At 60.5% G+C, this 55,814-nt stretch overlaps 1 protein-coding gene, 1 long non-coding RNA gene and 1 pseudogene across 9 annotated transcripts; 2 read left to right on the top strand and 1 right to left on the bottom strand.

Annotated features, from left to right (window-relative positions):
- Nucleotides 1-12,591: 12,591 nt before the first annotated feature.
- Nucleotides 12,592-46,734, top strand: PPP2R3B (protein phosphatase 2 regulatory subunit B''beta). 3 transcript variants are annotated; one of them, XM_039873286.1, is made up of 13 exons: nt 12,592-13,196; nt 28,813-28,998; nt 36,846-36,949; nt 37,119-37,221; nt 38,570-38,644; nt 39,906-39,992; nt 40,407-40,625; nt 42,122-42,170; nt 42,482-42,571; nt 42,836-43,011; nt 43,978-44,096; nt 44,235-44,335; nt 45,995-46,734. In XM_039873286.1, exons 1-13 carry the CDS (start codon nt 12,830-12,832, stop codon nt 46,143-46,145), a joined length of 1,827 nt encoding a protein of 608 aa, XP_039729220.1. In that variant the 5' UTR covers nt 12,592-12,829; the 3' UTR covers nt 46,146-46,734. The 3 variants fall into 3 exon arrangements, with proteins under 3 accessions (XP_039729220.1, XP_039729221.1, XP_039729222.1); XM_039873287.1 differs by having other exon boundaries at nt 12,600-13,162; nt 40,469-40,625; XM_039873288.1 differs by lacking the exon at nt 28,813-28,998 and having other exon boundaries at nt 12,600-13,162; nt 40,469-40,625.
- On the top strand, nt 16,506-16,623 carry LOC120610950 (uncharacterized; annotated as a pseudogene).
- Nucleotides 23,017-52,669, bottom strand: LOC120610949 (uncharacterized). Of its 6 annotated transcripts, none has more exons than XR_005655032.1 (6): nt 49,461-51,063; nt 48,653-49,338; nt 48,243-48,495; nt 45,979-47,800; nt 39,812-42,324; nt 23,017-23,396 (listed from the first exon to the last, which is right to left on the bottom strand). It is a non-coding gene; the product is annotated as an uncharacterized LOC120610949 (long non-coding RNA). The 6 variants fall into 6 exon arrangements; XR_005655031.1 differs by lacking the exon at nt 23,017-23,396 and adding an exon at nt 37,914-38,385; XR_005655034.1 differs by lacking the exon at nt 23,017-23,396 and adding an exon at nt 51,379-52,669 and having other exon boundaries at nt 40,619-42,324; nt 49,461-50,151.
- Between the last annotated feature and the right edge of the window lie 3,145 nt (nt 52,670-55,814).

Here is a 55,814-nt window from a genome sequence, read left to right as displayed (position 1 = left end):
CCCCGTCCGCATGGGGGTCTTTCTTTACTAGCTCTCGGCTACTTTTTGTTTTCATCCTATGTTCATTGCGGCAGTTTGCACAGTAGCAGGACATGGAAACAACCTTTTATTCCTGAGGTGAAGCGGCAGGTCAGGCTCCTCGTGGCCCTCAGCACCTGTCACTGTCCCCTGAGCGCCAGCGACTCGGACCGTGCGTGTCATGGAGCCCGGACTCCGCATCCACATTCCCGTCACCCCCCGATGGGAGCTCGGAGCAGCAGCGGCGTGCAGTTTAGGCCTGGGTTTCAGTGCCCTAACCAAGCGGACGGCCGAGCTCACACCCGCCAGGCGACTAGACATGCTCGCCCATGCGGAGCACACGATGCTTGGGCACGAGCCGCCGGACGCAGGAGGAGATGGCCACCTCTGCTACGGAGAGGAGCGTTCGGCCCCAGAGCGAGCGTCTCATCACCAACGACACAGGCGGCTCACCGCCCCAGCGACGGGAGCGTGCCTCCCGTGGCCCGTGCATCCCCTGTGGCGTCGGCTCAGCTCCTGGGACAGGCACCCTCCCCCAGCACGTAGCCTCCGCAGCAAAGCACCCCGGCCACGCGACACAACAGCGTCCAGCAAGGCAGCTCCCCTGTCCCAGCCCTAGAGATGTGGCCTTGCCGGCTCCCGAAACCTACAGCTTCGAGGGGAAGGGGCAAGGTGCAGCGCGTCCCACACGTGAATTCTGCAGGGACACAAAGCGTCTGTGCGTGAAGAACCCGCACCAGTGTGGCCCGGGCGTTCCGGCCTCAGGCTGGTCCCGCAACGCAGGAGAATCTGCCGTGCGTGACGGCCCACGGGAAGACCAGAAGGGGCTCTCAGGCTCCCAGGAACAGGCCACACACGCAGGGCACGGGACACCTCTGATGGGCCAGACTCAGCGCTCACCCCAGTGGGAGGGAAGCTTCTGACCCCCGAACACAGCAGCCCCGGGGGAGGTCAGCTGCCCAGAGGCTGGGGGGGTTCACTGGGGACAGGGGCTGCCACAGGGTCGAAACCCAGATGGAAAACGGCAGAACCGTGTTCGTATTTTGTGGGCTAAGAAATAGAATGCAAAACGAAATCCAACCGCAGACAGTGCAGCACTTGCTGTGTGGCTGTGCCACACGCCGCGCACGTGACGTGTATGTTCCCCGCCCTTTCCTGACACCATGGGACAGACGTGACGCACGACGATACATATTTGCAGCACGTGTAAACATATAACGTGCACATACAAGAGACGCACGTCACGTCGCTAACACGCATCGCTTGTGCGTAAACGTCTGCGTGTCCGCGCGGCTCGCCGGGGCCTCCGTCCACGCATGCGCAGCTGCGCCTGTCTTCCGTCTACGTAGTTCCGGTCGTGCGGCGCCGTCACCCATTTATCGTCTACGTATTTACTGCATCTGTGCTCTACCTCCCCATCGTCCATCACCTATTTTTGTCCATCCCTTCAGCTCTCGATCCATCGCCCGTCTGCTTCTCGTCTCTCCGTGCGTCTACCTGTCCACCTACGTGCCGCCTACCGACCGAGCACGCGTATCTCCTTCAACCCCGCGTCCGGAAGTCGGTCCCAGCTCAGCACGCGAGTCCGTCCGCAGGGAGAGCACGGCCAGCCGTCTGCGGGCCTTGGCCGAGGAGGGACTCGAGCCGCTCTGCGCATCGTGGTCAGGTTCAGGTTGAACGTGACCCAGGACGGACACTGAAGTTATTAACAACCCAGTTCTCTCCCGTCACCCAGCGAAGCGCTCACGAGACGGAGGGTCCCTGTGGTGGAAGCGCCTGCGGGATCCACGCCGAGGACGAAGCGCGAACTCCGTGCTCGGGATCCCGCGGCCGGACGGCGAAGCAGCCGTGACGCCGCGCGTGGCCGCCACTCCGGGCTCTCCGCGGGCACGCAGGCCCAGGGCCGAGGAGAGCCGTGAGAACCGCCCGAGCCACGCGCTCCCAGAGCAGGACCTCGGCGCGGCTGGCGCCTGCGAGGCGTGCCCGCCCCGCGTCCAAGGGGACCACAGCCCCGCTGCGGCAGGGTCCGCCTCAACCTGGGGGTGGCGGCAAAAACAGGGCCGCAGCGTCAGGCCAGCCTCCGCTGCCACTTTGTCACCAGAGTCCCCGCCGTGCTGCTTCAGAAGGTCGAGCAGGACTTCCGCTCGCAGGCGGCCGTCAGGGTGACGTGCTGCATCGCTTCCTGACGTCCCCACAGCCAGCGTCCTGGGACAGGTGACCAGAGTCCGGGGCCTTCAAGCCGCAGACATCCGCCCTCTCTCGCTGTGGAGACCAGGGGTCCGGGATCGAGGTGGGCAGGGTTTGTGGCCCCAGGCGAGGGTCCTTCCTGCTTCTCCCAGCGTCTGGGGGCCCCAGGCGTCCCCGGGCTGCTGGCCATGTCCCTCCCATCTCTGCCTCCATCTCCATGTGGCTTCTCCTCTGTGCCTGTGTCTCCTCTTCTGTCCCTTATAAGGACACTGTCACTGGGGTTAGGGCCACCTGCTGCAGGAAGACTCGCCTCAGACCCTTCACTTGGTCACATCTGCAAAGACACTGTTTACACATCAGGTCCCACTCTGAGGCTCCAGGGTTAGGATGTGGACACGTCTTTTGGGGACAGAGTTCGACCCAGTACAGCCACTTACTTTTTGGCATTTATTCCCTGACCAGGTAAAGACATTTGGGGTTTCCACGTGCGTGTGCACACACACACTCACACCCGAGTGCCCCCAGCAATGACTCTGGCACCTGCGTGACATCGGTCATGCTCACCGACCATTAGCTGGAGTGAGTCGCAAACCCTTGCTCACACCATGTTCCCAGCCCGCGGCAGCACAGCCACAGCAGAAGTCTGCGTGTACCTCAGAACCAGCACGCACTGTGCCCCAGTCACCTCTGCGTGCCCCCAGCCTCCCGGGACCCCCACACCCCGCTCAGCCGCTGCCCCCTCTCCACGCAGCATCTCTGTCTCCCCATTGTAGGCCCTTCGTTTAGCAGCTTTTTGAGATGTAATTCGCAGTCCACGCAACTCATCCATCTAAAGTGCACGACTGGGTGCTGTTCAGTGTAGTCACAGACTTGTGCAGCCCTCACCAGCACTGACTTCAGAACGTTCTCATCACCCAAAAGGGAGACCCTGCCCCCTTGAGAGTCACCCCCCCCAGTCCCTGACGTCCACTCGCCCACTCCCCGTCTGTGGACGGGCCTGTTCTGGACGTTTCACAGAAATGGAAGCACACTCTGTGTGACCTGTGTCTGCGTCTGTCACTGAGCATCAGGTGTCCAGGGTCCAGCCACGTCGTAGCGTGTGTCAACACCTCCCTCCTTTTCGTGGCTGCGTAATATTCCACCGTGTGGATGGACTCATTTTATTCGTCCCTTTGTCCGTTGACGGGTACTTGTGTGGTTTCCACTCTCTGGCATTGTGGATCATGCTGCTGCGAACACGCCTGTGCCAGGGTTGCAAGGACACATGTTGTCCTCTGCCTTGGGCACACACCTTGAGCAGATTGTTGGGTCACATGGCAACTCCACGTGTACGCCAGACCATTCTCACTCCCTCTTAGAAATACAGGCGTCCCCTTGTGTGGAATCTGCCGCTGGCTTCTGGTGTCTGCCGGGCCCCGCCCGGCTCACCCACCTGGCACCCACTCATCTCCCCCGGCGGCCCGTCGCCCAGCCCCCGCCTTCGTTATGCGGGACACATGGATCTCCTTCCTGCCTCCGCCCCTCCCCGCGACTGTCGTGTCTGCCTGGGACCCTTCCCCGCATTTCTAGGGCTGATTCCTACTGCTCTGTGTGTCCAGGAGCCCCAAACATAATACAGAACCACACTCCTTGCCAAGCCGGGCACTGCCGCACACTTGCTCACCGTCCGTTCCCCCGGGAAGGGGGCCCCCTGGTGCGTTCCCCGGTCGTTATTCACTCACGCGGTCACACCTGGAAGGGGAAACACCTGCACCCCGGCGTGGTCTCCACGCGCGAGCAAGACGCGCTGTTCTCGTTTACTTTACACTTTGCTTATGTTGCCCAAATTTTCTCCAATTGGTCCCTATTACTTTTGCAGTCAGGGAAGAAAAATAAGTTTTCTATAATACAGATGATCCAAATCCCAAACCTTGGCTATCAGAAATACAGCTGCTGTGTCATTTAAAAAAAAAAAAAAAGGAATTTTAACAGCTACAATCTAAGAGAAATATAGGTCATAAGCCAGAAAAAGGCAGAAGCCACCATACCTCAAACTGTGCCGACTTGAAAGAGAATAAGGAATCATGTCCGAGGTCCTAAGAGTTTCTGCCTCATTTGAGTTCAGGAGAAAAAGTATGTCACAGCAAAGTCCCATATCTAAGATCTCACTTAAGCTGAAGAATTATCTAGGAAACGTCGTTTCCTCAAAGAAAAATTGTGAACTCCCTTCCAGAAACACATTCCAGAGACCAGTCAGGTGAAATTCTTTCTTTTTATTTCCCAAACTTACCTATAGCCCAAACTTTTCCGAAAATAGTTTTAACACAGATTTATTTTTAGCCCCTGAGCGCCTCCCCATTTGACATTTGGGAGACAGAAACGTTTTTAACTTACTTACGTCTCCCACCTTAGCACAAATGATTTCCTTTTGTGTGTCACCCCTGGCTGTTCTCAGAGCCGATCCTTATGGAACGTGCGTGCTGTTTTGCTATTTAGATCTTTGTGTTTATTTCACGAGAATGTTTTGCACGGTCTTCATTCTTCCCGTTTGCAGCGCGGTAGAGTATCTGGAGCAACTATGCCGTAAGCGACCCCCCTTCTTCCACCCTGGGCCGTTTCGATTGCTTTCGGTTTTCCCATATCATGGGTCTGACAGTGATGCACGTCTGTGCTCCCATTAGAAAGCCATTTCCCTCAGGGAGTTTTGCAGCCTGAGGATTTTGAGGCCAAAAGCATGAACCTGCTGCAGCTCTCAGAACATGTTACAAAGTTGCCTTTTCCTTTCAGCGGTTGGCCTGTTACAAAGTTGCTTCTGAAGATGCAACTGTGGAGATGCAAAGTGGAGGCGCACCGTGTTTATTACAATAAAACGGAGGCCAGCTCCCCCCGTTACTCCGTTACTCGGTTACTCGGTTACTCGGTTACTCGCTCTTACTACGCGCTCTCGGCCAGTGCTGGGTGACCAACCGGTCTGGGCTCCACAGGAGAAGAGTGTCCAGAGCATTGGGGTGTGTCGCCACACTGAGATCTGAATCGGTGACTAAGTGCACTGTTCTCAAAGAGGTAAGTTCACTCATGTGCCTCAATGGCATTTTTTGGCTCAGTGCAATGTAACCAAATAAAAGAGATTTTCCGCACCTCCAAGGCTTTGACTGAAAGGTTCTACCGTGACCCCCAGGGGCTGCACGGGAGTGGCTGTTATCTTTTAAGGAAATAGAAGGGGTGTCGTCATGATGAGCAAAGGCTTCCGGGTCTGCAGGCCCCGGGCCTCCGTGAAGGCGGTTCTATGTCAGTGTCCTGGGGCGGCCACAACGTGGCTACACAGACGGGGCTTAAAGCTACAGGAATGCACCTCCCCCAGTCCTGGGGACCAGCAGTGTGACATCCAGGTGTCCCAGGGCCTTGCTCCCTCCAGAGGCCCCAGGGGACTGTACTTCCTGCCTCTCCCAGCGTCTGGGGGCCCCAGGCGTCCCTGGGCTGGTGGCCAAGTCCCTCCTGTCTCTGCCTCCGTGTCCACGGGGCTTCTCCTCTGTCTCTGTCTTTCCTCTCCTGTCCCTTATAAGGACACTGTCACTGGGTTTACGGCTGCCTGCTCCAGGAGGACTCACCTCAGACCCCTCACTGATCACACCTGCACAGACCCTATTTCCAGAGAAAGTCCCATTTGGAGGTTCCAGAACGGTCCGAGGGTTTCTCCATGCTGGTTCAGCAGATGCTCATCAGAACCCTTCAGGTGAAGGCTTTGGAAAAAGCAAGGTCACCAAGGAGGAAGCAGGCTCAGAGGGGGCGTGTCAGACTGCGTGTGCTGTGGTCACAGAGGCCACGAAGGATTACACCCACATCTAGGTCACCGTGAGGTCAGGTCTGAGAGCAGATGTGGGGTGGGGGGACCTCAAGGTTACACAGTGATGGTTGTCAGGTCATAGGTTGACATGGCCCCATCAAGGCCACCTCGGCCTGATGGTCCTGTCCCGCATCGGGGTAGCTAACAGTGTGCTTTACCGTCCAGTGCATATAAGGGCGGAGCTGACCCCCTTTTTGTACCTGGGACCCCGGAACCTTCACAGGAAAGCAGACTCCCCTGTCTTAAAATGCCACGCAGAAAGCCACGCTCCCGTCCCAAGGGCAGCTCGCTTGTGCTCTTATTCTGAAATGTCTCCCATTTGGTGAGAGTGGAAGAAGCAAATTCGACACAAGTTCCCAGAGGAAATGAAAGATTGCTCTCGGAAAACTGTCCCCGTGAGCTCACCAAGGGCCTGGGCATCGGACATGTGGATGCTGGCTACTCTCACCCCGAAAGACACCACCAAACACTGCGTTACAGGACCAGAGGCAATGAATGCCCCTGCGCCATCTCTCCCCGTTCACCGAAAACTGGGACGCCGTCCACACGAGAGGAGACAAGCAAGTATCCGAGATCACTGAGAACGGCTGTTCGGGACACCCTGACTCAGGCAGAAGCCCAAACAGGGTCCCGACGAGGGGACGGGGCAGTGGGTGTCTGTGAGAAAGGGGAGGGGACAGAGACATCCACAAGAGGAAGGCGTGATATCGGTGCAGATCACATGACACGGTGACGCTGACTCTAAACAGTGTCTTTAATCCTCAGTCTGGAGTCACCGGTGCTGGGGTCGTGACCTCTGCTTTCTCGTCGTCCTTGCAAACAGGTCTTTGGGACACAGGTTGCTCAGGCCCCGTCCGATGGTGACTCTGTCCCATTTTAACGTCCCGAAGGTTTGAAGATAAGACGAACAGGCGGCTCCCCTGGGACGGCCTCTCCAGCTCCCTTTCTGAGGGGCCTCGTGCGTGTGACTGTGCAAGTCCCCAACATCTACTAAAATAATTAAACAGCAGGGTCCAGGTCTGCTGGTTCCAGGCTCCGAACTCATTTTCAGCCGCTGACTCCGGACCCTGGCACATTTCCGCGCCCAGCCTCCGGGTCCTGCACGGGCCTCCAACTTCAGTCGGCGGCGGCCAGACGCATCGGCCCCGACCTGTCGAGCACTTGCATCTGGCAGCAGGATTTACCGACGACAACGTGCTCATCATTCTCCAATGCCGCGAAAGGATTAATCTTCACCTTTCCCTGAATCCTTCTTAGGGAAAACGCCACTGACTGAGAGCTCTGGCAGCTTTTCCTCATTTCTTGCCAGAGGCCCTCTTCCCTGCGACCCACATTTGTTCACGTGAATGGTGACAGGTGGCCGCCACCTTTGCTCCGCGGAGCTGTTGCATTTTACATGTTCTAACGTACGTGAATTCTTAATTTGTGACCACCTTTTTTTTTCCCCCGAAATGGAGCTGTTATGGGCGCGGTAATAGGAGAACGCGGCTCTCCGTTCTGTGATGTGCATTTCTGCACTTTACGAGAATATTGAATAGACTTCATTACTTGTTCCAAGCCGGAGTGCGTCCTGCCACTTGATTACCTGAACCAGAAGCATTTCCATGCGCCATCCATCACCCTGACCAGCGCAAAGTGCTGAATATTCAGATTAAATTGGAACTTTTTCCCTATGAATAAGGAATTTGATTCTCTTCGATAATATACACTGTCTCTGGGGACAGGAAATTGAGTTGAAGGTGGCTGTAGGCAAGTAAGGAAATTTTATTATCCAAATACGAAATTCTTTTCCTTATCATCAAAACCTGAAGCACCGCCGAGGGGAAGCAGGGGGTCAGGAGAGAATTCAATTAGAGATGAAAATGGAAAAGGGGGCATTTTTCAACGTGCCTTTTATCTTCCCAAACAAGTGGCAGCAAGATGCCTTTTATCTTCCCAAACAAGTGGCAGCAAGGATCGCAAGGGACAAAGGGGGATTTGTCAAGATGTGTCGAGACTTGCTTCCGACAGGCAGGGAGCAGTGGCTCTGAGTTGTAAGGAAAGGCAAGATGCCCACAGGGTGGCCGTGTGGGAGGTCACACTGGCCCCCCCGCCCCCGGGAGCGAACCCACCGCCTGCAGATGGGGACGCAGAAAGCACACACTTGCAATCCTGTCCTGTGCCGCGTGTGCAGGAGACACACGGGCTTGTCGGTGCTCCTGCTGAATGTCCCAGTATCTCACAGCGGGCAGGGGCCTCTTTCTCCGCTCCTGCTGCAGCTCCCTAGGCCTCTAGATGCTGGGAAGGACAAGACACGATTCTCCTCTGGAGCCTCGCAAAGAAACCAGCCCTGCCCACACTCGACTTCAGCCCAGTGACACTGATTTTCCACCTCTGGCCTCCAGAACTGTGAGAGAACACAGTTGGGATGTTTTACCACTGAGTCTGTGGCAGTTTGTTATAGCAGCCCAAGGAAACTCACACACCCTCTCAAACTGAATCCTCATCCCAACCGTTATCCAGATTCTCACTGCCAGAGGCAAACGCCTCACTTGAATTTGACCATTCCAATGCCCAGCTTGAAACCGCTTGAGGCCTCTGCGTTTCACATATGAGTCAGCAGGCGCTAGGCATAATGATCCTCCCCAGATTCAGGAGTTGGGAGGACAACGACTTATTCTCACTTGTGCATCTGCACCGCAGCTGGGATGTGGCTGATCTGGGCTGGTCATTCTCCCTTGACTCGGTTCCGGGGACTCTGGGCACATTCGCCTTGTCTTGCCGGGAGCCCGTTCACCCACCTTCCTTCTTTCAGACGTCTTCACAAAGGCGTTAAAGCTCCTTTTCCCCCAAGACCGTGTCGCAATGGATGCACTTCTGATTGGATGGAGGTCCGTGCAATTCATTTTCCAACCCTGCAATCTCTGGGCTGTCTGCCTTCTCTCTAAATTGTGCTTGCAAACTGGCCCATTCTTTATGAGCGTGTCTCTCTCATGTGGTAATCTGTCAAGTGCAGCTAGTGACAGCCAGCCTGCGATTGTGATTTCAGAGCCTTCCCCAAAGCTACAGGTGCACTAGGCACATTTTCCACCTCCCAGATCACTCAGGCAACAATTGTACCAAAATCTTGCCACAACATAACACAGGTCGCTGGTTTCCCAGCTTCGTAATTTAATTTTTTGCACATGAGAAAGTGCAATGTCTTCGCCTGGTCCAGGAATCCTTCCCAGTAGAGCCTAGTTTCGTTTCTTGTGGGTCCCTTGCATGCATTCCGCTTTCCATTATTAGTTATCCTTAGAAATGCCACTTAGTGCCACCTCCCTGAGCTTCTCTTCCCTCCCTGCCAGTCGTCCCTTCCTGTGTTTGCTTCGCTGTCCTCACCCCACGCTGGACTGTATAATTGCACATTGAATTAACTACTTATACGATTCCCCTCTCCCACCTCATTAGACTGTGAAATCTGTGAGATCGTGAACTGTTTTACTCATCCGCATCCTCGGGCTTTAGCACACACTCAGAAGACCCAACCCTAACCAGTTTCATGAGGCTGCATCCCGGCCTAACACATAAATTGCGAGCAAGTGAAAAAGACCGATGGGTGCAGGCGAGCAAGCTGATGGCGAGCAGTCACAGCCAGTGGCGAGCGCTCGGCCAACAGCTGGACACAGATGCACAAAAAAGGTGCAGCAGTCAACAGTCATTTAGAGGACAGGCGGCCACACAGCCCGGTGACGTCTGAACTACTGAGCCCCTGCCAGTCACTGTTTCAAAGCGAGGGCTGAATCAAGAAAATCAGTGAACGCTGAAAAGGTCCATCATAAATACGGTTTTAGAAAATGTACATAAACTGTCCTGTGGCAGACTGGCACATGTGGTCACTTCCCAACTTCTTCTTCTTTTTTTTAGCATTGGGGATTTTTCCGTTCTCTAGTTTGGTTAGAGGCGCTGTAAATTAGTTTCATTTTTCCTGATTTCTTCAACACTCTCATTCCTCTAAAGCATAGCCTAATGGGTGCTAACAAAATAAAATTGGGGTTTTTCTTTTAATTAGCAAGTCCACATGGCGTTTTACCTGAAATGCTGCTGCCGAGACAGGAAATCTAACGCCCCCTCCCCCCTTTTTGTCCTGCTCGCAGGCACACGAAACGCATAAAGGACAGCCATCGAGCCGTCTGGGCTGGAAAACCTTCAAAGGCCATTTGATCCATCGTTCGGCCTCTCGAAGCCGATCATGGAGAACCACTCTGCTTTTAATCAGGGAGAAGCAGGGGCTCTGGGTCCCACGTTGCCAGAGGAAGAGGCTGCAGGGGTGACTGGTTCGTAAGAAGGAAACGTCTCGGTGACGTTAATGGAGCACACAGAACTCGGGCAACGGCATGCGCGTGCTGGTCAGCGGCACCGCGGAGTGGACGGCGGACAGCCCGGCAAAGAGCGAATTCCGCCACTGCCAGATCGCACGAAAGGAAGGCTTGCTGGACCACGACGAAACCAAACATTGAAAATCAGGCTAGTCCGCAACGAAGCCAATAAAAACGAGGACGAGAAAAGATGGAGATGGAATTCATACACGGTACCGAGATCTGCCGGTCACAGGAGGACATGGACACCAGACTTACTGAACTCCTCATCCGCTGCTTGGAGAGGAAGTCAGTTGAAATCGAACATATGCACCTCGATGGAGATTCCAGAAACCCTTTTCAGGAGTGAGACCAAGGCTGGGAAACGGAAACAGCGGCTCCCTGAGGCTGACGTTGTGGCGGCTTGCTCCCACCGCTCCTTGTGGTCTAGCTGCTCAGGCCACGGGCGTTTGGAGCTTAGGATGGACTTCGGGGCCAGCGACGTCAGCATCCTAGGACACCTCTTCTGGGGCGTCTTCACCTCTCAAGACTGAGTGTGCCAACAACCACCTGCGGCCTTGGCGAAAGGCAGCTTACGATTCACGTGGAGGAGACGGAGTGAGATCCTGCGTTCTGAGCAGCTCCACGTGAGGCGGGTGCTGAGGGGGTGCGGCCGGCTTTGCGGGGTCACAGAAAGCACATGGGCTCAGGGGGGCTGCCCTCCGCCCCACCACCCCTGGATAACACTCAGCTGGTCCTCAGCCCTCCTCCCACACAGAACCCTCCAGAACCCTGCTTCCCCTCGCACCCTCCCCACCGCCACCTTGGTGTCCCAAGGACCTCTTGGCACCCCTGACAGACAAATGGAACTGTCACTGCTGCAATCAGCAGCTCCCCACCCCTGGGGGGTGGGGGGGACGGTCTCAGGGTCCCATAGCAGCTCTTTGTCTCCCCAGGCAGGGTCTCCCTGAGCCAGCAGACTGAAGGTGCATTCTGTGTCTGTCCCGCGGTTTATTTCTGTCCCGTTGGAGGCCACACAAGCTCAACCTTCGGCCCCCCCACGGTGCCCGGGCACATAAGGCTGTCTTGTGCAGAAGCGCAAAACCCCTTTCCCCCCCAAACCACACTGCTGAATGGAACAGTGACAGGCAGCTCTTTTAAAGGCCCAGAGTGAAAGGCACATTTGTTCTTTGACGAGACGTCTGTATGTGATAAAGTCAGAGAGCTGTACAAATGTTTACTTTTCTACAGAAATCACAGCATTGCCCACGCAAGCATTTGCTTCCCAATTAATAAAAATAACTTTGCAGCATTCCTGCGTGATAGTGCTCTCGTGGCCGAGGACACACAAATTTCTAACTCATCACAAAACAGAAACTAAGTTTGAAATCCTTATACACACAAGATAAAACCATAGTTTAAAAGAGTTACGTAGTGAGTGTAGCTATGTTTACATTGCTGAGAGGTAGAACCCAGCTCGTAAACCTTGACATTATCCCCTGAAAGGGAGCAAACCCGAGTAAAAAGTTTAATAAATTTTTTTTTAAAAAAACCTACCAAAAAGACATAAACAGGAGCATGTGTGCCGTGCGTGTAATTTCTGTCCCTAACAAGGAGGCCTGAAACAAGCGGTCATAGGCCAAGAGCTTATCTAAGTCATTTCGCCTCCATCAAAATAGATTTATTAGTTTTGCAATTATAAAAGCAGTTCATTGTCATCCTAAACGACCAGCGTTTAAAGGCGCACGCCTCCAAGTCATCATTATTGATTGGTAAACAAAATTAGCGTTAACAGGGCCCTTGCGGTCTGACGTTGCCCTTCTGACCTAGAAACCTCAGTCTCTGGCTTGCGCTCGCTCCCGGGCCCAGCAGCGCGCACGCTCGCTCCCGCACTCGGCGGGCACGCACTGCGCATGCCCGCCCGCTCGCCTCCCGTCGCGCAGGGCGCGGCCTCCTGCTCGTTCTCGTACTCGGCAGGCGCGCACTGCGCATGCTTGCACCTTCGGAGCCCTAGGGTCGCCTCGCCGGCGTAGGCCGCATCGCTAAAATGCCTAAAAGCAGAAAGACCTGGCGTGGGGCTGCTGCCATCCCCCGTCCCCGCCCTCACCCGGGCTCCTAAAGGCCCCCCGCCCCCCAAGCAACGTCCCGGCAGCTCGCGGCCCCTCGAAGCGGGAGCGGTGCGTGCCGACGTGATGACGCCACACGTCGCGGTGACGCGCGACGTAGGCGACCTTCTTTGGGCGCGCGGCCGGCGCGCTCGTTTTGAAGCTGCCCGGGGCAGCGGTCCGCCCCGCCCTCCTCCGCCTGGCCCCGCGAGCCCGCGCAGACCCCGAGGCGCGGACGCAGCCCCCGCCTGGGCCCGCTGCCCCGCGGGCGGCCGCGGTCTGCACCGCCGACCCCACTGAGGCCTGGCTCGGCCCCTGGCGTCGGGCAGCGGTGCGCGAGGAACGCCGCCCCTCAGGCGCGGAGGGGCCGAGGCTCGGAGATGCCGCCCGGCAAAGTCCTGCAGCCTGTCCTGAAGATGAAGGTGGACGAGCTGTTCCTGTGCTGGCTCAGCGAGTCCAGCACGCAGAGGATGCTCCAGGACTGCTTGCAGAGGATCAAGACGCCCGGGCGGACCGAGATGGGCGCTGGGGACGCGGGGCAGCCCGGGCCCCTGTCAGCGGCCGCAGCCCCCGCCTGCAAACCCAGTGCGCTGGATAGCCAGGGGGCGCCCAGCCCGGCCCCCGCGTCCGCCGCGCTGCCCCTGGGGGCCGCCTCCAGTCCCAGGAGTGGACCACACGTCCGAGGGCCTCGTAGATCCGCGGGGACCAGAGTAGTAAGTTACTCTTACTTCGCTAACACCTGCAAAGGTAATTCAGGTTGTATATCGATGTGTGGCTCGGTGGTGGAGGAGGCTGGCAGAAATGTCAGACCTGAAAACGCTTTCACAGTTAGTCTGCTCTCTCCCCAGGAAAGTCCTATGTACTGAAAAATTTATCATTGACGGAGTCCCAAGTTGCTCGTAATTTTGGAGTTCGTTTCGAGTTTTCTAGTTTTTAGTTGGCCACTTCTCAGCAGTTTCTTCCACTTGGCTTAACGACGGAACCTGGAGGTCTTAGCTCTAATCTGTCTGCAGGAATTAGAGCTGGACAAGAGTGTTTTAAGGAAAAGGTGGTTTCCGCCATTTAATACAGTGTCCGTTTAAAGTAATAAACGGGTGCCTGCAGCTGCTATAGAAAAACGTATGGTCGCTGCATATCGTGTACCCAGAATACTTTGTCGGAACGTCTTTATAACGTTTGAAATGTTTCGGCGGGAGCCAGTACACCCCGGCAGCTCTGAGCCTGCCACGAAGCGGCGCTCCTAGTGTCACTTAGTCTGGCTCCCAGCCAAAATGGACCGGGCCCTGAGGGCAGAGTGAGAGTGGACAGCAGTCCAAAGACAAGTCTTTGGGCTCGGGTTACTGGTCATTTCCTCACATGTCCTGATGGATCTAGGGCATTTTCCATAAAGTAAGTCTCCAAGGAGAATGGGAAGTAGACGTGGAGGCAGCTTGAAAGACCACCCAGCTTAGACCATCCAGATAAGCCCGGGGAGAGGCTTGCCTGGACCCCAGGGAGGCCTGTTCTGGCACCTTTCCCTGAGCTGCGGCCCAGGCTGTTTCTCACGACGTGCAGGACCCTGGTGCTTCGGGGCTGTTACTTGAGCCCCCTGCAGTGTCGAGGCAGTGGGATATGTGAGCAGACTCAGGGCTCAGAAGCCTCCTCTGCTAGTGACAGTTTTCCCGCCCCCAGATGGCACCCTCACTCACTGGGATTCCTCCGGTCTTATTTACTGAGCTGCCCGCTGGTCATTAACTGTGTTTCAGTGACAAAGCCCAGCTCCACCCGAAGGTAAATTGTGTTTCGTGACCCATGACTGTGCACGCTCTTAGGACGGGGGTGTTTACGGGAGGCCAGCGCTCTGCCAGGAGGGAGGCTGGGACGCCTGTGACAAGGCCTCGGGCCGACCGCGGAGGTCCTGCTGCTTCTGTCCGGACCTCGGCCGTAGAACGCGTCCTGATCCTGCTGTTGGGGGGTGTGGGGGGCTCACCTTCCATTTGTAGAGCAGCGACGCCTGTGAAGCTTGGGAAGGCTCCGGGGCGTGCCGAACGCGTATGCCGGGCAGGCGCAAGCAGGCGAATCGAGTTCCCTAGGTGTTCAAAGCGGGGCGGGGGCTTCTGGCTGGAGAGCCCGCGCAGGAGGCGGGCTGTGCCATGGGCGCCTGCCCTGCACGTAGCGGGCAGGTGGGAGGGGCTGTTGCGAGCCTGACGACCGGGCGTTATGCCAAGACCGGTCTGACCGCGGGCAGGCTGACGAGCCCGACCAGCCCTGTCGGCAGGATGGCCCGGGGTGCGGACCTCTGGTCAGGGGGCTGCACTCGATTCCATGGCCGGTGACGGGACGGGAGTGACGCTTCAGTCGGGTTCATGCAGTCGCCGTCACCGTGTGGAGCCGCCGAGGCGGACTGGCTTATGCCCAGACCGGGGCGCCCGGACCAGGGTGAGCAATGGAGGGACCCGAAAGGTGTGGCTGGAAGAGGAGTCGTGATGGGCAGGGTGCAGGGACAGACCCCTCCTCTGCTCTGCAGTGTCCACGATGAGGCAGGAAGTCCTCACGAGGGACCGCTTTTGAGGGCAAGGATGATTTTTCTCTTAAACATCCCAAGAGCTTTGAATAAGTGACGATCGATCCTGTCTGGGCCTGACGTTGGCGGTAAACGTGTCCTCGTGCGTTCAGGATTCACGGGCAGCTGCCGCTGAGTTGTGAGGCACATATAAGCCAGCCGGTCCCATCCCTTCACTGAGACGGATGGTAGGGTCTCGTCCCTGCCCTCCCCAGGAACGTGGTGCCGGCAGTGTCCACAGGCCAGTTCCAAACTGCAGTCTGGCTCTGGCAGGGGAGGGCGACGCTCGGGCGGGGACAGATCTTCCGAGGTAGGAAGCTTTGACCCGGCGCCTGTGCGCCGTGAGCTTCGGTGTGAGGACTCTGAGCCCTGGGAAGAGCAGCTGGGGGTCTGATGCTCCTGCTGAACCTCCAGGCACAGAGCCCAGCCGGGGTCTGCCTGGCGGCGGGCCCAGCAGCTGTCACCTGCCTCCCCTGTGCAGCCGTGAGGACCGTGGCGAGCTGGGAAGTGTGGACAGGCTGCTCCTCTCTTCCTTGTCTCGTCCCACAAGTGCCTTCACGCATTTCCAGCCGAAAGGACTTGCGCATTCTGTGGGGAGAGGCGAACGCAGGCCGCCCGGCCCCCGGAGAAGGCGACCGCCTTCGCAGCCAGGTCCGCAGTGCCGGCGCCTCACCCCTCAGCCCTCACTCCGTCTCGCCCACGCCGCCCCTCTGCCTTCCTCGCTCCCCGCCCCGCGGGCCTCGTCTTGGAGGGTCCTTCTTCCCTGGCCACCCCAGCCGCTCCCTCACCCTCTGCAGGCCTCTCTTCGGGGTCATCCTCTCACTGAGACCTTTGTGCTACGTACTTGTGATCCCTGGGGCCACCGTGACAAAGTACCACAGACCTCGGCTTAACAGCACAGGAGTCTGAGGACAGGCCGTCCGTGGGGCCGGGTCCTCTGGGGCTCCAGGGACGGTGTCTGCAGGTCTCTGCAGCTTCCCGGGGCTCCGGGCCTTGCCGGGCCTGGGCTGGCAGCCGCGTCCCTCCCATGTCCGCCTCCGTCTCCCGCGTCTTCGCCTCTGTGTCTGTCCTCGTCTGTCTCCTATAAGGACAGTCATCTGCTCCAGGGTGGCGTCATCTCCGATCGTCACTAATCACATCTGCAGAGACCCCGTTTCCAGATGAGGCCCGTCCTGAGGTTCGGGCGGACGTGCAGCAGTACGGGGGGCCCTGTTTCACCCCCTGCACTTCTCTGCCCGTCTCATCCCACTGCCACCGTCTGACGTGGCGTGTGTTCTGCGTGGCGGTTTTCTGACCCGGTCTCCACGCCTGGACGTGAGGTCCGTGAGGGTGGCTGCCTGCCGCACGCCTGTTCCTGCACACAGGACCGCCACGCAGATGCTGCCTGTCGAGTGACTGCCCGTGAAGCTGACCGCAGCAGGCCCAGCAGGCGCCCGTAGCACCTCCGAAGGTGGAAGTGGAGACGGCGGAGACGGGACCATGTTTTCAGTTGTTGATTTTTAAAGCCAGCTTTGGTCTACGGCCCGCCACCCTGAACACTCCCGATCCCGTCTGATCTTGGAAGCTAAACAGGGTCGGGCCTGGTTACTACTTGGATGGGAGACCGCCTAGGAAGACTGGGTGCTGTAGGCATAAAAAATAAAAAAGTAAGGGATTGCAAAGTCCTTGCAGTCTGTGAGGTCAACCAAGGGTTGCCTCGCCTAAAATAAATAACTACATAAATAAGTCAGCTTTGGTGAGGGGTAGCTTGCACACGGTGGGCAGAGCATTGTGTGGGGGGCCAAGCGTGGCCTTGAACCTATGAGCAGTGAGAGTGCGGAACACTGTCCTCCCCTACTGTCCCCTCCCCTGGGCCCCAGGCAGCCATGAGTCTCGTTTTGGTCACTTTCCAGAGGCTCATGTCCTGTGGTGTCTAACTCAGCAGAGTGTGTGTGAGGTTCTTCCCGGAGGTGTATGACGTGTGTTCAGTTACGTGTCACTGCCGAGTGGGAGTCCATGGTGCGGATGTGCCAGTCTGTGAGCCAAACGTCGATGGCCGTTGGGGTCGCGTCTGCTCTTTGTCGCTGTGAGTAAAGCTACCGAGAACACTACTAGGTAGGTCTGTGTGTGGACAGAGGTCTCGTTTGTCTTGGACGGAAGGCCGCCCAGGGGTGGCACTGCGGAGCTGTGCGAGTGTCTGAGTGAAGAATCTTGGACGCTGAACCCTTTAGAGCCGCACGGTGGTCCCGGGGGTGGTCTGTTTCCCTCTGCACCAGCCGTGGCCATTGTCGAACACGCCTCGGCCGCATACGCGTCGTCCGTTCCCTGATGTCCCCGCTGAGCTGCAGGTTTACCCTCTCAGCCGCCTGGCGCGTCCTGCATTCAGGTGTCTCGGGGCGCGTGCTGCAGGCTGGGACCGGAGCGCCGGCTTCGCTAACGTGGCCTCTGACGTTCGCGTGTCCACGTGTTTAGCGCTGTTTCTCTCAGCGACATGGTGGTGTTTTCAGTACACAGGTGTTGCACCTCCCTGCTGCCGCTTGGTACCCATTGACTTGGATGTTTCGTTCCTTGCAGTCTTGGAGCTCAGTTAACCCCGATTTCATCCAAACGCGGCACCGCATTCTAGAGTGTTGGGCTACTTGGAGACCCACAGACCCACCCACACACGTGTGCATGTGTACACACAGACACGCATTTAGCGTGGTTAGATGTCCATGAGCTGTGTGGAGACACGGACCTGGACACCGTCAGGGCAGGCGTGTGGGGACTCGGAGAGGTTTCTGAAGGAGAACCAGGCCTCTGCTCTTCCCCGAGACTTTACATCAGGTGTGACCTTGGCCTTTCAGCGGTGGTCACTGCGTGTTTTCACGTCAGCACTGACGAGAACAACCATGCAAGAATTTGCAGCTGCAGAAACTGTTCCAAGTGTAACTGCCCTCCCTGCTCTGTGAATGACACGTGGGATGAGGTTCCCCGTGAGGACACACAGGTGGCCGTGTGATCGCCAGTCCTCTCCTCCTGGGCCTCAGAGCAGGGGAGGCCTCTGCTCCGCAAATGGCCTGTTTTAGGTCCCTGCCTTCAGGACCACCGCAACCCATTCCCCAAGGCCACTGCCCAACGGTGCATTGAGGATGACCCGGCTTCGGGGGCCGCCCGGGGCTGCGTCTCCTGTACCTTGCCTGCCAAACGTACCAGGGTACAGACCACCAAGGCCCTCTCTGTCCCCAGAGCCCCGCTCCTGCTCAGACCCTGAGCCCCTCCGAGGCTCCTCTGGGCCCCACTGTGCCCAGACCCCACGGACCTGGTCCAGGCTTAGAGGGCCGACTGGAGCCTCTATCCCCGACTGGCTCCCCAAGTGCAGGGTCACGTCCTGGACAGTGCCGTCACAGAGGGGGCACTGGTACAGGATTCCTGGTCAGGAGTCTGGGGTGGTCCTGGCAGGGGCCATGGTTTAGGAGTCCTGAGGTTCAGGGCACTCGCGTTTTCTCAGAGAAGCCGTGTCCCCACAGCAGCCGAAGCGTCAACAGGTTCCACGGGAGCGCTGGCGTGTGCTGCACGGGCCCCTGCGCTTCCTCGTTACGTCTGAGAGTCGGAGGAACCAGGGGCCTGTCCCGGGGGGTCGTTTAGGGGTGTGCACGTGAGCAAAGGCTTCCTCCTTCTGTGGGATTGAAGCTTCTGGTTTGTGGCAAGACTTCAGTGGGACACGTGAGGTCTGTTTCATGGTGTCTCCGTGTGACTTTTCGTGCTCGCCTTGCTGTAGTGGCTGCACACGCGTCAGCTGCAGGAATTTAGTAAACACTGGACTAGAGACACTGAGCTCGAGCATGGCGTCCGGTGACCCGGTGACACTACAAGCCAGTTGGCGACTGAAGCAGTTTGATGAGTTTTGCTCACCGTCTGCCCTTGTGCTCTGCTCACTCCCCGTGCATCTGTGGCGTGCTGGTTACCTTTGCCACGTGAACAGACCACCCTGTACTGTGCGCCGCGTTTGCCCAATCATGGGTCTGCCTGGGCAGTTTGGTGGCTGTCCATATCTGGCCAGGGGACAGCACCTCTGCGAGCAGGTGCTCATGCCCCACGCCCCAGCCCTGTGTTCATGGTGGGGACTGCCCAAGGGCAGGGGCGAGCATGCTCCAGTCTCTGCTGGCACTGGATGCACGGCCACCCTTCAGGCAGGCACAGCTGGGGACGGTCACCTGCCCAGCCCGGGTCTGTCGGTGGGACATATGCTCTGCCCCTCGTGGTACGAGCTACAGAGTCACCTTAGGGGGCGGCGGGGTGACAGGCCTGCAAAGGAGGACCTGGCCGTTGTTTCAGGCTGCAGGAACACCGTCTCTTCCAGAAGGACTGGAGGGGGGAGGGGACAAGAGCAACACAGAACTTGTGACCATCGTTGTGCAGAGTGCAGGCTTGCGCATCAGAGGCCGTGCCTGCCCCCACCAACCCAGTGCTGATCTGACCCGGAAGCAGATCCTGAATCTGGCCCATCCCAGGAGCGGGGTGCTGGGCAGCCTCCTGCGTGTGGCGTCCGGTCTGAGCAGCTGGCAGAGCTCCTGCACTGCGGCCATCACCTCTCTCATGTGCCAGCTGCACCCTGTTTCTGTCGCCGGTGACTGCACACCTCACCCCTGGTCTCTCTGACTGACTTTGAGGGGGTCGACCATCGGAGTCCTGCACGACAGTCAGGCAGTGGGGAGGAAGGTGGGGTGGGGCAGGCAACGGGGATGGGCAGAAGAAGACCAGCCGGAAGTCCCTGACGAGTTTGAGAAGCGGCGGGGGGCTTAGATGGTGAGGGCAAACGGAAGGCCCGCCTGAGGCTTCGTCCTGTGTGAGCCCAGCTAGATGGCACTCTGGGAAATGCAGAACCGGAGCCGGGCAGGCCCGAGGTTGCTGGGGCATAGGGGAGCGCAGGAGAGGTCTAGGGCGGGGACCGCTCTGCTGACATTGCCCTGACGGATAGCAGCGTTGCTGGGGCGTCCGCACCCATGGAAGGCAGGCCACGCGGCATGCCCAGCGGACACTCAGGGCTGGTTGCTAACACTGCGGGGGGCGGGGGTGTAACAAACGTAGCGCCCACCCCAGTGCAGGGCCACCACCGTAGGGCGCACGGGAGACAGGCCCCGTGGGAACTCGTGCCTTCTGCACACCCGAAGCTGCTGGGAAAAAAAAAGTCTTTTAGAGAGAAAGGACGAGGGAAAGGTGGGTGCAGTCCAGGCTGCCCGTCAGGGGTCCAGGTCACCTCTTGGATATCTTCATTCCTGGGCCGGGAAAAGCGGGGCGAGTCCACCTGCCGGAGACCAAGTGACAGTGTGGCTGCGAGCTGGGCCGGCGAGACATCCCTGGGGTCCTGTGATTTGCGGGGGAGAAAGGGCGCAGCTCTTTCTCTCCCCTTCAGACAGGGGAGAGAAAGACCTGTCCGGCCCTTTGCGGGCCTGGTTCAGAAAGGGGCCACGGGCAGTGCGGGCCTGAGGCCAGTTTGGGCCACTCGGGGTTTTCCTGTGTGTGTCCTCAGATGCCTGTGTCTCTTCATTTGCTTTTTAAATGAGCGCTGAATGGGCAGTGGCTTGAGGCCCGCAGGGAGCGGGACCTTGTTTGCGAGTGGCCCCTGTGCCGGGGACGCACCTGGCACCTGAGGGTAAACTCGTGGCGGGGTGGGGGCCGCGCCAGGAGGACGCCAGGGAGGAGCAAGGAGAAGGGACACATGCCTGAGGGGGCGGGGCCGACTGAGGGGGCGGGGCCGTCAAGTGGCGGGGCGGGACAGGGGTTGGGCATGGGGCGCCCAGGGAGGCGCTGCCTGGAGAGCTCCCTCCTGTGCTCTGTCCAGTGTCCCTCCTGTGTTCCTGCTGCCGAGAGCGGAGCCCCACGCCCAGGGTGCATGTCCGGCCTACAGGCTTCTGTGTGGGCGGGAGTGGGAAGTCCCCGAGTGCACCATCCTCGTGTTCCTGCTCCGCAGCCCGCAGGATTCCTGTCCCATGCAGTGGGTGGCAGTGGGTGCAGGCTGGGCCCTGAGGCTCTGCCCTGCTGCTGCGTGTGGATCACCTCTGTGTTACTGCCAAGAGGTGTCCAGACCCACCAGGCAGGAGCTCCCGCGCCAGCAGTGCCCAGCGTGGGCCCAAGGACATCAGCCTCCACGGGCCTCTTTCTCCCTGGGGGACGGGTGGGGAGGCCCAGGGGGGAGGGGGAGGGGCGTGTCCACATTTCCAGCGTGAGTCCACCTGCCTTCATCCACCCTTGCAGTCTGCGTCACCGTGGTTAGGTCGCATCCCGCGTGGCCCAGTGACACCCTATAACCTGGCTAGACAGGCTGAATCCTAGTCCTGACTGCTCCCTCCCCACGTGCCCTTGCTGTGTAAATGTGTCCCTCCACTGGGGAACTGGGGGAGGGCGGCCCCATGCTCACGGACCCCTTCTGCGTGTTCTAGGGAGCGAGCAGCAGCCTGCCCCCATCTGTGCCCCAGGCCAGCAGACGCTCTGTGACGGGTCCTTCTGTGACGGGTCCCTCTGTGGCAGGTCCCTCTGTGACAGGTTCCGTTTTGCCTGGACCCATCTCACTTCTGTGGAGCACATTGTTGTCCCCTTCCTCCAGAGAACTAGCAGGCGGTGTCCCCAGATCGTCTCCCCTTGCCGAGCTGCTGCTGGCTGCTCTGCGCCCGGGGTGCCTCCCACTCCCTCCCTGCAGCGGCAGTGGGACGGCTCAGGGACTTGGCGGGTGACACTCGCCTGCCCGCTCCGCCTGCTCAGCTCACTGCTCAGCTGCTCAGCTCAGCCCCACCGCCTCCCCCCTCAGCCATGTGCCCTCCGCAGCCTGTGGAATGCGAGCGGCCCAGGGCCGGCCCCCAGAGCTCCTGGCCCACCAGGCACAGAGCTCGCTGAGCCCGGCCACCCGGACAGGCCCGCCAGCCGGCGCCACTGCCGCCCCAAGCCCACCGGCCAGCCAGGCCCAGGGCAGCCGCAGCCCCGTGAGGGTGGCGCCGGGCCCGCCCATGCGAGCCGACATGCGGCTCAGGGAGCTGTCCCTGCGCCAGGACCCCGACCTGAGGCAGGAGCTGGCCTCGCTGGCCCGCGGCTGCGACTTCGTGCTGCCCTCCCGCTTCAAGAAGAGGCTCAAGGCCTTCCAGCAGGTGCGGTCGGTGGGGTGTCTGCTGTGTGTCTGGCTGAGTGGCTCCCGCCTTGTCCCCCGCCCTGGGACCCAGGGGGCTGCTCATATTCCCGGGGCTCCCCCTCTGTCCGTGCTTCTCACAGAACAGCTCCCATCACGCTGACAACAAGGCAGCCCCTATGGCCTGTGCGGTTGGCGGGGAGCGTCCCTCACAAAGAGCTCCCCCATCTCCAGCCCGCGGCATGCACCGTGTGCCCAGGAAGCTGACTTCAGGGTTGTGGGCTAGGGTGGTCTGCAGAGAGGGCCGAGCTGCCCGCCGTGGCCTGAACTGTCAGGGGGCGTGGGGACGGCGCCCTTTGTCAGCTGGCGGAGCGTGGCCGCTCCCCGGGTGGGTAGGGTCTCTGTGACGCCACGGCGCCGTCAGCTGTGCTGCGTTCCCAGCGATGCTGTGTGACTCTGCGTCGGAATGCACATCACTGCACGTGAACGCACAGCGCTCCACGACCTGCTGACGGGCTCTAAGGGCTTCTTTTGAGACATTCGTGTAGCGTACTTGCTAGAGTGGGCAGTTCAGTGCCTTTAGTGACTAATTAGCTTTCGAAGTTCCCGGTGATTCTCATAAGTACGCAGAGAAGTGAAACAGGTCTTCGCGTCTGTACCTCGCATGCGTTTTATGAATTAGTTTAAGGAGACCGCGTCACTTAAAAGGATGAGCCTGCACATGACCTGTCTGCAGTCACTCTAACCAGAGGCTGTTGCTGTGCGGCCCCCCCCTCCCCTCCACCCGGGGGCCCGGCACAGGACCCTGATGTGGACCAGGGCTCACACACACTCCCAAATGTCCTGCGTCTTGCGTTATAGACTTTGGCATATTAAACACTTGGAGTTTTTCTCTGCGAAGAGTGAATATCATGCTCATTGGCCCCAAAAAGCCAATCAAATCAAACTGCGTTTTTTGGTGGGAAAAAAGACCCACTTTCTGCTGATATTTTAATCAGAATTTTTTCTCAGATCACATTTTAGCTTTTACAGCTGTTGCGTGTTCTGTCTGTCCTCTGCACCGCCGTCTTTGAAACCGTCTGCCAGCGGGTCACGGTGGTGTCTGTTTCGTTTCTAAGGAGACTCTATTTAAACTCGTCTTAGTTTGGAGACCTCAGAAGTGGCGTCTGACGCAGGCTGATCTTGTTTTCGGCAGCAGGAAGCCGGTGTTTGGTCGTTGTCGCCCTCGTGCATGGTCGCTAGGATGTGTGGTGGAGTCGGAAATCCTTCTGCCTCCCACTTCCTTCGCTGCGACTTGATGTGCAGGGGTTCCCAGGAACCCCAGAATCTGTTCGTGAAAGTCTGTGTTATTTTAGGGTGGCTGTTTATTTTGCAAAATTCAATTTTGGGGAAATACATTTTATGAAGTTCTTTAACAGGAAGTTGTTCCGTATTAAAAATACGTTTCAGCGGCATTTTTCAGGAAAGACAACGTACGCTCTATAAGGCGAGTGCTTCCTGACACACAGGGGACGAAGCGCACGGCTCTTCTCCCTCGGGGACGGGGAGAACCTGCCTGGCTTCTCCCCAGGACGTTTGAGTGTGGATTCGGGACACAGCCGTGCCTGGGTCACAAACGTGCGTGGTAGAGGGAGGCGGCGGGAGATGGGGCGCTGCGGGATACGGGCCAGCGTGGAGGAATGGGGGGCGGTGCTTCCGACCGACAGGACAGCCCAGCCGGCCCCCTGGGGGCTCTCCCGGCTCCTACAGCGTCTGCCCACCCACCCCGCCCGGGACTATGGGGCCACCATGCATGGAGCCTCCAAGAATCCAACGTGACGCCCTACGACATCCCTCAGACCTTGTCCGAGGTCAGATGGCGGCACTTCCGCCCCTGCCCGAGGAGGGCCTCGGCCTCCCCACCGCGAGTCTGCGGCGCTGTCCACGGACTGCACGCTGCATGGCGCCTCTGCTTCCCCCGTGGCTGTCCCCTTTGCCTTGGTTCAGCCTCCTGCAGGGCCCTTGGGGTGATACACAGACCCCAATGCACCATCCCCCCGTACAGTCCTGGACACTGAGCTGACCTCTCCTCCACGTGGGGACAGCCCAGCCTTCCAGTCTGGCTGCCCGGGACACCAGGTGGGGTCACAGTGCTGAGCAGGTCACAGGCCCAGCATGGTCCCAGCACCATGCAAGGAGAGCCGTGGACACTCCTCCGTCCAAGCTCCAGGACCCCAGAATGTCACTGCCCATGAGGCTATGGATGCGGGTGCCTCTCGCATGCCACTCACTGTCAGCTCCATGGTGGTGGCACGCCTTGCTCATGCTCTCCAGCCTCCTCTCCTGGACTTCGTGTGGAAACACAGTGTCGGCGCGCGTCTGTCTGTCCTCGCCCTGGGTGCATGCCCGTTGGGCCTGTCCTTGGGTCTTAGGCATGGAGCAGAGCTGCCGTCCCTGTGGCCAGGCCAGGTGGGGACCCTGCTCAGCCGGGCTCCCTTGTCCACGTCAGTGCTCACTCTCCAGCCCCCCTGGGCTCCTGGGAGCTCAAGACGCCCCCCGAACCTCCTCTGCTTTGCGTGTCCGCTCCAAGCCTCCAGGGATCTTTAGAGACCTTTGTACAGGGCCTGGCTCTCTCATCCTTGTCTTTGGCGCCTCTGTTTTAGACTTTGGCCCTCGGCTCTTCTCGTCCAGTGCGGTGTTTGCGGGTCCACGTGGCAGACCTCGTCCCTGCCGCTGTACGGGGCCCGTGGAGCCAAGAAGAGCCCACAGGGCAGGGGTGGCACCCTCGCTGGCCCCAGACATGTCGCGAATGCTCGTGCTGCTGGGCATAGCTCCCAGTTCTGCCCCGGCCATCGGGCTCTGCCGCTGCCGCTGGCCTTGGGGACCCAGCCAGGGACCCCGTGGAGCTGTGCGTCCTATGCCCGGCACATGTCCACCGGCCTGCCCGGGCCCTGTGCTCCCCGCTCCCGGCTGCTGCCTGTGCTGTGTGTTTGGAGCTGCAGCAGGGTCTGCCCCACGCGCCAGCACCCCGACCCTCTGCAGCCGGCGGTGTCGCCAACTGCACGGCCCACGCGGACCGCTCGTGCAGCCGACCTGCGCCCCGGACTCCGACTCCTTGCGGAGACGTCGCTTGCTCCCACGAAGGCCGCTTTGCACTCGAGCACGCGTGTTGGCGCTGCGTGCTCTGGGAGGCCTGCTGGAGTGTGCGACTCCCAGAGTCGGGACACGGTGCCCTGCACAGAAGTAGCTGTGAGGCTGGTGTTGTCTTCATCCCTGCTCGGGGGAGCTGCTCCCCGGGGCAGCAGGGCGCGGACACGGGCGCCCCGCCCCAGGCCGAGCTGCGCTGGGATTCCCACACGCGCACGCTGGCTGCTTTCGTGGTCTCTGTGGTGTCCCGCCACGGGACAGGCACGCTGGCCACAATTCCTGCACAACCTGCTGAGCCCCCTCCTCGTCCGGGTGTGGCCAGCTCCCAACTGTGTCCTGTGTGTTGGAAAAGAATGTCCCACAGCTGTGCCGGACCACGATCTATTTATGTCCCGGAGACTAAGCCTGCAGATGTCCCGTGTCCACAGCCTGCTCTGTTTTTTGTTGTCCAGTCAGCTCTGTCACGGGTGCCTAAGGTGTGGGCCAGACCCGGGCACCGATGCCGGTCGGGGTGGGTTCCAATGGGAGAGGTGCTGCGTTGTCTGTGGAGGGTGCTCTGGTGACCTGCGGTGGCAGTTCCTGAGAAGGGGCTGTGGGGGTACGGGGGGCGGGGCATCACCAGTGTGTTGGAAGGGACACGTGGCACCGATCCAGGGCAGCCTTCCTGCCATGGCAGTGCGTCCGGCCAGGGCCGCTGTCTCAGAGCAGCAGAAAAACGTCGTGCGGCTAAGTGTCCGTCAGACCCCAGCTGCCAGCCCTGTGGCTGCCCTGTCCCGGCACAGAGCTCCGTCCCCCCGCCCCCGTCGGGCTGCCTCGTGGGGCAGGGGGCCTTCTCAGCTCCTCGCCCGTATCCCCCATACGTCTGCGTTTCCCGCTCTGGTATTCTCTCTGTGCCCAGACGGGATGTAGGGTTCCTGTGCCCAGACTGTCCAGGCTGCACCCTCTTCCTGCATGGCCCGGCCCTCCTGCCTGGAGCACGGCAGACCCCTGAGCCTGGCGCCTGGTGTCCGTCCACCTGTCTGCTGGCCCTCCTGTCCCTCCCCCCTCACGTGTCCATCAGCAGGCACAGGCTTCTCATCTCACAGCCTAGCAGGGTCATTCAGACCCTACAGAGCCCTTGGTCACAGCTTTGTGAGCAAGCAGCATGCGATCGGGTGGGCTTTATTGGAGCTCCCGGCATGGCTGTGGACCGTCACCAGAGAAAGCAGACATAGAAAGTGACCACAAACGTAAAACTCCGGCATAGTAACAAACACCACAAACCACATAAAAAAGACAAGCGGTGCCTGGGGACAAAGGGGCAGCCTGTCCAAGCCAGAAATGTATGGTGCCCTGGACGCTGGTAGGAAAAAGCAGGAATAGTGGGCCAAGCACGTGAGCGGAGCGTTCGCAGGGAAGGAGTGTCAAGGGGTGCACACGAGAAGGCGCTGGAGCCGAGTTCTTGGGACCGAGGGGCGCAGAGAGGGGACCAGCGCTTGGCTGCGCATGTCGGGCTGGCCCCGTCCCCATGTGGCACGCATCCACCTGCGGCCTGGGCGCGAGGGGACACCGCAGTCGTGGCGGGAAGGCGGCGTGAGCACTGTGACGTGTGTGGGTGTGGGTGAGCCCTCGAGCGCTCCGGGCGCGTGGGAGCCCAGCCTGCCGGGGCTCTGCGGGGCTTCTGCCGCCGCTCACAGTTCAGCGGCGCTCATCACGCGCGCGCGGCCTGTGTGGGGCCGGCTCACCGCTGGGACCGTGATCCGTGCAGAGCCGTCGCTTTGTGGCCACGGGGCAGGAGCTGCCCCTACGTGCCCGCAGTGCCCGGCACTGGGCATGAGTGACGCCGGTCATGGCGCTGGGACAGGACGTCCTCCTAGGACAGCCCCCCCACAGGCCGCCTGGGCGTGGTGGACGCAGCAGCTCTCTGCGGCCCGCTCGGGTTTGCCGCCGTCGCCCAGCGGGGCCAGGCTGTGTGACGGCCGCTGGGGGAGCTTGGACCCGCCCTGCTGTGCCCAGGAGCTTCCTGCTGTCCGGGGAACACACAGGACCGTCCGTGCCTGAGCTGGACCAAGCACCGTCCCACAGCCTGTCATTGGGTCCCCTGTGCAGCCCGGGGAGGTGAGGTCCTGTCCCAGGTCGCAGGAGTGCAGAGCAGAGCCCCTTGCACTTGCCTGGAGGGCGGGGGCACTGGGGTGGCCCGCACCCTGGCATCTGAGGGTGTGAGGCGGCGGTGGGTGCTCCGCTCGGTGATAGGCACTCGGCACGGGGCTCGGGGCGGTGCGAGCGCCCTGGGCTCCACAGAGGCCCGTGTGGGCCTCGGCTCTGTCAGGCCTGCCGTGCGCCGTGTCCGTGCAGGTGCGGCCCAGCCACGCCCCTGCCTGCCACTCTGCGCCTCCCCTGGTGTCTCTGACTCCCGCACATCCGGGGCTGCGGGTCCCACGTGGCCCTGTGTGGCCATGTGCCTTGACACTCACACACCGTGTGCTAAGGGGTCTCTGTCGTGCGCATGCCCCTCCATGGTCCACCTTGTGAGCTGACGCCAGCCCCGTGTGTCCCCGTGGCCTCGGCCATTCGTTTTTCCCGCCTCACGGCCAGGACCCCTGGCCGTCCCTGCAGCCTCAGGCTGTGGCTTCATGTCCCCAGCTGCACAGAGCGCGGGGCGAGATGGACGGGGCGTCCACAGATGAGGCCGTGCCACCCCGTCGCCGCCGGTCAGCGATGTCCAGATGCATGCTGTGCAGTCCATGAGCCGCGACGTAGGGCAGCCGCTTGTGGACGGAGAAGGCCGCTGGGTCCGCAGAGACAGACCTTGTCCTGCCCCCAGGACACTGTGCCGTGCAGGGCCGGGGACAGCGAGGCTCACTGAGCACAACCGCAGAGCCTCGGCCCGTCCCCGCCTCGTGGTGCCCCCAGCCCGCCCGGTGCCGGCTCCCGGGTGACCCCCAGCAGGCGTTTCTCAGCCGTCCTGAGCAGGGGCTCCGGGTGGGGTAGAAGCACTTGCGTCCACAGCACCAGCTGCCCCGTCTGCACAGTGCACTGTGACGTCCGGGCGCCAGGGGATCTCACGACTCAGCCAGATGCTGTGACGTCGTCAGCTTTGGATCTGGGCAGCTCTGGCCACACACTGACCGTTGTATGCTCCCTCCCATGTCCGGGCAACAGGAGCACCACAGGGCTGCGGTGCGTTCTGGGCGGGCCGCCCGCAGTGTGGGGAGGCGCACACGTGCCCAGCCTCTGGGACATGCGGGTGGCCGCGAGGGACACAGCCGTGCGTTCCAGGCGGGAGGGCCCTGTCCCCGCTGGGAGCTTCGGCCGTCCACGGCCCACCTGAGGGGACCCTGAGCTCCCAGGGGACTGCGGGGCACGTCCTCCCCAAGGCCCAGGCTGGGGCCCCACGCGAGGCGCGGTGGCGTGAGGCCCGGCAGTCGCAGGTGGCACCCACGGGCAGGCAGGTGGTAGCCTCCCCTTATGGCGGCTGTCACTGGAGTCGGCCTGCGGGGCTGCGGGACGTCTCTGAGCAAAGTCGGGTCGGGCGGGCTCGGTGTGGTCCCCGCCACACCACGTCTGTCCCTTAGCCCTAGCGTGAGAGGCGCGTCAGCCTTCCCGGTTCTAACGTGGCTGTCGCCTGCTCGTTTCAGGTCCAGGCGAAGAAGGAGGAGCCGCTGCCGCCCGCCAGCAGCCAGAGCATTCCGGCCTTCTACTTCCCCCGAGGCCGGCCGCAGGGCACGGCGCACGTGGAGGCCGCCATCGCCACCGTCGAGAGGACCTTCGCGCAGTTCCCGCACGAGCGGGCCACCATGGAGGACATGGGCCGAGTGGCCAGGGTGCGTGCGTCGCATGCGGCTCGTGTGTCCCGCGCCTCGCGTGTCCCGCGCCTGCGTCAGGCGGACGCTCGCCCGAGCGATCGCTGCAGCCGCGAACACCGAGCACGCGCAACAGCTGCCATTAGCCTTGTCCCGGACACTGAGGACCGCTGAGGGACGTGGCCCCACTGTCCCCCCCTTCCCCTGGGCGTGGCGGTGTGGACGGGGCACAGCCTGTCTCTGCACCTCGTGACCCGCGTCTTGCCATCGGGCGTGGCGTCCGGGGCCCTGAGCCCGGGCCCTCCGTCCCCGTGTGCGATTTTCAGTGGCAGCTCAGGGCTCACACTGTGCGCGTCGTCACGCAGTGCGGCATTTTCTCCTACGACTGTTCCCATGAGAGCCGTGTTGAGGCGCAGATGCGGCATGGTTACGCAGCCCTGTGTGGCAGCCTGGGCCAGGAGCACACGGACCCCTGCGGTGCCTGGGCTGGCAGGGCCCGTGCGCCCCGCGTTGGTCTGCACGCCCCCCACCCACGCGCTCCCCGCTCCACGTCACGTCCCGCTTCCCCTTGAGCTGCCTCAGAAAGTGCTGCTGCGTCGCGTTAAGCACGCCTGGTCATCCGGTCTTCCCTGTGCCTCCTGTGGCCCTGGGAGCTCTGTCATCTGTCTCTCCTTCCCGCCCCGCCCCCCGCCGCCACGTCCCCTCCTGTGCAATGGCGCCATGTTCGGACGCTGGCCCTCTGTCCACTGTGTATCATGAGAAGCTTCTGGTCTGTGAGCAAACTAACCTCGCACGCGTCCCTTTGCTTTCAAGGCTGCGGGGTTGACGTTCCCTTTTCTGGAGCAGCTTTTTTGCCGTGTAATTCACAACCACACAATTCACCCTCTTCGAGGGAACGAGTCAGTACTTTTTAGTGGATTCAAAGTTGTGCAGTCATCACAACTACAGTTCTGCCACCCCGAAAAGAAACCCCGTTCTCCGCCTGTCATCCCAACCGCCTTATCCCTCCTGTGGGAAACCCCTAACCACCTCGCGTGCGCGTGCGCGCTTTGGCTGCCTCACGTCATCGGAGTCTCCCGTGTGCTATCGGGTCCGGCGTCTCTCTCGGGCACGTGTCCGGGCCGCGTGCCCAAGCCCACTCCCCCCGCTGCACGGCGTGCGTGCATTTCTCCACCGCCGGGCGTTGCAGACGTCGGTGCTGATGTTCACGTTTCTCTGCGCCGTGCTCCCCCGCAGTGGGATGGACGCATTGCTGGTCACACTGGTTTAGCTTCCAGTGTCACATCCAAGAAATCGCTGCCGCATCCAGGGTCAGCGGTGAGCGCTCGCTGTCTGCGCGCTGCAGCTCTCGCAGCTGTCTCGGTCTGGTGGACGCTCACGTGTCGGGTCCAGTTCACCGTCTGCAGGGGAAAAGTCCGCCGCCGTTCTTCCCAAGCTGCGGGGTCTCGGCCCCTGCGCAGGGAACCGGCTGACCGACGTGCCAGGTTCAGCTCCGGATTCCGAGTCTGGGCCGTGGCCCGTATCGTCGTCCAGCGCCAGCTCCACACGGATCTGCCGCCACGGCCTCATGCCAAGCTCCGAAGTCGGGATGTGTCAGGCTCCGACCGTGGCCTTCCAGGTCGACTTTTAGGTTTGGGCTCCCTCGCAAGGCCACATGGATGTTAGTGTCCGCTTATCACTTCCTGCAGTGGTGCAGCGGGGTCCCGGTGGGGGCGTGTTGCTCTGGAGATCATTTGGGGGGTTGTGGTGTTGACTTGTCCTCCGCCCGTGTTCCTGGAGGCTCTTCCCATCCCGTCAGAGTTTCACTTGCCTCAGAGAAGGTTTTGTAGTTTTCAGGTATGAGTTGCATGTCTTTTGTTTAATTCGTTGCAATGTATTTTATCATTTGCCCATTTTTATGCTGTTACAGGTGAAATTTATTTTCAGACTGCTCACTGCAGGTGTTGAAAACTGCAGTTGATTTTTGTGCATTGATCTGGTACCGACAGCCCTTCCGAACTGTGAGCTCTGTTGTTTCCGGCGCGTCCTTCGGGGTTTCATGGGTCCGTCATCTCGTCGCCTGTGCGAAGACTTGTCTCAGCTGCTCCCTCCCAGCGTGGGCGCCTCGTGCATCTTCGTCCCCTCTGTCGTTATTCTTTCGATTCAGTGCGCTAATACCGGCGTTAATTGTTCCAGCAGTGAAGCCTCCTTGCAGTCCTGGAGTAAATCCCCCTTGGTCATGGCGTGTCACCTTCTTATGTGGTGCTGGATTCTGTTTGCTGGCATTTTGCTGAGGATTTGCGCATCTGCGTTTCTGAGACGCTGGCAGTTTCCTTGTTGCTCCTGTGTCTGCTTCGGGTTAGGGTAGCACTGGCCTTAGCACGTGTGGGGGCAGGGTTCCCTTCTGTTAGGGACGGCGTTTTCTAAAGCATGTGGAAAGTTTTGTTTCATAAGTTTGTGGAAACGCACATGGTTTTAAGGTCAAATCTAAAAAGCAGGCATCTTCAGCTGGGCCCACGTTCTGTCCGTCTGTTGACTGTTTCCTTCCTCCCTGGTCAGTGAGAGGTTTCCTAGTGTTGCTTGTACTGTTGTTGAAGTTTAACGCGTGCAGATGCGAACCCGCGCATGCAGGTGAGCACGTGCCCACGTTTAATTTCTCCCCTTGGATAAGCAGTAGCGTACTAGTCTACCCCTGGGTGGTTTTGGTGAACGTGACATCTTGGAGGTCACTGCATGTCAGTATGGGCAGGCCTCACTTTGCTCCATAGTCTGGAACCATGAAAATGGCCGTGGAGTCAGTCTCACTCAGTGGGAAAGATTTTCAGTGTTTTGTAACATTTAAAGTGTTTGTTAAAACGTTAAAAACTGTCTTATGGTTGGTTATAGATGTGTAAAAAAGTGAAAAAATACTCAGGCTGACGTTTAGTGCCTGGCCTTGACCCACGACAGAATCAGCAGCTCTCCGTTCCTGTCTCAGTGGACAGCGTGGCAGAGTCCACCTGGGCCTGGGCCGTGCGCACGGGCAGTTCCCACGCCACTGCCCAACCGTGCGCCCCAGCCCCCCACCGCCTGTGCCCGGCGCTGCGGGGTGTCCGAGGCCCCGTGGTGGGGGTGCGTCTGCCACCACCCCCCTGCAATGTCTGCGTGCTCTTTCCCTCACAGCTGCCTTTGCATTGCAAACGTGCCGTCACCGAGGCTTCCAGCTCCCGACTCGGCCTGGAGCCCTGAGGCCACACGCCGTCCTCCCGCCCCCTGCATGCCCGCCGTTCTCACACAGCCGTCCCCTCCAGTCACGTCCTGCACGTCACACCGTGCTTCCTCCGGTGGCCGCACCGGTCACCTGTCTGGACGTCCATCTGAGCTGCTAGGTCCAGGGTCGAGCTGCTCCTTGGCCTGTGTCTGGATGAAGGGACAGCTTTGGCGGTAAAAGCAGTTTCCACATTTTCGTTGGGGCCTCCAAGAGAACTAGGGTGACCTGGAGTGTCACCCAGCTGGGGTGCCGTGACAGCTACCTGTTTTCTTACGAATTTTTCTCCTGCTGGGGGACGAGGGGCAGCCCTGCCACCAGGCAGCTGCTGTGTGTGGACTGCAGAGCAGACGCGCAGGGGCAGGTCCCTGTGGACAGGGGCCCCTCGCGCTTGCTTTCCAGGGGCCGCGCCCTGTACCAGCACTCGCACGTCCTGTGCCGGGATGGCTGGCACCGGAGCCATGTCGCGGGGAACCGGTGTGGCTTCACCAAGCACGGCCACCGGTGTGGCACGTGGGAGGCCTGCACGGGGCGTGGCACCCTCACCCCTGCCCCGTCTTAGGGACCGTCAGCCTCCGAGCGTGAGGCGCGGTAGCAGCTGCGGGGTTTTCATAGATGCCCTTGCGAGCTCCTTTCTATTTCCAGTCCGCTGGGAGCTCTTTTCCTCTTTAAAGTCGTGCCTCTGTGGGCAGCGCTGCTGTGCACACACCGTGGTGGCCGTGCGGGTTCCCTTCCTTCGTCTGCGACAGCGTGAATTATCGGTCCCGCTGCACAGCCGTGCGTCCTTGGAGAAGTCCCGTTTCCTCCTTTCTCTGCGCTTTCGGGTTCTGATCGCCGGCGTCTCGTCAGGGCTGTAGGTTCACCGGAGACGCTGCTCTGCAGTTTCATCTGTTCTGTGGCTGGCTGGGCGCCAGGGCAGCTGGCCTCGCAGTCGGAGGGGAAGTGTTCCTCGTTCTTCTCTGTTCTGGACGCACTCGCTTAGAATCGGTGTCATTTTTAGTTAATCAGTGGAGTGTGCCCGTCTGCCACGGAGGTTGGGGTCTTCTGTCTGGAAAGGACCTAACGCGGCGTCAGTTTCTCCCGGCAGACACGTCGCGTGAGCCACGATGCTGTGCGTCTGCCGAAAGTCCTGTCCCGTTCTGAGCCGGGGAGTTGACTGCCATAATGTTCTTTGTCAGATTTTCGCGGTCTGCGCTGACGTCCTCTCTGCCATCTCTGCGGTCTGCGCTGACGTCCTCTCTGCCATCTCTGACGTTGCTGTTGCTGTGTCTTTTCCCCTGTTCTCCATCACTTTGGCCAGAAATGCATTTTTCTGGTCTGTCCCAAGAACTTGCTTTCACTTCTAGTGCTTTTTTCCTAATGATTTCCTATCACGTTGATTTCCAGTCTTTATCATTTCCTGTCTTCTGCTGCCATAGGTTTAGCTTCTCTCTGCAGCCACTCGGCGAGGCGGCTTTGCCCAGGGGAGCACTCCGTGCTGTGCATTCTGCGGGGGGCTGGTGCCCTGCCCCCCACGGCCGCGCGGGTCCTCACCTTCACCCACGGCGCCTGCATTCCAGTTTGTCTGGTGGTTTCTCCTTTGCCCCACAAGCTATTTAGAATTTCATCATCTCCTTTTTCAAAATATGCAGCTTCTTTGGACACTGTCCTCTCGTTGCTTTCTGACTTGGACGTGCGGGCTGGGGCACAGCGACTCCAGTCCGCTTCCGCGGGCCCAGACGCGGTCCTGCGCCGGGTCAGCGGCCGCGAGCGTGGACGTGGGTCCCGCTCCCCAGTGTCGGGTTGTGCCCTCAGTTCCAGTGTTTCAAACGTTTCCATTTCCGCAGATTGTGTACTCGTTTTGTCCGTTATGGGTCTAAAGGGTGGTGCCGAGCTTGGCCACACTGGCTGGGGTTTGCTCCTGTCCTGGGAAGTGGGGTCTCTGCACCTGGCACCTGTCGGGGGGCGTGCCCTGCTGGTGTGGCCCGCGGGGCGTGGCCTGCCAGGACGAGGCCTGGTGCATGCGGCGTCACCCATGGCGGAGAGCACAGACCACAGGGCACGCACTGCGCACGCACTGTGACGGACCACAGTGCCGTTGTCAGCCCAGTCCTCAGGCCAGTGAGCTCACACACCCACGTGGCCACCGTGCACCACAGCGGGTGCCATCCCCCTGTGCCCACCGCCAGTGCCCCTCGAGGTGCAAGAGCAGCTCCCCAGCGCTGCCCGTGACCCTTCCTCGCTGGGCCCCCACAGTGCACGCACCTTCCCCCCGTTCCCGGCTGCAGCCCGCGTCGTTCCACCTGGGGCGTCTGGTGAGGTCACCAGGAACACCTCGGCCACGTCTTCACAACTGTGAGGCTCACCTGTGCAGGTGTCCTCCTTCGAGGACAGCCGGTGTCCGTGGGGTCTGTGAGGGTCACCCTCAGTGGACACTGCCAGCCCGCGTCCCCGGGCGGCTGTGGCCCGTCCCCTGCGCTGTGCGCCCTAGCCAGCAGCTGCCGTGCTGGGCGTGGCCGTCGCACACGTGCGTGCTGCCATCCCGCACACTCAGCCCCTGCCCCCTGAGCGTCGCTGTCGCCGTGGAGCCTGCCTCCCGCCCGCTGGCGCCTTGTTCTTTCCTTGGGGCCGGTGCACGTCCGTCGGTTGCTGCTGCGTGCCTGTTCTGTTGCTTTGCTGTTTTTAGGAACCCTGCACGTGAGGCGTGTGACGGACACAGCCTCGTAGACCTTCCGCAGGCCGGGGCGTTCGTGTGCAGGTCCCGTCTGCTGTTGACCTGCTCTGTGTCCTGGGGGAGGGGCCGGTGCTCCAGCGTGTCCTCCAGGAGCGGGGCCCATGCGGCAGGCTTTGCCCTTTGACCCGGCATGCTCCTGCAAAGATCGTTCCTTCCCACCGAGGGTTGACAGTGTGAGGTCAGCCCCTGGGCCCCTGAGCCCTGTCCCCTGTCCCCTCCCAGGCGCATGCCTATCCCGCCTCGCCTGACACAGCCTTCAGCACGGTAAGTCTGGAGCAGCCTGTTAAAGTGAGCGCGGCTGTCTGTACAGAACAGACAGACAAAGCACCGCGCTGAGCACTGACTGCCGTGCATCCAGCCCACACGTGGGGTCGCGTGCGGAGTCACTGACCCGAGACGGAGCTCAGTCCCACCCGCGGGAGTCCCTCTCCTGCGGGCTCTGCAGTTTCTCCTCGCAGAGATGGCTCGTGCGTTTCGGGTTAGATTTATTTGTAGGATGAGTTTTTTCCATGCGTTGGACGTATGGCACTGTCAGGAATGTCGTCTTCCAGTTGCTCACTGCCAACGTGTTGACGCTACTCCCCGCTTGTGCGCTGTCCTTGCCCGCGGATTCTCCTGCCGTGCAGCTCGGGCTCGGCGCGCGCCGCGTGAGGCATTGGTGACCTCCAGGCACTCCGCCTCTTGCCGTCCCCCTCTGTGTCTGTCACCTCTCCCGCCCTGGCACCCGAGCTGGCCTCTTCCCGCCGTGCTCCAGGAGGGAGGTCACGGCTGCCCCGTGTCCGACGCGAGCTGCAAGAGTCTGTGGATGGCCGTCGTCACAACGTGCTGTTCCCTCTCTTCCCAGTCGGCTGGGCTGTGGCGTCAGCGGTGGCTCTGTTTTTATTGCTGAATGCAGCGCGCTCATGTGTGTTGTGGGTAGGGTTTTGCGTGCGAGTTCGCGAACGGGGACTGGCCTGTGGTTTTCCTCGTGACCTTGACCTGCTTCAGGCTCTAGGATGTGCAGCTTCAAATGAGAACCGGGAAGTGTCCCTTACGTTCATTCTCGGGAAGCGTCTCTGCGATCCGTGCGGTTTCTTCCGTGGACGGTGCAGGTCATTGGCAAAGCCTCTGCAGCTGGAATTCTCGCTGTGGGAAACTTAAATGACGGGTTCACATCCTTGAAGCAGTATAGAGCTGTTCCGTTTTTCTTTTGTGTCACTGTGGGTTACACGCATAGTCCAGCCATCTGTCCCTTCAGCTCAGTAGCTGCGTTCATTGCCATAAAGTTACACAGAGTATCCACTTCCTGCCTGCCTAGTGCCCTGGGACCTGATGTGGCCGCTGACGTTGGTATTTTGTGTTTTTTCTGTCCTCAGAGAGTTTTGCTAAGGGGTGATTCACTGTTTAAAATCTTTTCAAAGAGCTGACTTTGGGTTTTATTGATTTTCTGTGTTAAGTATTTGCTGCTTTGTCTTTCATGTGTGCTTTATAATTTTTCCATCTTTTTTTACTCGTTTGAGGTAGAAGTTCAGAGCGCTGACTTCAGCCTCCTTTCCTGCGGCACGTGTCTGACGCGGGGCACGTGTGTGACGCGGGGAGCGGCAGCCTGGTCACCGCTGTGTTCCCTGAGGTGTAGTCAAGTGTCGCATTCACAGTGCTCTAGTTTACCTCATTGTCGTCCCACCTGTGGGTGCTCAGAAGCTGCTTCATGTCCAGAGTTGGGGATCTGCCCATTGGCATTGCTGACCTACCGTGTCCCACTTGGGATGTGGTCTGTCCCAGCAGCCCTGACCCCTTGGCGGCATCGCGTGGGACAGCTGGAGAAGCCTGTGTCACCTCCCTGGCTGCAGGGGTCCGTGGGCCTCCCACAGTAGTGTCCGTTGGCTGCGTTGCGGGGAACCTCGAGGTGGGTGCCGGGGCCCCGTGGCTGACCCCTTCCTCCCCCCGCAGGCGTGTGGCTGCCCCCTCTACTGGAAGGGACCTCTCTTCTGTGGAGCCGGCGGGGAACGCACCGGCTCCGTCTCCGTGCACAAGTTTATCGCCATGTGGAGGAAGTGAGTCCGGGGTCGCCGGGGCGGGGTGGGCACAGCAGGGGGCGACACCGCGGTCCTTCTGCAGCCCCCTCCCGTTTGCGCCCCGTGTGGCCGAGCCTGAGCCACAGGCTGCGGCAGGCCCTGTGGTCGCCCGTGTGTGAGGACATGCAGACGCCCTCTGCACTTCCAGGATCCTGCAGAACTGTCACGACGACGCTGCCCGGTTCGTCCACCTGCTCATGAGCCCCGGCTGCAACTACCTGGTGCAGGAGGACTTTATCCCCTTCCTGCAGGTACAGCTCCCGGAGACACCTTGCGCCTCCTGAAGGCACAGCACTGTTTACACTGCAGACCAATTTCAGCCCCTGCCTACACTCCACCCACTCACCCTCTGCTCACACCGCAACCACTCACCTCTGCTTCACACCTCACCTAATTTGCTCGCCGCTTGGCACTGCACCCGGCCTCAGCGCCCTGCCTCACCCACTCCACCACTTCGGCTTGCCACCACAGAACCACTCCACTCCTGGCTTCACAATGACGGATTCTCATCCATTCCACACGCATGTGCACTCTACCCTTTGCTCCACAGCTCTCACACACTCACCTCTGCGAGCACCCGTGACCTCCACTTCACTCCCATTCATACTCATACCCACTACCCCGCTTCACACTGCGACACACTCCCTGTCTGTGCTCACTCGTTTACGCCAGATAAAATTACTAAAATTTCACTTCAGTTTACACTGAGTGTAACTCCATTCCAGCTAATGATTCTCACCGCATTTACACCGCAGACGACTCACCCCTTCCTGTAGGTGCAGCTCCCCACACCATATGCCTTTTCAAGAGGTACATGCCAGGCCACCATTTTGCACCTCACCCCTTTGTCTTTAGCAGCTCACACACCTCACTGCGTCTTGCTCACATGGGTACTATTCACCCCTTTGCCTTACTGTATGTAGACTTCTGCCCTCATGGCATGCATACCCACCCCGTCTATGCCGCATGGACCTGGAGTCTGACCCCTCCCGTGGGTGACGCCTCCCATGAGGCTAGTTTGACGAGTGGCCATTCTGACCTGTAGGACAGGAGGGTGCAGACACTTCCTGTTCTGTCCCCGTGGGCCACGGAGGGTCTGAGACATAGGGAAGGCTGGCCCTGGGCACGGGCCTTTCTGCCTAAAACAGGTCACAGTGTCGCAGGAGCTGGCGTCTCCCACGCGAGTCTCTACTGTGAAACAGTTCAGTGCATGTCGCAGCTGGGAGGTGACGGCAGCGGCTCCATTAAGGGTTAGAAGATGCTCACTCAGTTGTCACGAGGAACCGAAGCCGCCAGCGCCGTCCCAGCGGGGTGGTCCGAGGGCCCCTGTGTTTGTGACGGTCCATCGCGTGCGGCTAGTTCAGTTTTGTGTGGACGGCGCATCGGTCCTCGTGTGTCTGTGATCAGTGACCCTGCTGCGAGAGGCGGAGTGACAGCTGTCACCTCGGGTGCCAGGCGTGTCCTGGGCCCGGGGCGGCTGGCTGGCTGCAGTTGCCTGACATGGCCCCCCGGAGGCCACAGTGTGGCTGGGTGTTTGCAGACCGGGCCGGGCCGGAGGCCCAGGCGCGGCCCCGCACTGACCACTCTGCCCATGCGCAGGACGTGGTGGACACGCACCCCGGGCTGGCTTTCCTGAAGGAGGCAGCGGACTTCCACTCTCGCTACATCACCACAGTGAGTACCTCGCCTGCTGCTTCCTAGGTGCCCAGGGCCGGCCAGCCGACAGCCTGCAGAGGGGCACCCCGTGTGCTCGCCCAGACACAAAACACTGGGCCCTGTTCTGGGGCCCGCGCCAAGGGGCTGCGGGCAGCCGTGTCTAACCGACACCGAGCAGGCGTGCTCTACACCGCCTGGTGGCCCTCGCTGCACACCTGGCATCATGCTGGTGTGGGGCGGGTGCGAGGGGGACGCGCCACGGACCCTGCCTTCTCCCCGGCACCCAGCCAGAAAGGCTGGCCTGGGGCCACGCAGCATGTGGGACGTTTTAGCGTTAGGGGAGCACACTCGCCGGTTCCCAAATCACTGTGCTCTCCGAGCATCATGCGCTGGGCACTGACCGGGCCTGGGGACACAGCGGATGGCACGGCCGAGCCCTGTCCCGGGCTCCCCTAGTCAGAGCACAGCCCGGGACACGGGTCTCGCTCCTGTCCGCGGACATCCACCTACACACCAGGCCCACACGCAGCATGCTGCTCTGGGCAGCCCAATGTGTGCCGTGGGCTCTGGCTGGGAGCACCTGGCGTCCCCTGACACACAGGGTACACACGTGAGGAGCCCCGTGTGTCATGGGGCCACACACTCAGTGTGTCTTCGTTGTCACCGTCTCTGCACCGGCAGCTTCCCGTGTTGACTGTAAATGAGGCTGTGTATTGATATGTAGGGCACTGCATGTGCACATTCTGTCCCCACTACCCAGGGACAAATGAAGGGGCGTCCTAGGGTGGGACATCTTAGGTGAGGACAGGCGAAGGACCATTCTAGATGAGAACAGGTGAGGGGCCATCCTGGGACCAGGACAGGTGAGAAAATGCCCAATGTGAGGACAGGTGAGGGGACGTCCTAGGACGGGACAGGTCAGGACAGGTGAGGACAGGTGAGGGTGTCTTCATCTGCCGAGCCTTGCGCACACACCGGGCCTCACTGCGTAGTCGGAGGTGTTTGTCCAGCCTTGACTGTGTTGTTTTCACTCCGTGCTCAGTGTTGGTGGAAGTTTAGGGCGTTGTGACTTTGGTTTAACCACTTGCTGTGAGGACTTCCAGCCCCGGTGGACTGCCTACCGCCCCATCCCTGCCCCAGCAGCCCCTCCTGCCGTGGCGCGCGCCCACTGCATCTGCGGCCCACCTGTGTCCTTCGTGCGGGGCGGGCGCCCTCTGCCGGCGACGTGGTGGTCCTGCAGCCCGGAGACCCCGGCCGGTCTGACAGCACATTCCCGCAGGTCATTCAGAGGATCTTCTACACGGTCAACCGGTCCTGGTCCGGGAGGATCACGTGTGCAGAGCTGCGGAGGAGCACCTTCCTGCAGGTGGGCCGGCGAGGGGGCGGGGCCTCCTGACGCGGCCACGCACCTTCTGTCCGTCCTCCCACGCATCACCTGTCTGCATCTTTCTGTCCTTCCATGCGTCACCCATCTGCTTCTCCGGCCATCTGTTCACGCTTTTATCCAGCCCTCCACACGTCATGCACTGCCCATCCACCCATCCAGGAGGCACGGCCCGTGGGAATAGGGGTGCGGAGTGGGGTGGGGGGGCGCCCCTGGCGCCGAGGTTCAGTGCATGCCGGGTAATGAGCCCGGGGCGCTGAGCTGCCCGTGCCCACGGCCCCAGCCATGCAGCATTCGCGCTCCAAGCGCTGGCCCCACAGCCCACACGCAGCCCTGACCGCGGTGCAGCGCCCCGGCCCCTCGAGCAGGTCCCGCCCAGCTCTGCGCCCTCCGCAGGCCCGTGCGAGGTCCCCGGGGCGCCCGCAGGAGCCGCAGGCCTCTCGCGGTTTCCTTGGCAGAACGTGGCGCTGCTGGAAGAGGAAGCGGACATCAACCAGCTGACGGACTTCTTCTCCTACGAGCACTTCTACGTCATCTACTGCAAGTTCTGGGAGCTGGACACTGACCACGACCTGCTCATCGACGCGCAGGACCTGGCGCGGCACAACGACCATGGTGAGCGCCGGCCCTGCGCAGTGGCGCGCACTCGCCCGCTCTCGGGGGCTGGGCCTGCCGCCTCGCAGCCGGCCGTGTCCTCCCCACTGCCCCTCCTGGGGCCGCCTGTGGCTGCAGGACACACAGCAGACACAGGGTGCACGGGCACATAGGTCCCTGCAGCAGGACACACGGGAGACAGGGCGGAGACATGGGGCGGGGACATGGCGCCTGCAGCAGGCAGGCATGGAGCCAGTGTGCGCCTGTTGTCAGGACCCCTGCACACCTGACCAGGGCACCTCACCCAGGTCTCCTTGGTCTGTCCCCGGGTATCGGGGATTGTCCTACCAGTTCTCAGACCAGCAGGGTGACAGCAAGGTATCTCAGGGCCTCACTCCCTCCACAGGGTCCAGGGGACAGTCCTTTCTGCCCCTTCTAGCTTGTGGGGTCTCCAGGCATCCCTGGGCTGGTGGCCATGTCCCTCCCATCTCTGCCTCCATCTCCACATGGCTTCTCCTCTGTGTCTTTGTCACTTCGTCAGTCTCTTACAAGGACACTGTCACTGGGTGTAGGGCCACCTGCTCTAGAAGGACTCATCTCAGACCCTTCACTTAGTCACATCCACAAAGACCCTGTTTCCAGACAAGGCTCTATGCTGAGATCCTGAAGATCAGGACACGGACCTCTCTTTTTGGGGGACAGAGTTCAGCCTGTAACACCATCCAGTCCTTCCCATCAGGAGTGGCTTTCATTGAGTTGGGGTGATTCGGGATGGGGAGAGACTGTGTTTTCATTTCCTCCTCTTGTGGGCATAGCTGTGGATTGAATTGTGTCCCTCAAAATTTGTATGTTGGAGCCATCACCCCCAGGACCTCAGAACGTGGCCGGATATGGAGATAGGTCTTTACAGCAGGGACGAAGGTACAATGGGGTCACCAAGGCGGGCCTTGATCCAATAGGACTGTGTCCTTGTAAGAGGAGTGGACGAGAACACAGACACACACACACAGGGATGTCCATGCGCGGACACGGGGAAAAGGCAGCATCCACACACCAGAGAGAGGCCCCAGGACAAACAGACCTTGATGAGACCTTGACTTCAGACGTCCAGGCTCCAAGACGAGGAGGGGTAACTCCCACCATCTGAGCCACCCTGTCTGGGGTCCCCGTGATGGTGGCCCAGCACAGGAACGCAGCGGCCCTCACGTTCACCGTGGTAGCCGCCTCGCAGGCAGTGCGTTCGCTCTCATCAGCAGCAAGGGTGGCCGGAAGCGGAGCGTCTCAGGCTGGGACCACAAGCTGTGTGCTCACAGTCGCACCGTCAGGGTTCCCGGGTCAGCTTCTCTCACCTGTGGCTCTGACTGGGGCTCCGGCCCCTGGGACTGGGACCGGAAAGCCCTGGCGGGTCCTGGGGTGGCATGTGCCGGAGCTCGGGGTCCCGGGGTGCTGCCCACGGGCGTCTGAGGCGACGGCAGGTGCTGGCCCCGGGCGGCTCACGGCTCACTCCTCCTTCACAGCCATATCCACCAAGATGATCGAGAGGGTCTTCTCGGGAGCGGTGACGCGGTACGTGTGTCCCGCAGGTGCCTGTGTGTCTGCCGGCCGCAGTGTCTGGTGTGCGTGTCCAGTTCCGTCTCGCACCCTGATACAAGCTTGTCGTGTTCTGAGTAAGGGGGGCCCACGTGCTGCTGTCACACCAGGTCATAGGGAGGACACACACCTGTCACACGAGATCATAAATGAGGGGACACACCTTTGTCACGTGAGGTCATGAGGAAGGGGGACACACGCGTCACAGGAAGGGGTGGGCAGGGGTCTGCGACCTCACACTGCTCCCCCCTGACACATCTTGTCTCTCGATCCCGGCCCGACCCCAGAGGTAGAAAGGTGCAAAAAGAAGGGAAAATAAGCTACGCTGACTTTGTCTGGTTTCTGATCTCTGAGGAAGACAAGAAAACCCCGACCAGGTAGGTGTCGGCCAGCGTCCCGGGTCCCCTGGCGGAGCAGGGCAGCGTGGGCTAGTTGTCACCCCTGAGCAAGGGCGCCACCTGGGGACCATCCTGGGGGAGGTCAGTCCCAGGCAGAGGCCCCAGATGGCATGTGTCCCAGGCAGGGTCCTCGCCTGGCAGGTTGTCCTAGGCAGCTCCTTGCCGGGTGGAGTTGGCCGGGCAGGTGGGGTCTGCGCTGAGCGGCCAGGCTGACGAGGCCCGCCCTGTCCGCCGTGGCCGCAGCATCGAGTACTGGTTCCGCTGCATGGACCTGGATGGGGACGGGGCACTGTCCATGTTCGAGCTGGAGTATTTCTACGAGGAGCAGTGTCGCCGGCTGGACAGCATGGCCATCGAGGCCCTGCCCTTTGAGGACTGCCTCTGCCAGATGCTGGACCTGGTGAAGCCCCAGAACGAAGGTAACAGCTGAAGAGGACACCCTGTGAGGTGCGACACCCACTCAGGCAGGGTGTCCCTGCTCCGAGTTGGTGACCGCTGGGCGGGGCCTCAGGGAGGCTCGTACCAAATTCCTGTCGCTGGAGACAGCGCCCAGGGCAGCACCTGGGACCTCAGCCCTCTCGTCTGGTGGACGGTCACTACGTTTTGACACAGCTCAGGGTGTGTCCCATTTCTTCCTGTTCCCCTCCGCCTTCCCATGACGGGACCCTGTCCTGTAGGGTAGGCACACATACTTTCCCTGGGCCAGGAAAGTGGCTGTCCCTGACCCCACTTCCATGTCCCCCTGTCCCTCGGTGCCAGGATCGCTCATCACGAGAGACCTAGCCTGGGACCCCTGGTGTGGGGCATGCTGCGGTCATGTGCCACTTGGTTCTGCACCTTGTCCCCAGGCAGCTTGAGTCCCAGCCCTGTGCCGTCCCCCACCCAGTACAGGGAACCCCAGGTCCACCAGGGGTGCCCTGACACCCCTCACCTGAGATGCCCTACAAGGGGAGGCTGACGGCCGCACATGGGGGACCCAGGGACACCTGAGGTCGAAGGGACAGCGGGAGACAGTCTCTGAACTTGGACGCCTCAGTCGGTGCTGCGTTCCAGGTCCTGGAGTCCTGGTCTGGCTGTAGCTGCATGGTTCTGGGGCCCCGGTCCCTCCTGTGCAGAGTCTCCGTTGTGTGTGTACTGCCCCCTGGTGGCCAGAGCTGCTGCCCTCCCTGTGCTCTGTCCACTTGGGCTGCGGGAGCACACAGGACCCCAGGACTCTGCTCTGCCCCACCCACCACCGTCCAGCCCGGAACCCCCTAGTGTCCACTTTCCACGTCAGCTTGCATCAGAACACAGTGTCTTGCCACGTTTCTCAAGGCCTGTGGCTGCACCCAAAACCCGCTTTGGAAGTGCACGCAGTGCCGTGTCTAAAGCGTCCGCCTCCTCAGGGAAGATCACGCTGCACGACCTGAAGAGCTGCAAGCTCGCCAACGTCTTCTTCGACACCTTCTTCAACATCGAGAAGTACCTGGATCACGAGCAGAGAGAGCAGGCGTCCCTGCTCAGGGTGAGCGGCCGGGCTGGGGCGCGTGCGAGGGGCGGCCTCCAAGGGCGAGCGGGCCGGGAGCGCGCGGGTGGCCCCAAAGCGGCCCAGCGGCCCGCGCGCACCCTGACCCGCGCGCACCCTGACCCGCGTCTGACGTAGGAGAGCGAGAGCGAAGGCCCCGAGCTCTCGGACTGGGAGAAGTACGCGGCGGAGGAGTACGACATCCTGGTGGCGAGGAGGGGGGAGCCGTGGGAGGACGGGTGAGTGGGGACGCGAGGAGGGGGGCCGGGAGGAGATGGGGCAAAGGGACAGCAGGAGCCCGTTCATCTCAGTGCTAAGCAGTGTCCCCGGTTTGGTAACACAGTGGTTACTATCAGGTGATGGCATGGGGGTGGCTTTGCTTCCAGTTTCAGGCAATTTTATGAGGACAAAGCCACCATGAAACATTCACACTGCTCTCTGTGTAAGTCTCTCCCCGCTCCGTACCTGGAGGTGTCCGGGGTGAGATGCCGGTGGGCGTGGCTCACGGGTGGGCGTCGTCGTGGGCTTGGAGTGGCTCCGTGGTGACTGCTTTTACCTGTGTAAGCACCTGCCCACTCTCTCCCAGCCGGCTGAGGCACTTTGCGTCCCCAGTAGCCCGGCTGAGGGTCCACTTGCTGCACGTCCTCCCCGGAGCCGCTGCGGTGTAGTGTCTCATGTTTCAGCTGGTCCCTGCCGTGTCCTTGTCAGCCCAGTACAGATGTATCTTTTGGGTGAAGCACCTCGTCTCCCATTCTTCATTTGGGGTTGGTTGGTTACCGGGTTTTTTTTCAATAACAACTTTGATATATGAATGTATTTATTTTGTGGTTATTGGATTTTAAGGGTTATGTCTTCTGGACACAAGTCCTTATGGGCTGCGTGGTTTGTTAGCAACCCTACCTGTTTGTTACACCTCTTCATCTAACGTAGTTCTGTTCATTGTGACGAAGCGCCATTTATCAGTTTGTAGGCTTTATTTCCTGGGCTTTTGATGTCATATCTGAGAAATCGTGAGAAATCTGAGAAAAGCTATGAAGACTTTCTTCTAGAAGTGATAGTGCTTTCATTTACGTTTGGTCCATTACATTTGGTTGCTGTGGGTGTGCGGGGCACTGAGGTCCGTTTTCACACACGCAGATGTGTTTGCTCCAGCACTGTTCACGCCATCAGACAGGCTCGGCGTGCTTGCCGCGAGCCCCTGGCCATGGGTGCATGCTTTCCCACCTGTCCTGCTGTGTAGACGCGTGTCTGCACAGCCTGTTCTCGGTGGCAGCGTGCGCCGAGCGCTGGAGCTGAGCGCGGCAGGATATGTTGGTCCGCGTGGCGGGGAATGTTGATCAGCGTGGCGGGTGATGTTGGTCCGCGTGGCGGGATATGTTGGTCCGCATGGCAGGATATGTTGGTCCGCGTGGCGGGTGACGGCTGACCCTCTTGGCAGTCCTAAGGCAGTGCCCCTTGTCGTGCTGAGCCTCTTTTATGCAAGATACATGTGCCCTGTTCGCAAACGTCATTGGCTCCGTTTGCAAGAACTGCATGTCGTTCATCTTGTGACAGTGGCGTTTGGTGTCAGGACGCTGCCTCCTGCCCCTTCTCTCCTGTATCTGGCAGCATAGCATTTGTGGAGAACTGTACGTCACCCGTGGGTGGTATTCAGCAGAGCTGTGTCGGGGCCTGCAGTCAGTGACCTGTGCTCCGAGCTGGTGGCTGCCCGGGGTCACCTGCTGGGCGGGAGGGCACCCTCCCTGGTGGGTCTGACTGCAGGAGGGGCCTCCCCGGGTCCAGGCTGCCATTCCCAGCCCCCCAGGTGCCGTCCCTACGTCCCCCGGGGCGTCGGCACAGGGCCCCGCCTGCGTCTGTCTCACCTCCCGCTCGTCTGTCTCACCTCCTGCTCCCCGCAGGTACGAGGCAGAGCTCAGCCCCGTGGAGCACAAGCTGAGCGCTCGGCGGTCTCCGCTGGCCCAGAGGCCCTTCTTCGAGGCGCCATCTGCACTGGGCTCCGTCGACCTGTACGACTACGAGTGTGGAGACGACGACCTGCCGCCCTCGTGACCATGGCCTCGAGGGACTGCCCGCGGCCATGCGCAGGGTGCAGCGGCTTCTGTGTCAAAACAAACAAAGCAGTTTGGCAGTGGGCGCGTTCACAGGAGACGAGGCGCATTGTGGGGGACGGCCAGCGTCATTTATTCGGCTCGGAGGCTGATCCGAGAGGGGCACGGAGGCGTGTCCCACCGTCCTGGACTCCACGAGGGCGACCCCCCGGGGACTCCGCGAACGCTGGCCGCCCCGCCCGCTGCCCCGCTCCTCCGCTGCACCCGGAGGCGCACCACATGCTGGCGAGGCCCTCGCGAGGGGACCGGTTTCCTCTCCAGGGGCCCCCTGCAGGGCTGGGGACCCGCACGGACTTCGGGCATCCTGAGTCCAGAGCTTGCAGGAGCTGGCGCCTCCGCCTGCGCATCCCCGGGCCCAGGGCGGCTGCGCCATGGCCCACGCGGTGCGGGAGGGGTGACCCCGCTCTTCCGGCCGACCCCCCGGAATGTACACAACGGGTAATGTTGCTTTTATTTGCTGTGCAGAGAGCTTTAAGGTCGTTTCATGAGGTCACGTTTGTATTTTGAAATAAATAATTTAAGGGTTTTCAGCCACAGGCTCAGCTCACCTGGCCGGAAGCCAGTGACACAGACCGGCACAGTTCACAAAGGGGACGCTGGCAGCAGACAGCGGTGTCACCAGAATGGGGATGGCTCATGCGGGGGGCGGGGCAGGAAGCCAGCTGGTGCAGGTCTCAGAACCTGGGCCTAACAGGTCCCAGCAGCGAGCCTGTCCTGGGCAGTGAAGCGGGCACTGCAGCCCTGGGGTCCCCTAGCCACGGCCACCCTCCCTGCGCAGCCCTCGGGAGGAGGGGTAACATGACCCAGTCACTCCTCTGCAGGCGGTGACTCCTGAGCCCTGCAGAAGCTGGGTTCACATGGGATGGGGCTTAGGGGCAGCTGGGCAGGAACCAGGAGCGATGCCAAGGCCCCCAAGGGCCCCAGACCTGCACCCTCCCAGCACGGTCAGAGCACCCGGGCCGGCCAGGGGCCCTCAGCCCCACAGCAACGCGGCCAGCCCCTGGGCGGCCCACCCACAGGGCAAACACTCAGTGACCCGTCTACACAGCCAGCACATACAGCAAGCCCCATGTCACTGGCCCTTGGCAGCCCTGGTTCCCCGATGCCGAGTGTCCTGACACCTGCTCCTGTCCCCACAGGGCGCATAGGCCATGTGGGGACAGGTCACCTGGGAGACCCCATTTGACGGGTGTCCTGCCTCCACAAGCCAGGCCCCAGGGCATCAGCAAGAAGAGGGAGCCCCGCGTGGCCCCAGTCATACCCACACGGCCTGGTCGCGTCCTCTCTAGCAGTCCGTGCCCTGCTCAGCCACCACCCACGCCCCCCAGGACACACCCAGGCAAGCACTCACTCCACCTTGACGTCCTCACTGGAAGAGTTTGTGCAGTCCTTGGAGAACAGGAAGTAGACATCAGAGATGTCCCTGCAGAGGACAGACACCGGCCCAGGAGTCCTCCACCCTTATCCAGTGGCCAGGAGGAGCAGGTCACAGCCCCAGCAGTTTCCGAGGGACCCAGGTCCATCTCAGGCCTCCATCCCTGTTGAGAGGCTGAGAGGGGAGACCAGGCCGGAGCAGGAGCCGTGGACGGGACAGTCCTGGGGGGCCGAGGACAGAGTCAGAGGGACACGGAGTCAGGTGGAGGAGGGGAGGGAGTCGGGTGGAGATGAGTGAAGGACACGGCACTGGGGACGTGGGCAGTCCTGGGCCATTGGGAGGCTGAGGCGTCCCCTACACCACGGCGCACGTTCTGCCAGCACAGCAGATGCTGGCACACCAGCCCGGCCACCAGATGAAGTATCCCCCATCCCAGACCCCGGTGGGAGCCCCTGTGACAGCCCCTGTGATGAGCACCCCTGAAGGGACAGCGGGACCTTGAGACTGCAGCTACGCCCAAGCTCCGCGCTCGGGGACGGGTGGGAAACACCGGTGGGACTGAGCACAGAAACACGTGGGCAGACTCGGGACAGCTGCCCTAGCACAGACCCTGCCCCCCCACGGGGGACGCCACCCCTCCGGCCTCTAGCGGCCCCTGGTCACCTCTCTCCTTGGTCCATTGGCTGCTGCGGATCAGGCCGGGGTGTCCACTGTGAGGCCGAAGGCAGCTCTTGCACATGTCACCCGCGGGCTGTGGCCGGTGGGCTCCTCTCCCCCTAGGCCACTTCTCTCTGCATCCAGACAGCGGCAGACAGCAGGGTTCCTGCCTCTCCAAAGGCCAGCAGGCCCTCGGGGAGGGAGTCCTCGAAGTGGGTGCGTCTTCCAGCGAGAGAGGACCCGAGAGGTGGGCGAGGACCTGGGACGTGGAGAGAAGGGGACACGGGCAGGACACAGCCTTCATGAGGCCACTCCGCCCCCAGTGCCCCAGAGCCGTGTCCGGGGCTTTGGGCTCCCCCTTCGTCGCAGCACCACCCCGTCCTACGCCGCTGACCCCAGCACCCCCAGCCTCTTACCTGGCCGAGCGGACAGGGCCCCGCTGGATGCTGGACGCGTGGGAGAAGCCAGGCGGCAGCCCTCCGCCGGGCGGGCCCCTCCTCCGGCTCGCGGGCCTCCAGCAGACAGCCCGCACCCAGGGCGGGCTCAGGTGGGGGCGGGGCCGATGGAGGGGCGGGCTCAGGTGGGCGGGGGCGGGGTCGCAGGGTGTAGGCCGGCAGAAGCACGTGCAGTGGGTGGGGTTTCTACCAGGCAGGGCTCAAAGGGGGCGGGGCCTCAGGGGTGCAGCATGGATGTGGCCTGGGGTGGCTCAGACAAGGGGAGATAGGACAGGGGGACAAGGTCGGGAGCAAGGGACAAAGACTTGGAAAGGGGGACGAGAAAAAGGTCACGAGTGGGAGCTGTGAGTGCGGGGCTTGGACCCCCACAGCAACAGGAGCAGGCAATGCGAGCGGCGCCCACTGAGGTGTGGACAGGCCTCAGTGCAACCACCCCGGCCCCCAGGTCCTCCTAGGTCCCCTCGGTCCTGCTCTGCGCACAGCCCCTGACCACAAGCTCACGTGGACAAGGACACAGCGTCGCCGGCGACTCCTCTATTGCCGATGCTGAGGTCCGCGCCCAGACCATCCGTGTCGTGCACGTGCGGGTCGCAGTGCTGCGCCTTCAAGCAGGATGTGGGTCCCCTCGTCTGTCCGCAGTAATCAGCCTGGACGACGGTGTGGAGGGGTTTCTCGGCCCCCCCACTTCTGAAGTCTGGCGTTCATCCTCTCCCGTCCAGCTCCAGTGACAAAGTGTCCATGACCACCCCCCACCAGGCCCATCCCCCACCTTGGCAGCCTTCTGTGGTCTGGAGGCCCCAGAAGCTGGAAGAAGTAGGAAGGACCTCCCTGGACAGAGGAAGCCGCAGGCTTCGGGCTGCAGAGGGTCCCAGACACCCCAGGACCAGTGGAATCGCCTGGGGCAAGCTGTGCTGATTCTAAGCCTTCACACAACTGGTCCCCGGGCTGCTGTGGCATTTCTGCAAACTGAGCACAATGTCAAAAGGCAAAGGACAGAACAAAGATGGAGAAAACTGGGTCTCAGCTCGGAGGTGAGCGGTTTCTTGCTCTTTTCACTCACCTGTGCTTTCCCACTGTCTGCACTTGAAATGACCTGGAAACAGTGGACTTGTCTGTGTGAGGATGGGGAGAAGCCCCCGCCCCAGACAGGACAGGACCAGGCCCTCGATGGAGGCAGAGGACAAGCTGTGTTCACCCGCACCAGCTCGCATGAACCTGACGGTCCCTCTCTCCACCCCTGGGCACATGGGCCTGTCGTCCACCCGTCCATCCCCTAGTGGATGGGAGAAGCTGTCTGTCCATCTCTCAGAAAGTAGGGCTCCCGTCACGTCAGCACTGGGTCCTGTGAGTGCAGGGAGGGGTCCTGGGGGACGGGTCCCACCCTGGGAGGGGCAGGGTCCCACCCTGAGTGTGACATCACGGCCGCATCACAGAGGGTCCTGGCACATCAGGGCTGGGTCCTAAGATTGAGGGAGTCAGTTTGAGGGGGTCATTACCCACGGTGACACCCAGGGCCCTTCTAATGGAACGTACAAATGTAAAGAAGACGCCCCTGGAAATCCCATTTCACACCTGTGACATTGCCGTGGAAAACAAGGTGCAGTTGGTGTTGGTCTCTAAAGTACTGATTTTCCTCCTCGTTACCCACCTCCACCTGCCGGGGACCGAAACGGGAAGCCACAGCCCACGGGATCCTCGTGAAGGCTCCTGGGTCATCCATGGGGTGGAGAGGAGGCCGGGCACCAGGGGTCTGTACCCACCAATGCCCCATAGGAGAGGACCTGCCCTCCCCAGGGGGAAGCAAGGGTTATTTCCTGCCAGCGGGCACCCACCCCTCCCAGCATCCACATCCACAAACTAAATGTCAGCACTCGGCTGACCGGGCAAGTGCTCACACTCCAGCCGGATCTCGACGCATGCAGCCCCAGGCGCCACCGCCCTGCCTGCTGTGCAGTGCGGGCTGAGCGAGAAGGGGCAGGAGACCTGGCGATCAGCTGCCCCAGTCTGATGTGCACCCCCCCCCAAATGTTGTGCCCCGGTCGGTGAGCCAGAAAGCCAGAATAGTAGCCCTTGGAGGGGACAGTGGCCGAAAAGCTGGAACACACGCACCTTGAATTTACGGCAGGAGAGACCCAACTGCATAGCTGACTCCCTGTTCCTGCCCAGGTGAGCCATCCTGGGACCTCTCATGGAGACAGAGGGACGGGACACACCAGATGAGCCAGACCCGGGGCCAGGAGGCCCCAGTCCTCCTTCATTGTCCATCGCGTCCCCTGTGCCCACTGAGTCACTGGCGCCCCAGTCCCTCCGGGAAAGACTTAAAGGACAAGCTGTGCTCCTGCTCTGGGGTTAGTGGGCCTCCCCTCCCTCCCTTTGTGCCTCCCCGCCCCTCTGCTCGCCCTCCCCTCCCAAGATGCGCTCCCCCCTGAGCCTGGGTAGGCCACCTCCCAGTGCCCCTCTCCATGTGGCCCCTCCTGGTTCTTCTCTCCCCTGGCTTCTGCGTCTCACACCAGCACCCTGAGACGTCTGCCCCCCCCCCGGACGTGACACCGCCCTCAGGGACAGGAGAAGTGACATCAGGTCATCTCAGACCTCTCAGCCTGGCCTGCAGCTCCTCCCTCCGCGGTGGCGGCCACCGGCCAGTGCAAGGACCCCATAGGGATCACCCACAGGGATGGCCCACTGACCTGCAGAGACTGTGTCCAGCAGGTGGGGGGGCGGGGTGCATGGCGTGGTGAGCGCAGCCACTGCACGAGCAGCTCCGTGGAGTCCCAGACATTGTCCCTGGACCCCTTCCAGAAGGGTCCCGGCCCCACGATCGGGTAAAAGCCATTTTCCTGAGTTCAGACACAGAACCAAGGGAGGCGGCGTGCGCCCACGCGGGCCTGGACGCCACGGGGCCCTTGAGGTCCCGGGTCTACCCTGCACGGCCGCCTGGGGCCGGAAGCGCCCTCCGCACGCACGGGGCAGGCGGCGCCAGCGCTGAGCGAGCAGGACGGGGCGCGGGGAGTCCCCTGGAGGCGTCGGCACGGCAGAGGAAGGTGGCCACAGGGCTGCGGGGGTCGGGTCGGGTCCTCATTATCCGCCCCAGGTACACCCCCGCACCCCCACAATGCGGGTTCTCCAGCCACAGAACAGGCCAAGCTTCAGACGCGTAAGTCTGCTTTTTCCAAACCACGAGGTGCCGGACGCCGGACGGCCCCCCTGAAAAGGGACCCAGAGCCGCAGAGGCGGCAGGCGGGGCGCCAGGAGCCGGGCAGGGAGGGGCAGCGGGTGTACCCTGGGGTGCTGCTGGTGGCTGCCTACACCGCGGATGCACCCCACGGCAGGGCCGCCGCGCGCTAACAGGGCCAACCCAGTAAACGCCACGTGACGCGCGTGACAAACGTTTTTGATTTTATGACGTCTTGCCAGCTGAGATTCCGATTCCACTCCTCTTTGTCACGAATATGGGAGGCTCCTTCCGCGTCTCACAAACGGCTCTGGGCACAGGCTCCCCACCTATGGCCATCACCGAAACCCTCACTGTTCACAGGGTACCATCCTTCTGGGGCTGGGCGGTGCTATCGGAGCTCCTTCAGAGGACCCCAGACAGCAGCCACCCCAATGACAGCAGGAGTTTTGATCCTCAGCAGGACACAGACCCCACACCCCTTAATGGTCCCTGTCCCCATGTCAGCAGGACAGGACCTCAGAAAGGAGAGAGGTACCACAGGGTTAGGGCAGGGTCAGAGCACCCCGCGTTCTCGCTCTGGAGCAATCAGAAAGGGGGGGATACTGCAGGGCAGCAGCAGACATGGGGTCTCTTCTGGACCTGAGACTTACCCAGAAAAATGTGGTGACACCACATGGCCCCACAAACCCTGCACCTGGGGCCACATGTCCTCACTCACCAGGTGACCCCACCTCCCAGTCCCCGCACCTGGGGTCACATATCCTCACCAGGTGACCCCTCCTTCCCGGCCCCCCCACTCAGTGCCCAGCCCCCTTCCCTCCACAGCACCCCCTCCCCGTGCGAGCTCCTGGCTGTGCCCCCTATCCTGTGCTTTAGAAGGTTCTCGTTCATGTTTGAAGCCAAAATTAGCGCCTTGTCTACATTTCAGTGATCCGTCCACTACAAATATAATACAAATTACAGTGGTGATGTTATTTACTTTCAGTATGAAACTACGAAATTATAGCCCAATTAACATTAGGTATTATAAAATATAAACATGAATTTTATAAATGTTATAAAATATAAAATTAACTATAAAATAACCATCGAGTCACATTGTGGTCAGCCCAAAATACACCGTGCTGAGTACTTATTGAAAGTATACTCAGGATATGTTTTAAGTTTAAAAAATTTAAAAACACAGTATATATAATGTGAATCCACTCTGAATAAAAATTTTAAAACTATACACGCACATATAGTCAGCCCTTTGTATCTCTGGGTTCCACATAGGTGGATTCATCCGACCACAGATGGGAAATACTCAGAAAAAAATGTTACATGGCTGAGATGTACTATGTGGTTATCTGTGTGCTCACATTTTAAGTGATTTCTATTTTGTGTTCTTTTCTGCACCTTCTAATTATCTACATAAATGTTACTTTCTTCCTCAGAGGGAAAAACACATTTTAGAACCCATATAAAAAATGTACATAAACTTGGCCAGGTTCTCATCATCGCAAATCTCTTATTAACAAGCACCGTCATGGCCACTGCCCTTGGAGATAGATACGGGTTTTATCACGTCTTGGCCAGACCTCCCACTGAGACAAATTGCAGCTGCAAACCATGTAGTGACACAGCCAAATGACAGCTCACTCCTTAAATCTTTCTCAAGGGTGCAGACAATTCCAAACCGGGGACTTTGAGTACACAGCCTACCACCAGACATTTAAAATTTTTATCATTAGAGAAAAGAAATTGTTTTACCAAAGTAAAACGATGAAAGAAAATTGGAAAGGACTAAACTCACAGGAGGTACAATATCGTAGGGCATTGTTTAGTGGTTGTGAGGGCGCAGAGGTAAATCACCAATTCTCCTTGACATTAGATGCACAGTTGTCCATGTTTGGGTGTTTCAGAGAGCCTACAATCCGCATACCTGTCACAGCACCAATTACATCTGCAATTGTCACTTGTACCCCTACCAACAGTCATATTACATACTGTCAATAATAAAGCAGCAAAAATACATTACCTCATTATCAACAATGTTACTCCTCACTGCTTCCCTGCCCCGCCCCCCAAAAGAGCTGCTGAAGCTTCGGGGACAATGCTGGTGATCCAGCCAGGACAGCAACCAGACATTGGCAAAGGAAAGCAAAGCCCAACACACAATGAGTGCTCAGGAATCCGCCCCCACTGCGTTGGTCCCAAAATGACACAGCACTCTGTCTAGAGGTGGAATGAGGTGATCTGCCCGAATCTCAAGCCAGGCAGCATGACAAGACCACAGTATGTTCCCATCTGATCTCTGGGGTCTCTGCCTGCACCTCAACATCTCAGAGGATGCCTCCCCCAAAGGCAGCCTTGCTGAGACAAGGGACCTCGTTTTTTTATGGACACATTTGTCCTCATTCCTTTGCCATCTTGCTGTCTCAAGCCGTCGTGATGGAGCGGCAGGGGGACCAGCCACAGGCTATCAATCACCAAAATTCACAATATCGTGAATTGTTATTCTAAGTTTTAAATCAGTCTGTCATTCTATCAACAGGGAAATGGCGCCCAGGAATGATCACCTGCCCATGGCTTCACGGCCAACGCCAGGTCAGTATTCTAAGAGTTGACCCATTTCCTTTCTGACTAATAAATTTCTAATATGCGTAGCAGGATCACATTCGTTCAGAATGCGTCTTCCTGCATCTGTACAGCCCTCCGGCGTGTCCTCATTCTGTCAGAATGATGTAACACCGTCTCCTGAAATGTTAGAAGGGCTATGCTTTCTGCAGACGTTTAAAAAACAACGTGTGAATTAAAACTTTTCTGTAAAAACAAGTCCCTCCCCACTTGTTTGAAACTAGCCCTTCTCTCAGTTTGCTAGACAGTGGGCTCTGCTGTCATCTCCCAAGACACATCGGCCAGCCGGATTCGTACCCGAAGGCAGGGCCTGGGACCCTCGAGGCCACTCAGGCTGCCAGCGCAACTTCGGAAGCCCCTCAAACATTGGGGACCCCTGAGGACGGCATCAGATGGCACCCCCAAGGTAGGGCCCGAAACCCCCGAGGACTGGCTCCGACCTCCCAAGACTGGGTCTGTGACCTCCAGGGATGAAATGGGACCCTCAAGGCAGGGTTCGAGTCCCCCAGGAATGGAAAGGGACCACACTCAGGATACTAACATAGACTAAGAACTCCCCGACTGGATCGAAATCTCCAAGCAGCATTCGGAACCTTCCCAAACTGGACTCGAGACCCGAAGCCAGAATTCGGGCCCCCAAGGCAAAATCTGGGGCCCCGGGCCCGCACTTGGACCCGCAAGACAGCGTTTGGGACCCCCGAACCCGCGCGAAGGTGTGAGTGGGGAGCGGGAATCGCCGGCAGCGCCCCGGGCGGACAAGCGCTTCCCGGCGGAGCCAGCTCCCCACCAATCAGGCGGCGGCAAGCACGTGACGGCGGACGGCCAATGGGGAGTCCGCACGGGAGCTCGCCCCGAGGCCCCGCCCCTCTGCGTTCGGACGGACGCGGGATGTGGGCCCTGCGGGCCGCCGTCCGCCCGGGGGTCTGCCTCTCTCGCGTGGTTCGCGGCCGCGGGGCTCTGAGGGTCGCTCCACGGCTGCCACCTTGGCCCGAGCGCGCACTGACCGCCTTCGGCCCCGGGGACCCAGGGGATTTGCAGGGACGAGGGGGCGGAGGCCGGGGCCCACGTGCGGATGGCCGGAGGCGCCGAGCGGGAACGGAGGAGGACGAGGAGCAGGAAGGTGCGGAGCAAGAGGAGGAGGACGTGGAGGAGCTGCTGAGGAGGGAGCCTCTGCTGCCGGCCGGGACCCAGCGCGTGTGCCTGGTCCACCCCGAGGTCAAGTGGGGACCAGCGAAGCCGCTGCAGACGCGAGGTGACCCGGGGCGGGGCTCCGAGGGCTGGGCCTCATAGGGCGAGGAGCCTATGGGCGGAGCTTGGGGTTAACCCTCA

This window comes from Pteropus medius, unplaced genomic scaffold (genome assembly GCF_902729225.1).
Source record: "Pteropus medius unplaced genomic scaffold, Ma_sr-lr_union100, whole genome shotgun sequence".
Classification (NCBI taxonomy): Eukaryota; Metazoa; Chordata; class Mammalia; order Chiroptera; family Pteropodidae; genus Pteropus; species Pteropus medius.
This window is presented reverse-complemented; position numbering and strand designations above follow the sequence as displayed.

Excerpts from the sequence above, each read along its gene's own strand:
- PPP2R3B (XM_039873286.1), top strand. The coding sequence starts at position 12,830 with ATGCCGCCCGGCAAAGTCCTGCAGCCTGTCCTGAAGATGAAGGTGGAC. Across the intron at positions 13,197-28,812 it reads CTTCGCTAACACCTGCAAAG|GTCCAGGCGAAGAAGGAGGA; the intron begins GTAATTCAGGTT and ends TGCTCGTTTCAG. Across the intron at positions 28,999-36,845 it reads ACATGGGCCGAGTGGCCAGG|GCGTGTGGCTGCCCCCTCTA; the intron begins GTGCGTGCGTCG and ends CTCCCCCCGCAG.